This window comes from Astatotilapia calliptera, chromosome 15 (assembly GCF_900246225.1).
Source record: "Astatotilapia calliptera chromosome 15, fAstCal1.2, whole genome shotgun sequence".
In the NCBI taxonomy this organism is placed as follows: domain Eukaryota; kingdom Metazoa; phylum Chordata; class Actinopteri; order Cichliformes; family Cichlidae; genus Astatotilapia; species Astatotilapia calliptera.
In genome coordinates this window covers 26,610,530-26,682,618 of record NC_039316.1, presented here as the reverse complement: position 1 = coordinate 26,682,618, position 72,089 = coordinate 26,610,530, and the positions used below count along the sequence as shown (strand labels likewise).

The following is a 72,089-nucleotide window of genomic DNA, read 5'->3' as shown; positions in this document are numbered from 1 at the left end:
TTTGTCTTGGCATGGTACACATGTGTGCCAGATTTCATACATGTAGCTCAAACGATGTGGTCATAGGGCTGTATTTTACAAGGCATAGGTGGCGCTACAGAGCCATTTTCACATGCCCATATGTAAAACCAATAAATACAAAATTTTTCACCAGACCTGGCATGTGTGCAAAATTTCATGAGTTTTTGAGCATGTTTAGGCCCTCAAAAAGGCCCTTGTTTTGCCTGAATAATAATAATAATTAAAGCTGCAAGCAGCGTTATGAGGGCCCTCGCACCCCATCGCGTCGAGCCGCGCCCAACACCTAAAACCAGCACCTCCGATCTGATGTCACGTTGATGGAATTCTTGCATTTAACCACCAGCTAACATTTCATCTTATTCAACCAGGATTATAGTCGTGCCACTAGGTGGCGGTGTAACCATTATGTACAAATGGCATAACAAACATATCCGAGCTCGAGTCTAATCATGCCTACGACCTTTGGGAGAGATTGGACATTGTGTTTTCGAGTGACAGCAGATTACTGCTTTTTGGCGAGTGATTGAAACTCCACATGCCGCCATGACCACCCCGTTTCCTGAACGTAAAAAGTTTCGCAATTTAACATCACAAAGGTGTTTAGATTCCACACACAGGAAATCGCATCAATCTGATGAAATCTCTTGGAGGAGTTCGTCAAAGAACGGTGCCTGAAAAGAGGGGAAAATGTCGCCAAAATTACACATTCATTTTAAAATGGCTGACTTCCTGTTGGATTTGGGATTTTGCTCCAAGAGACTTTTTTGTACATCTTGATCTCTCCTATAAGCTTCCCAGATTTCAGACTCATACATAAAACACAGAGCAGGGGCTGATGATTTTGAAAGTTTGTAGGAGGCGCTGTGGAGCCATTTTGCGCTATTCAAGGAAGGTGATCACATAACAACAAAGCCTTCGTCCCATTGGAGGTGTGGGCCAAATTTCAAGACTTTTTAAACTTTTCAAGCCCCTCAAACGTCACTTCATTGTTCACGGTGAACCACGTTGTCACCAGGGTGCGCCGTTCAGTTTAAAGTCACAATTTTCGCACCGAAGCATCATGAGCAACTGATGGTGATATTCACCGCTTTTGAGGTGGCCACGATGAACCTGTGAAAATCAGTACGACAAAATGAAAGACATGACATTTCCTGTTGCCACTAGGTGGCGCTCTGCGTATTACTGACAATGGGCACGTCAATCTGTTCAGGGTGGGACTGACATCATGCCTGTAAAGTCTGGTACTGATCAGACTGGATTTTATTGAGTTATACTAATTTGTTTCTTCATGGCGTGACATCAAAGTTCGCCATGCCGCTGGGGTCACACCCTTTTGCGAAAAGTCACAGTTTTCACTGTAACCCAAGACCAACTCCTTAAGGCTTTCCTGGAGAAATTTGAGGCTGCAGATGTCACCCATCACAATACTGTACCCCAAAATGTAAAACATGACATTTCCTGTTCCCACTAGGTGGCACTGTCCCTTATGTCAAATGTGGCAGTTGAAATATGTTCAGGGCTGGAGCCTTATCATATGTTTGCTCTTTGGTCCAGATCGCAAAATGTATGACAGAATGAGAGGCAATAAGATTTTCATGGCGAGTCATCAAAATTCGCCGTGGCGCCACGGCCTCACCGTATCACAAAAACTCAAAAGCTCCACAATTTAACATGGCCCACGTGTGTAGTTTATACTAACCAAAGATGAAGCTTATACGACCAAATCCCAAGGAGGAGTTCGAAAAAGTTCGAGGCATGGAAATGGCAAAATTAGAGCCAAAATGTCACCTTCAGTTCCAAATTGCGGACTTCCTGTTGGGTTTGCGTCAATGGGCCCACAGACTTTTTTGTTCGTCTTGGCATGCTACACATGTGTGCCAGATTTTATACATGTAGCTCAAACGATGTGGTCGTAGGGCTGCATTTAACAAGGCATAGGTGGCGCTCTAGAGCCATTTCCCAGTGCTCATATGTAAAACCATTAAAATACAAAATTTTTCACCAGACCTGGCATGTGTGCAAAATTTCATGAGTTTTTGAGCATGTTTAGGCCCTCAAAAAGGCCCTTGTTTTGCCTGAATAATAATAATAATAAGAAACAGAGCAGATACAATAGGGCCTTCGCACAGTCAGTGCTCGGGCCCTAATAAGAAACGGAGCAGATACAATAGGGCCTTCGCACTGTCAGTGCTCGGGCCCTAATAATAATAATAAACGGAGCAGATACAATAGGGCCTTCGCACTCTCGGTGCTCGGGCCCTAATAAACAGAGCAGATACAATAGGGCCTTCGCACTGTCAGTGCTCGGGCCCTAATAATAATAATAAGAAGAAACAGAGCAGATACAATAGGGCCTTCGCACTCTCAGTGCTCGGGCCCTAATTACTTAAATCCTCATCCAGAGTGTTTTACTATAAAATGCGATTCACTGTGAAAGTAGTATAACATATAAACTACAATATACAGCATAATTTTTAACTTAAGGAGTAAGTTGCAGCCACACTAAAATTTAATTCCTTGAACTGAATGGAACCTCATATATTAATAAATGTATTTGTTTATTCAAACAATGTGAAACATTATTAATACTATTAATTAATAGTATACTTGTAAGGTTAGTATTGTGATAGAGTTGAGTATATTTTAATTATACTCTTGTAGACTTTATGACATTATGCTAGTACAATTATGGTGAACAAAAAGTACATCTAAAAGTTAATTTCAAGAATACTGTTATGTACTAAAACGGGGGCCAATATAGTCCCAAGAAGCATTATTAGTATACGTATAGGTAAGGTATACTTGGGAAATATAATTGAAGCATACTTACTTTTTGTATGGCCAGCAATAAAAACTAGTGGCTACATTTAGAGTAATGTTTAAAAATGACTTCATTTAGCAGGGTGTTCCTTTTTTCTCTTCTTATTCTTTCTTATACTGGACCTTCATTTGGTTTGTATAAGGTGGTACTTTTTAAGACACCTCTGCCTAACTACAGTGAACTAACCTAATAATATGCTTTTAAGCCATGTGTCCATTATGTCCATTTGAAGGTTGCTCTAAATACTTCAGTGTCCGAACATCATTTTCCAGCCATATTTCTCGAAAACATAAGTAGACAGTTCAGCAGTCAAGGCAACAAGAAATTGGGGGATTTTCCATAATACATGGACAGGACACAGTTAATCTATTAGAAGACAGTTGACTTTGTGTCATTTAAAAATGCAGACTAAAATGCTCTTGCCAACCAGCACTATACAGAGCATCATAGAGGAATTTCAGGATCTTTGCAGCTGTGCAATGCACGAAACAAAAGTAGACACTGACACTAACACCATCTCTCTTTTTTTTAGATGGCAGACCAAAGAATTTGAATGACACCATTACTCTGGAGCTTGGGAATGATTTCCACTCCAACTGTCGCATGCAATCACATGAGGAGACAGAGGTCATCCAGAGGACAGGAGAAGTATGGTTAGAATTGTTGTGGAGGCCATGCAAGTTAACTGCAGAAACCCTAAACGTGCATCTTGTGAAGAGGTTGCTAAGATCATTGTAAACAGATACCCTCAAACATTTGCAGATTTTACTGAAAAGGGAGAAAGACGGGGTTGTGGACATTATTCACTACTAAGAAGCATCAAATCTAGAGTTGAACATGTTAATCGAGATAATACAACACATAGACTTCGTCAAACAAAGAGAACCAGGAATGAGGAAGACTGTAGTCCCAACAGTAATGCAACCTCACATAAAAAGTTATATGCCTTGTTGATAGCTATGGTTATATAAATTGGCAGCCAGTTGAACTTCCTGAGGGGGAAACGCCAGCTTCTTTAGAGGAAAAGAAACACATCTTGTTAACAATTTTTAATTCAGAAGGACCTGGAGCTGTGGAGAGACCTGATGTAGATGACTTCATGTGCCTCACATATATTTCTCAGCGGCAGCTTATCAACAGTTGTCCCTCACTTTCAGTAGCTGAAATTCAGGAGCAGTGGCCATTCTTGTTTACTCGGAAAGGTCTTTCGAACCACTTTTACAAACTCACAGGCATCGATATCAGTGAGCACTTAGGTCAGGCCCTCATAACCAAAGACAGAAGGATTATTAACTATTTCTCCAGCCAGAAGCTCAAATGGAACCTTGGTATAAGGACACTTCTTCAGCAGATAGAAAGTGAGGGAGTTTTGACCAACAACAAGGTTGGCACAGCAGCCATACTTCTCATGATGAAGTATTAGAAGGAAGATGAAGACTCCCTCTTTGTCTTAGCAGATGTAAGCTTCTTTCATACAGCTCTATGTTTAATGTTGTTGCTTGCTGTCCTGTTATATTTTTTTATTTGTTACATAAAATGTCTTGGTCCTTTTTCTGGCAGGAAACATCTACCAGGATGTCCCTTAAAGCAGAGAGCAACCTGCCCATCACCCCAAGGCTGATTATGCTTGGTAAGAAGTCATTCATGAAATAGAGCTGATTAGACCATATTGCAATATCTGTTTGGCACAGGAGCTTTTCGTGGACACAGGTATCTCTGTTTTGTTAGCTCAAATTTCTGTAATTTCCTTTCTAAACCAAGGTTGTTGGACATGTCTCTCAGTGAATCCAGCAAAGTAACAATATCAAATTTCACATTACATATCGTACTGTGTATGACTGTGTACGTGACAAATAAAAATTTGAATTTGAATTTGAATTTGATATTACTGATCAACATAGTAGTCTAGCTACACCAACAGCAGGAATACTGAAGTCAATACTGTAAAGTTTAACAGCAGCACAAACTATAAACTCCAAAATAACATACAGTTGATTCATCTCCGGTAATTTAAATGGGCTGACTGTTTGTTAGGTGTGTTTAATGTGCAGAATAATTCCCAATTATGTACAATTATAATATGTTAAAATGGACTTATGTACATAAGGCCATTAATAATTAACTGTATGTAGCTATTTGCTTTATGACTATCTAGACAGTTTGAAGAAGTGAAGTACTGAAATTATTTTATGTTGCATAATGACAACATGTTGCCCCTATACATTTAAGGACAAAGTTCAATGACCACCACCTGCTGGATGGTGAATGTAGAGGGGTGTGTAATTGTTGAGCTGGACAAAGAGAACACCTTTGCTGATGCAATGTCAGTCTTCTTTGGTTCATTCTATGTATTGAACCTGGAATACCAGGAGTCAGCGTGTGCAAGGTTTTTTGTAAGGATAAACCCTGAAGAGGGAACAAAATGTACCTCCAAGGTTGGGACGAGCAGAAAGACTGGGACCACTGTGAAGCGAAAGGATGTTCACATTAACCCTCATGTCACAACTTTCCTCTAGTGGCTTACTGAATTTGAGTGGAGAACTTCAAATTATGTAACTGTTTTTGCCATTTTAGTGAATTTCTTGTATAATTTAAGTGACCAATGTACCTGTGTCTCCACAGATGATCCATGGCCCATGCTTTCTGGACATTTACACAAGACGAACAACAATGAAGACAAGCTCTCTTGCCACTCTTGCAAGACGCTGTCTCTGTCTAATAGGTTTTTTGAGTGCAACAGTTTTGATTTTTTTTCCTTCTTTTACCCGTTTGTTAAAAATTATTTCAGCTACTTACACTTTAATTGTCACATGTATTGGCTCACCTTACAAATCAATGAACTCAGTCCACAAAGCAAGATCAGGGTTCAGTGCAGGTCAGTCAAGTTCCTTCACACCACACATGCTCATCCATGTCCTTGTGGACCCTGCTTTGTGCATTGATTTGGTGGTGTGAGCCAGTATTTTGGACAAAGTGTATATAAAGGCAGAAGTGTGGGGCTTGATATTATATTCATTACAATTCAGTTTATTTGTATGGTACCAACAAAATTAATGCCAAGGCACTTCACATTGTAGGTTTAAGACCCTACAAAATATAACTAAGAAAACCCAATACTTGAGCATATGTAATGAAATTATGAAAATAATGTATTACATGGTTTAGTAAAAACAAGTGCTTCCTCAATGAAAATATGTTTTCAGTTCTTTTCAGTTTTTGATTTTAGAAATGTGTATTTCAGCAGGGAAAAATCAGTGATAATAAATAAAGTGGTGTAAAGCACATGGATTATATTTTGTGTGTGTGTATCTATCTATCCATCCATCCATCCATCCATCCATCCATCCATCCATCCAATTTTTTTGGAACCCTCCAGTCTCTTACAGTATGTTACTGTTAACTGAAATTACGGTCAATTACGACCTGTTAAACAGTAAATGACCGCCTGTTGGGACACAGTGTCCTCTAGCAGAGATGAATAGTTTTGGCACTGATGATGCGTGATAATGGTAAGTTACTGGTAAATATATTGCAGTTTATTACCTTGCAGCGGGCTTACAGTGACATACCGTGAATAAACGGTAGTATACCAATTTCTTAATCACAGTATGATGTTACTTTGTTGACGTAATTTACGACATAACAGTATCTCACTGGCGACAGTGACGCCAGTGAGATACCGTAAAAAAGGCTACGGTGCGTTACCATAATTTGTCCAAGAGTATTATACCACACCAGCAAAAACGGTATCATCCTGCAGAACGGTAAGCTACCGTAACACGGCGTCACGGTATGACGCTGGCAACAGTGACGCCAGTATGGTTTTTTTTTGTTTTTGTTTTTTAAGAAAAACAGAAGGGGAGTGGGACAGTGAGAAAGGGGGGGAGAAAAGAAAAAAGAAAAAAAAAATCTCCTGGATCACCTGTTGAGAGAAGAAGAATAGAAAACTATTTCCTCAATCCTTACGTAGGCGTTACATCCAAAAATACTCAAGGTGGCAACTTTAAATGTATTATTTTCTTAAGCCCCAAAATAAAATATATTGTCTTTATTGTCATTAATAATAAATAAACTCACTGAATAACTGAAAAGCTGGAAGCAGACAGTTTTACCCCGGGATTAATCAATAACCAAAACATGCACCATTTAAGTTTTTCTTGACTTCGGCTACGTTCACACTGCAGGCGAAAGCGCATCAAATCCGACTTTTTTGACCCTATGCGACCCATATCTGATCATGGTATGACAGTGTGAACGGCACAAATCCGATATTTTCAAATCCGACCTGGGTCACTTTCGTATGTGGTGCTGAATCCGATACATATCTGATGTTTTAGAAAGCGACTGCTGTTTGAACGGTTGTGTCACATTAAATCTGTCTTTTACGTCACTGACACAAGACAGACGCCAATTATCAGCGCCGGAGAAGACATCGTGAACGCTTCCTGGCCATCCCTTGTAGATGTCAGTGAAACTGTTGGAAAGACAAAGTTGGAGAAACTTGAACATTTTATTTGTACTGTATAATCTGCAGATTCTGACAGAAGTCTGAAACTATCGTTTGAAGCACCGCTCCTCTCTAAACAGCAATAAGGATTATTATTAGGCCAAATGTAAATAACAAAATAACTTTATAACTTAAAGCAAAAGTTCAAAACGAGTCTTTACAGGGAGTGCAGAATTATTAGGCAAATGAGTATTTTGTCCATATCATCCTCTTCATGCATGTTGTCTTACTCCAAGCTGTATAACCTCGAAAGCCTACTACCAATTAAGCATATTAGGTGTTGTGCATTTCTGTAATGAGAAGGGGTGTGGTCTAATGACATCAACACCCTATATCAGGTGTGCATAATTATTAGGCGACGTCCTTTCCTTTGGCAAAATGGGTCAAAAGAAGGTCTTGACAGGCTCAGAAAAGTCAAAAATAGTGAGATATCTTGCAGAGGGATGCAGCAGTCTCAAAATTGCAAAGCTTCTGAAGCGTGATCATCGAACAATCAAGCGTTTCATTCAAAATAGTCAACAGGGTCGCAAGAAGCGTGTGGAAAAACCAAGGCACAAAATAACTGCCCATGAACTGAGAAAAGTCAAGCGTGCAGCTGCCAAGATGCCACTTGCCACCAGTTTGGCCATATTTCAGAGCTGCAACATCACTGGAGTGCCCAAAAGCACAAGGTGTGCAATACTCAGAGACATGGCCAAGGTAAGAAAGGCTGAAAGACGACCACCACTGAACAAGACACACAAGCTGAAACGTCAAGACTGGGCCAAGAAATATCTCAAGACTGATTTTTCTAAGGTTTTATGGACTGATGAAATGAGAGTGAGTCTTGATGGGCCAGATGGATGGGCCCGTGGCTGGATTGGTAAAGGGCAGAGAGCTCCAGTCCGACTCAGACGCCAGCAAGGTGGAGGTGGAGTACTGGTTTGGGCTGGTATCATCAAAGATGAGCTTGTGGGGCCTTTTCGGGTTGAGGTTGGAGTCAAGCTCAACTCCCAGTCCTACTGCCAGTTTCTGGAAGACGCCTTCAAGCAGTGGTACAGGAAGAAGTCTGCATCCTTCAAGAAAAACATGAATTTCATGCAGGACAATGCTCCATCACACGCGTCCAAGTACTCCACAGCGTGGCTGGCAAGAAAGGGTATAAAAGAAGAAAAACTAATGACATGGCCACCTTGTTCACCTGATCTGAACCCCATTGAGAACCTGTGGTCCATCATCAAATGTGAGATTTACAAGGAGGGAAAACAGTACACCTCTCTGAACAGTGTCTGGGAGGCTGTGGTTGCTGCTGCACGCAATGTTGATGGTGAACAGATCAAAACACTGACAGAATCCATGGATGGCAGGCTTTTGAGTGTCCTTGCAAAGAAAGGTGGCTATATTGGTCGCTGATTTGTTTTTGTTTTGTTTTTGAATGTCAGAAATGTATATTTGTGAATGTGGAGATGTTATATTGGTGTCACTGGTAAAAATAAACAATTGAAATGGGTATATATTTGTTTTTTGTTAAGTTGCCTAATAATTATGCACAGTAATAGTCACCTGCACACACAGATATCCCCCTAAAATAGCTAAAACTAAAAACAAACTAAAAACTACTTCCAAAAACATTCAGCTTTGATATTAATGAGTTTTTTGGATTTTTTTGGAACCCTCCAGTCTCTTACAGTATGTTACTGTTAACTGAAATTACGGTCAATTATGACCTGTTAAACAGTAAATGACCGCCTGTTGGGACACAGTGTCCTCTAGCAGAGATGAATAGTTTTGGTACTGATGATGCGTGATAACGGTAAGTTACTGGTAAATATATTGCAGTTTATTACCTTGCAGCGGGCTTACAGTGACATACCGTGAATAAACGGTAGTATACCGATTTCTTAATCACAGTATGATGTTACTTTGTTGACGTAATTTACAACATAACAGTATCTCACTGGCATCACTGTCGCCAGTGAGATACCGTAAAAAAGGCTACGGTGCGTTACCATAATTTGTCCAAGAGTATTATACCACACCAGCAAAAACGGTATCATCCTGCAGAACGGTAAGCTACCGTAACACGGCGTCACGGTATGACGCTGGCAACAGTGACGCCAGTATGTTACCGTAACGTGGCGATGAAAAGTCTAACAGTGTACAAGACCATCAGCAAGAAGCAAGAATGGGACAATTCTTGATGTGATTCTTCAAAAATAGAAGAAATGTAAAATGATCATTAATCGCTCTTCTCTTTGAGCTTCATGCAATATCTTGCCACATGAGGACGATCACACGAAAGGTGGTGAATCAGCCCAAACTACATGGGACTTGTTTGGGCTACTTGTTAATGACCTAAAGGCACTCTGGGCCACAGTCACAGAGAACACCATTGGTAACATACTACGCTGTAATGGACTCAAATCTTGCTCGCAAGTGCTCACAAGGTTCCTCTGCTCAAAAAGGCACATATAAAGGGAACATCTGAATCAGGGGTCTCAACACGTACCAGTACCTTGCTCATGGCTTCCGTTCAAGTAGCTTGCCAAAGGGCTAATGAATACTACTTTGAGCACTGGAGTAGTCACTCGGCCAAACAACTTTTTCACTTGTTAGTTCAGTTCAGTTTTATTTATATGGCCAAAAGAGAACAACGGTTGTCTCAGTGTGCTTTCTGTTGTAAGGTAAAGACCCTATAAAGCAGGGGTCCCCAAACTTTTTCCAGTGAGGGCCACATAACTTTTTCTTTCTCTGATGGGGGCCAGGGTCAGTTTGTAACAGAAAAAGTGTGACGATTGCAGGTTTGCCAAAATGTAAACATTTATTGTTTTCCAGAAAGCCACACATAACCAAATATTAATAACCCTTTCCGAGATCAAATAACCCTCCTTAACAGAAAAAATGAACTTAGGAAATACTTAATAACACTATTTATGACATCAATAAATAATCAAATAACCCTCTCTGGGTTCTTCACAGAAAAAAAGTCAGGAAATATATAATAACAGTATTTCTGAAATCAATAATAACCAAAGAACCCTCTCTGGGTTCATCACAGAAAGAAAGTTTCTGTTGTGCCGTGCACAATCTTACGCTTCAGTTGTCAGAGCAGAATCTCTTAAATGACTCATATGAGCAGTCTCTCAAAGTTCTTGTGTTCTTTCCTTATAATCCAGTTTTTTAGGTTCCAGTAGGGTAGCCTAGTAGACACCATTGTTTGCTCTCTCTCACCAACTTCCCTCTGAAAACCACAAAGCAAGCAGGCTGAGAAACCAAACTAAGTGATACAGCACCTACACAGCACAAAACATTTTCACAAGCTTTTTTCAATGGTTGTGGAGATGGATTTTATCCCAGTAGCTTTTATTATGATTATATTTGTTTATACTCAGAATAACTCATTCAAGTCACAAAAGTGAGCTTACCTATGTACTGTATGTTCATCAGTGTGAACTGTGGGCCTGCATCTGGCCGGTGAGAAGTTGAATGTCCGGTTCCATTCTAGTCACAGCCAGTCTCAAACACTGATGCAGATGTTCATCTGTCAATCTTGATCTCATCGGAGTTTTCATGAGTTTCATGCGTGAAAAGGTTTGCTCACAGATATACATGCTGCCAAAAAGTGTGGACATCTTCATTGCGTGTTTTTTTATGTTAGTGTACGTGTCATTTGGGAGGGCGGCATAGAAGTCAACGAGACTGTTGGGCTTGAATGCATCTTTCAGAACATCACAGTTCTGTAACTCGGCCAGCTCAAACTGATAAAAAGGCTGGGCTTCATCGATGTCGGCAACAAAGGGGTTTTGGAAAAGATGGATTTCTTTTGCATGAACATGTAGTTGACGGAATCGCACACTGAACTCCGCCTTCAGCATTTCCAGTGCTTCCACACACTTTTCAGCTGGGAACAGGACCGCTGGGTTCTCTGCAGAAAGGTTTTGGGTAGCAGGGAGATGGGTGAAGTTGTGCTTTTTCACTTGTTCCAAAAGCAGCGCTAGTTTCAACTCAAATGCTTTTATGTGGGAATACATGTCGCAAATGAGTTTCCCCTGGCCTTGTAGCTGCAATTTAAGGCCGTTCAGCATTTCCGTCACGTCTGTTAAAAATGCGAGGTGCCACTTCCATTCTGAGTTGATCAGCTCTGGGACCGTTTTGCCTTTTGAATGAAGAAATGCGTTAATTTCGGGTAGCAGCTCGTAAAAACGCCTCAAAACTCTGCCGCGGCTCAACCATCGGACCTCTGTGTAGTACAGTACATCTCTGTACGCAGAGTCCAGTTCAGACAGGAATTGTTGGAACTGCCTGTGTTTAAGTCCGTTTGCTCTAATGAAGTTTATGCATGACACCACAGCCTTCATGACAGAATCCCACTTCAACACTTTGCAGCAAAGCGCTTGCTCGTGAATTATGCAGTGGACTTGTAGAGGGGCGATGAGACCCCGTTCTTCCATCTCGCGGTTCATGCGTCCTATTAGGCCCCGAGATGCGCCCACCATACAAGGAGCCCCGTCAGTTGTGATGCTAGCAAGCTTTGCCCAGTCCAGATCTAACTCTTCCATTGTTTGACATACTTTGTCGAAAATATCCTCCCCCATCGTAGTGCCTTTCAGACAATTGGAGGGCTGCCAGCTCCTCACACATCTCAAAGTTTGCGCTAACTCCACGAATAAAAATAAGAAGCTGCGCTGTGTCCTGCACGTCTGTGCTCTCATCCAGTGCTAATGAAAAATAGTCAAATTCTTTCGTCTTTTGCTGCAGCTGGGCCTATACATTACCCCCTATTTCTTCCACGCGTCTGGTGATTGTGCTCGCCGATAGACTCACAGCATTAAAGACATCTTTCTTATCGGGACACACCTCCTCCACGACAACATTCAAACATTTCTTGACAAACTCTCCCTCAGTGAAAGGTTTACCGTAGCTTGCAAGGAGTTGAGCAACACGACAGCTGGCCCGAACTGATGACTGGTTCAGCTGAGTTTGGCGTACAAATGCAGTCTGCTGAGCTAACAGTCCACTTTTTATCTTTGAGATTTTGTCTGTTCGCATTTGGCCTTGGAAGCTATCATACTTGTCTTTGTGACGGCATTCATAATGTCGGCGCAGATTGTATTCTTTGAATACCGCCACCGTCTCTTGACAGATGAGACAAACAGCCTTTTCTTTGCATTGAACAAAAAAATAATTGTGTGTCCACTGCAGGTTAAATACCCTGCATTCTGAATCAATTTTTCTCTTACCTAACCTTTTTGCCATTATTCCGTTCTTGGGGGGGCACGTTCACGTTCTGGGCAAAGTGACGTCGTAGTAGCAAAAAAAATTTTTTTGTTCACAATTCAAATCAAATGAGCTTTATTAACATGGGGAAACATTTCCAGAGATTCAGTCGGGCAGGCCCACTACACCCCAGTGTTCTATGGGTGCATTAGTGTCGATCGCGTGGCCAGACTGAAAAAATAATAATGCATCTCTAATATTGTTCAGGGGGCCAGGTCAAGTGTGGAGTTTGGAGACCACTGCTATAAAGTCTTTATGGCACCCCCTTTGAAATACTTGCATTGTTAAAGTATGGGGAAATACCCGTACTTTAAAATATCAAAGATGTACAGCTGCTACCTTTGATTATTTGAGAGTGCATCAACTTATAATAATGATAAATCTGAGCAAAAAGATGTTGTTGAAAGACTTTTTCACAGCAATGTGGTGGAAATGTATTTGAGACCATTGATAATATTTGTTGTTTGTCCATCAGGATGTCTGATGGACATTCATCACATTCAATTCAATTCAATTTTATTTATATAGCGCCAAATCACAACAAAAGTTGCCTCAAGGCGATTCATCAACCAGAAACTCCTGAAAACTCAGATGGATAAGGGAGAACACCTTGTCCTGATACAACTGTCTCTCCTCTACAAAGATCTATGTGAAAACTAGCGCCTGACATTGGGAGAACATACAAATTCCACACAGAAAGAACCCACATAGGCACTGAATTTGAAGCCAGGACCTTCTTGCTGTGATGAAGCGATGCTAACCTCCACACTGCAGCCCAAAGAGGTAACCTCTCCAGTGTATCCAGGGTCTTCCATACTTCATGCTCAATGACTCCTTCTTGAATCACCACATGATTGTGGTGGAAGGCTTTTTTGCACCCTTTGGTTTTGTCTTAATGCCATCTTCTCTCAGTTTCTTGAGAGAATCACTCATGCCTTTGTCTGCCTTTATGACATATGACGTATTTAACAAATGCACAAGCATTCACAATTAAATAAATAGCCATGTTGATCACTAATCACATTGTTGTGTGATTCAAAGGACAACTAGTCACAGATGAGACATTAACTAGGAGAAAACAAAGAGTATTCCCAACGTTACCTGATGTTAGCAGCCCTCATCTATCAGGAGAAGCTAACTAATGCTAACTTTGTGCTTAAAGACCAAACATCCCTCTTAAAGAATTTCACTGTTGCAAAAGAGCACTTCATCTGAAGGACAGGTATGCATGTGTTTGTTAGACTGTATAAAGTGATGGTAGGCACTTGAACTGTTATCCCTGACTTTGCCTTGTTTATTATAAGTCAGCTACAACCTTGATTTGAACTGTGGTTTGCACGATGCTGGCAAGAGCTTAATAAGAAAAACATCATTGGACTTCTGGCGTGGTGCTACAACAAGATAGACGTATAATAGCGAGATCCTCAAATCAGTTTGGACAAGCTACCTCCTATCAACATAAATAACACTGATACCATCTTAATCAAAGTATGGTCGGAGGGAGAAAGCTAAGGAGTCAGATGATGAATAAAAAACGACTGACACACAACAGATCCCAGAAGTGACCAAGTCTACCAGACACGAGGAAAAAGACCACAGCGGAGAAACTATGCTAGCTGAAGCCAGCACTGATCAAAATGCTCTGCTACAAGCTCTAACAATGCTCCATACAGAGCTAAAAGATTTTAAATAAGAAATGAGACACGATCTGGACGAATTTAAAAACGATGTCAAGAAAGTTTTGAAAGAAGACCTTACGGAGTTTAAAGGTGAAGTGGGGGGCGATCGTGGCTCAAGAGTTGGGCGTTCGCCTTGTAATCGGAAGGTTGCCGGTTCGAGCCCCGGCTTGGACAGTCTCGGTCGTTGTGTCCTTGGGCAAGACATTTCACCCGTTGCCTACTGGTGGTGGTCAGAGGGCCCGGTGGCGCCAGTGTCCGGCAGCCTCGCCTCTGTCAGTGCGCCCCAGGGTGGCTGTGGCTACAATGTAGCTTACCATCACCAGTGTGTGAATGTGTGCGTGAATGGGTGCATGACTGGATATGTAAAGCGCTTTGGGGTCCTTAAGGACTAGAAAAGCGCTATATAAATACAGGCCATTTACCAAGTTATGCAGGAACTCCAGAGCCAAAAAACCAACATAGCACAGTCACAAACCCGAATAGCGAACATGGAGTTTGCCTGCTTGGAGATGAAAGAAACGCTACTGGCGGTGGTGAAAGAAAACTTGCAGATGCGGGACAAAGTTGTTGATCTTGAGAGCCGCTCAAGAAGAAATAATATGAGGATTTACGGGGTGCCAGAGGAAAAAGAAGGAAGATCTGTCATTGAATTTGTTAACAAGCTGTTTAAATGCCACCTGACCCTGCCAGAGGGACTTGACCTCTGTATCCAGCGGGCACACAGAGCATCGATACCAAAGCCATCAGCTGTCGCTTCCCCGAGATCAATAATTGTTAACTTTTTGGAGTTTCACGTTAAAGAATTGGTCTTTAGGAAAGCATGGCAACAGAAGATGGAGATTAACAAGAAAGACATTACTTTGATAACGACTATGCAATAGATGTTATGGAAAAGCGTAAGACATATGGGCCCATAAAAGCAGCTCTGGAGGAGAAGGGGATCCGGTACCAGACACCCTATACAAAGATGCGGCTGTATTGGGATACCGGTCTAGTGATTTACAGCACAGCAGAAGAGGCAGCACGAGACCTGAATTGACGTGGATTCAGGGTGAAAGTGACGACAAAAGCTAACATCGCAGTGGCTGCAGAGGAGCGACTGAACACAGTGCTACGATGGAAACGCACCGTCGCCACTTTAGATAGTACAGCTCCACGTGGGTGAACTTAAATACTATTATTTTCCTACTTAAAAGGAGATTTACTTTTGTATTGTAGAGTATTAATCTAATACACTAATCTGGGTCAAACGAGTTACAATGACTCACGACTTAAGTTTATAGATCAGTAAAACCAATAAGAGGGAGTATTTTGCTGCAACCACCAAATGTTGGACAATTCTAGTTTTTGTGGGTTTATTCTCACAGCTGGGGAGGGCCCCCACCATAGTGAGGCACAAATCCCTCCTCCCATCAACAGGGACTATACGGGATGGATAAGTACAAGTACAAGTGTTTAATGTTGAACTGTTGTTTTTTGTTTTTGTTTTCTATGTTTAGAGTTGGACTGCTGCTTAAACCCATTAGAAATGATTGATCATAATATTCAAATACTGACGTTCAATATTAATGGTCTAAATAATCCTGTGAAGTGTCAGAAGGTAATGACCAAATTAAAGAAAGACAAGTCACAAATTATTTTTCTACAAGAAGCGCCTCTGTCTTGTCTGGAAAGCGAGAAACTTAAGAGGTTCAGATATGCTTGTCACGGTCTGGCTGGGGCAGACCGTATGTGTTGCAGAGGAGGACTCAAACGCAGACCAAAACGTGGTGTGGATTAACAAAACAAGCCGTTTATTGAGGCTAGCAACGAGGGTACAAAATAATAGGGCATCGGTGAAAACTAAACAATAACCTAAACTGGGTGAACTAAAACTAAACATGAAAAACCTTAACCATAGTGAACTGACAGAGATACCTGGAGATGAGACATGGATGAGCAGACGACCTGACAACGAATGACTGAAAGCACATGGACTAAATAGACACAGGAGGATAATGAGGAAAGTGGCAACACATGGGGAACCAGCTGATACATGAACATAATGACGTCACAGTGGGAGAGTAAAACTGAACACGATGAACACAGAAACACCAGACCTCTTCACAATAAAACGGGAAACATAATGAGACGTAGACATGACAACCCGAACTTGACAACGTAAGACACAGATATGAAACACATGAAGAGCAGGGGAGATTTAACATAGTTGGAAACACGAGGGGGAGATAATAAGAACTAGAAACACTTAGGCATGATAACAAATGAACTTAGGAAACCTGATAAGCTTAAACATACACTATAAACATCAAAAGAACTAAAACTCAAAACACTGGGTCATAAGACCCAGGATCGTGACAATGCTAACTCATTTTATAGTTCATATCGTCATGGATAGTTGGTATATGGAGTTTCATCCCTCTACAAAAAGACTATAGACACTATTCTCCCCCCCCCCACAGCAGCTATGCTAGAATTGATTACTTCTTCATGAATAATAATGATTTAAACAGGGTAAAAGAGTGTGAAATTCAACAAGCAGATGTATCTGATCACTGTGCAATCCACCTTATACTTTATTTGAAAGTACAGGAGAAAAATACATTATGGAGGCTAAATGTGGGAATATTAAATAATAAGTCATACGTGGAGGAACTAAAGAAGGACTTTATAACCTATCAAAATGAAAACGATAATGGAGAAGTTACCCCAGTCATACTATGGGATGCTCTCAAAGCAGTTATAAGGGGAAAATTTGTTGCCAAGACTGCCACAATTAAAAAAACAGAGAGGAGGTATACAAGAAGGAGAAGGAGAACCTTTTTTTAATTGAACAACAACACAAGACCACACAAGACCCTTCATTGCTTCCAAAAATGAATGAAATTAGGGATAAAATAGATAAAATACTAGCCTCAGAAATATAAAAAATAGAATAGATTTTTAAAACAATCCTACTATGAAGTGGGACCAAGGCCAAACAAATTATTGTCAAAACAACTGAAAAAACAACAAAGAGATCGGATAATTCACAAGATAAGGGATATAGAAACAGATCAAATAATTCATGACCCTAAAAGAATGGAACTCAGTTTATGGACTACTATAGAAACTTATACAGTCAGCCTCTCCCCCTTGTAGGGATGGGTATTGATAAGATTTTCACGATTCCGATTCCATTTTCGATTCTGTTTAACGATCCGATTCTTTATCGATTCTCTTACGATTCTTTTTAAAAAGGGAGAACACTAAGTTCGATTAGCTTAGAACTTTGTTTTATATCTTCTCTTTGATCAAGATAGAAATTTACAAGTAACATGGCCTTACAAACCCAGCAGTGAGATCTTAAGAGATCCAGCCTACGGCTCTTCAATGGGGTGTCACAGGGTCCCCAGGAAAGAAAATTGTAAATGTAAAATAATAAAATAAATATTCTTCTGTAGCAACAACAAAGTATACCATAAATTATTCTGTAGCAATTACACAAGAATATCCAGTAATGTCCCTGCCTACAATTAAACACATTCACTTACCGAAAATCGGGGGCATCTGCTGTGGCAGCCTTTTACCACAAACTTAGTCACTGCTCGGTGACATTCGTCTATCCTGGCCTGAAAGGAGACGCTACCGATAGACTGCAGCGAGAACTGCCAGCATCTGAGCCAGACTCTGTCTCTCTCATCATGATCACCTAAATGCACAGTAATGGCAGGTTTTGTAATAAAACAGATCGCGCTAACATAATATGCACTGTTAGTTGATTATTTACCTGCCCCATTAACGGGAGAGAACGTACAAACGTTACCGCTGCTGCTGGGTTGAGATTCACGAGTCTGGAGCGGAATTAAAAACACGACATTCATTTAAGGTTATCACGTGTTTTGTGAGCAAATGCTTTTGCATATTCGTAGTGTTTCCTTCCCTAAATGAAATATCTACTTTTCAAGTACTGAAAAGTTGCCCTGTTGTCATCCATTCTCGTAAAGTATAACCAAACTTTTGAGCGTTTGAGCCGCTTTCGCGCCGTGTTTCCTGCCAGGTAAATGACGCTTCGCAACGTGGTGATGTCATTCGGGGCGACTGGAATCGACAAGGGAATCGTTTGCAAAAATGGCAAACAATTCCAAGGAATTGAAACAGTGGGAACCGGTTCTCAACAAGAACCGGGTTTCGATACCCATCCATACTCCCCTCACATCGACCAGATAAAAGCTTTTCTTGAGAAACTGAATTTACCCTCAGTTGGGAAAAATCATAATGACTATCTGACCTCTCCTATCACGGAAACAGAGATAGATAAAGCAATAAATAAATTAAAGTCAAACAAATCTCCCGGTAGTGACGGTTTACCATCCTAGTGGTATAAAACCTTTAAAGAACAGCTTATACCACTACTCGAAAAATCATTCAGATATACACTCGAACATGGTGAAATGCCCCCTTCATGGAAAGAAGCGGTCATAACAGTGATCCCCAAGAAAAAATCCAGCGAGATTTGTTCAGATTATAGACCCATATCAATACTAAATGTTGATTATAAATTATATACCTCAGTTATTTCTAAAAGATATGAATATTTTATTAGTGATATTATCAATGAAGACCAGATAGGCTTTATAAAGGGACGTCAAACCCAAGATAATATAAAGAGAACTTTATATATTATCAGTAATATTCGAAAAAAGGAAAATGTGCAGCCTTAATAAGCCTCAACGCATAAAAGGCTTTCGATAGCATAAATTGAAATTTTCTATATCACGTACTTGAGAAAGTTGGATTTCATGATAAAGCTATCAGATGTATTAAAACACTTTATCAAAACCCGACCGCAAGAATAAGAATAAATGGTAGTTTAACTGAGACCATAAAATTAGAGCAGTCTACCAGACAGGGCTGCTGCCTTTCTCCTACCTTGTTTGCAATCTTCATAGCGCCCTGTCATGGTCCTGAGTCTGAGGACTCAGTGTTTTGTGTTTCCTTATGCTTTTGTTCATTCAGAGTGTGTATTCTGTTGTGATTTTGCCATTTGTTAGGTTTCTGTTCTTTGCATGCCTGCTCCCACTTCTGTGTTCCCTCTGTCTGTCCATGGTGTTATTGTGTCTGCTCATGAGTCTGCCTGTCAAGTTCAGTGTCCTGTCTGGTTCTCTGTCTGTTAGTTTCCTGTTTTATTCTGAAAGTTCATGTCTCATGTCAGTGTGTTCAGTTTACGTTTCCCCTGTCTCGTCAGCTGTGATTTCTCCCAGGTGTGTTCCCCTCCTGTCTCTCATCCCTTGATTACTGCCATCTGTGTATTTAAGCCCTGTGTTTCTCTGTGTCAGTGTCGCGTCGTACCCTCAACTAGCTGTTCTGCTTCTATGTTCCTAGTGTTTGGTCTCCTGCTCCAGTTTAGTGTTTCTTTCCAGTGTTTCAGTCCTTGGTTCCTCTGTTCTGACTTTTGGTTTTCTTTTGGTGAGTTTAGTTTGTACGAGGTTTTTCCCAGCAATAAAGCTGCGCTTTAAGTTTCACTTCCGTGTCTGAGTTCTGCATTTTGGGTCCACCACTCCTGCTTGCCTGCCACACAGCGATTCATGACAGAATGACGCGACCAGTATGGATCCAGCAGACTCACTGAGGAAGCGCAGCTCAGCCTTTGACGGGACCCGGCTAGCGCTTGGAGGGCCTCCGTGCTGCCATTCCTCACAAGCTGCTTACCCTTCGGTCCACTCACCTGCTTCTTCCCCCCGGATGCCCCGGTCTCACAGAAAACGCTCCCGCCGGTCCCGGGAGGATTACTATGAGACCGCGAGCAACCAGCTTACACCAGCTCAAGCTTTCTACAAGATGTTAGGGTCATTATAGTGCCACCCGACTCACCCAGCGTTTCCACATCACAGCAGGAGCAGCCACAGCCGAGTCATTCCTTGTCGCATTCTGCCAGCGGTGCTCCCTCTTCTACTTGGAAGCGGCGAACGTGCCGCCAGCACTCACGGCTCCAGCAGGAGCCTGGGACTCTTCTCGACCAACCGCCTAGGGTCAGTGACAAAGTCCCCCTACATTCGCCTTCTGTGTCGAGGGATAAACGTACCGTTTCCCCCAAGGCCGCTAACGTCAGCTTCATGAACTCTAGAACTTCTGTTCCTCCTGTTCCAGAAAATGAGAGTATTCATTTTGAGAGCAATTGTTTCCGCTTTGGTTCAAAAGACTGTGCTTCTGATGCTCCTTCAGACCCAGGAGCTAAGACTGTTTCATCTGGAACTGTTTATTCTGGGGCTATGTCAGCTCAGTTAGCCGCCCGGCCCGAAGCTCAGTTAGCCGCCCGGCCCGAAGCTCGGTTAGCCGCCCGGCCCGAAGCCCGGTTAGCCGCCCGGCCCCAAGCTCAGTTAGCCGCCCGGCCCCAAGCTCAGTCGCCACCTCCACCACATTCAGCCTCGCTTCCCATAGCACAGTCACATCCACAGCCTGACTTATTACAAACCTTATTTCAATCCTTAGCCCAGTCAATACCTCAGTTGGTAGAGGAATCATCAGCCTTATCGTCAGCTCGGTTTCCAACTTCACAACCATCATTTTCCCGACCTTTTCTTCAGTCGTCCTCAGCTCAGCCACCTATACAGCCATCATCTTCACCTACACCTCCGGTACAGCAAGCTATGTCTATCCAACCCTTACAGAACTGTTCCACAACCTCGAATCCTAATCAGAGAGACAAACCAAACAATATTGTTATCAGTCCTCAAAAGCTGGCCAGTTCTGAGACTGAGATTCACTCCAGGGCCTCCCCAGAGGCTGGGTTTCAGCCCCCAGCAGACTCTGGACCCCTGATGGTTAAGGAGCCAGCTGAGGACCGCACCCGGCCGTTGCTGCCTGAGCAGACTCAATGCTCTGTGCAGCTGCAGTCTGCCATGTGTTTGCCAGAGGCCCGTGTGCCTGGTTCTGTACTGTCCCTGTCAGAGGCCTGTGTGCCTGCTGGTTCTGTTCTGTCCCTGCCAGGGGCCCATGTGCCTGCTGGTTCTGTTCTGTCCCTGCCAGGGGCTCGTGTGCCTGCTGGTTCTGTTCTGTCCCTGCCAGGGGCCCGTCTGCCTGCTGGTTCTGTTCTGTCCCTGCCAGGGGCCCGTGTGCCTTCTGGTTCTGTCCTGTCCCTGCCAGAGGCCCATGTGCCTGCTGGTTCTGTCCTGTCCCTGCCAGGGGCCAGTGTGCCTGGTGGTTCCGATCTGTGCCTGCCAGAGGCCCGTGTGCCTGCTGGTTCCGATCTGTGCCTGCCAGAGGTCCCCGTGCCTGCTGGTTTTGTCCTGTGTGTTCCAGGGGCCCCTGTGCCCACTGGTCCTGAGACTGTTTTCGCTGGAGGGCCGGAGGAGCCTGTCCAGCCTCCTGCTTTGCCAGCTGGGGGGCCCGAGGAGCCTGTCCAGCGTCCTGCTTTGCCAGCTGGGGGGCCCGAGGGGCCTGTCCAGCGACCTTCCTCGTCAGCTGGGGGGTCCGAGGAGCCCGTCCAGCGACCTTCCTCGTCAGCTGGGGGGTCCGAGGAGCCCGTCCAGCGACCTTCCTCGTTGCTGGACACGTTTTGTTCTGTGTGTTCCAGGGGCCCCTGTGCCCACTGGTCCTGAGACTGTTTTCGCTGGAGGGCCCGAGGAGCCTGTCCAGCCTCCTGCTTCGCCAGCTGGGGGGCCCGAGGAGCCCGTCCAGCGACCTTCCTCGTCAGCTGGGGGGTCCGAGGAGCCCGTCCAGCGACCTTCCTCGTTGCTGGACACGTTTTGTTCTGTGTGTTCCAGGGGCCCCTGTGCCCACTGGTCCTGAGACTGTTTTCGCTGGAGGGCCCGAGGAGCCCGTCCAGCCTCCTGCTTTGCCAGCTGGGGGGCCCAAGGAGCCTGTCCAGCCTCCTGCTTCGCCAGCTGGGGGGCCCGAGGAGCCTGTCCAGCGACCTTCCTCGTCAGCTGGGGGGTCCGAGGAGCCCGTCCAGCCACCAGCTGCTCCACCAGCAGCCTCATCCACACCCGCAGCAGCAGCCGCATCCACAGTTTCGTCCACACTGCCTGCTGCAGCGCCTCCATCTCCGGATTCCACGCCACCGCCAGCTGCAGCCTCTGTGTCTTCATCCTCGCCAGCTGCAGCCTCTGTGTCTCCACCCACGCAGTCGCCTGGTCCAGCTTCAGGTCCACCCACGCAGTCGCCGGGTCCAGCTTCAGGTCCACCCATGCCGTCGCCGGGTCCAGCTTCAGCATCGTCTTCGGCATCCTCATCAGCGTCCCCTGGTCCAGCCTCTGCTTCAGCTTCATCCTCATCTGCCTCGCCTGGTCCAGCCCCCGCATCAGCTCCAGCATCCCCTGCAGTGGCCTCCTCTTCAGCGTCACCAGTTTCGTTTGGCCCAGCCTCCGCCTCTGCTTCTGCCACCTCTGTTCCAGCCTCCGCCTCGGCTTCTGCCACGTCTGTTCCAGCCTCCGCCTCGGCTTCTGCCTCGTCTGGTCCAGCCTCCGCCTCGCCTGGTCCCGCAGGGATCACGCCACCTTCAGGTCCCAAACTACCGCCTCAACATCATCGAGCGTTTGTCAGGCCGCTTGTTGGGCATCGTCACCACCGTGGCTGCCCTCCGGACTTCTGTTGCCACCCCCGCCTTCTGCGAGGACGACCTCCTACACGCCGCCATTGCCGTCCGCACGGTCGGTCCCCGGAACTGTTTCCATGCCACTACCTACTGCGTGGGCGGCCTCCGGACCTGCCCCACTGCCGCTGCCATTCGCATGGTCGGCCTCCGGAACTGAACTGTTTTGGCCTCCTGTGCTGTCGGCCCCCTGAACTTGTCCGTCTGGGCCTTTTTGGACTATGGACTATACAAAAATATAATTTGAATTGGAGAGCAACAAGAATGAAATATCTTGGGGTTGACTTATCACAAAACGCTGAGGATTAATATAAACATAATTACGATAAATTAGATAAGGAAATCAAGAGTGATTTGGATTGGTGGGCTACCCTTCCATAAAACATTGGTTCTCAAATAGAGACCATAAAAGTAAGTGTCCTACCCCGACTTCTCTACCTTTTTCAGTCGCTACCCATTGACATACCTGAAAAACAATTCAGATTATGGGACAAAATCATTTCCACGTTTATATGGAATGGTCACAGACCGAGAATCAAATTTGATACATTACAGATAAGAAAGGATAAGGGGTGTTTGGCACTCCCAAACCTTGAGGCATACTTTCATGCTGCACAAATCAGGCATATAAATTGTTGGTGTGACAATGATTATGAAGCCAAATAGAAGAATCTAGAAAAATCAGTACAAGGAAGAGAAATCCAAAGCCTTATAGGAGACAGAGAAGAAGCAATGAGTGTAATTAAACAGCTGCATTTATTCACTCAGTTTACACTAAAAATATGGTTTAATCTGGTACGAAAATACAAACTGGAAAAAGAGTTCGGACTGCTTTGATGGATAGCTTATGATAAGGGTTTTATCCCTGGTTCTATGGACCAAAGATTTAAACAGTGGATTCCTAATGGATTAACAGTGATATGTACACTAATTAAAGATGGGAATGCAATGAACTTCCAGGAGATCAAACAAAAATATGATCTAAGTAATCAAGATCACTACAGATATTTGCAGATTAGGGACTTTTTTAATAAAGAAGTAAAACATAGTGTAAATCTGGATAAAAATTCAATAATCAAAACTAGAGATGGACCGATCCGATATTACGTATCGGTATCGGTCCGATACTGACCTAAATTACTGGATCGGATATCGGAGAAAAATAAAAAATGTAATCCGATCCATTAAATATCACGAAAGCACCTCACAAAACTTGCAACACGCTGTAACTCACCTCAGAACATTAGCACGTCGGAGCAGTATGCATCACGTGATAGAGCGGCTGTGGCATGCGGGACCTGTCGGTGGTCTGGATAGCATGTGGAGCTTCGCTAGCAACCCCGCATTTCATCTCCGACAAAGTTATCCCCGAGAGAAGTAAAGCAAGTGTGTAAGTCCATCTCTGAATGTTTGTAAAGCATTCCTGCGTTAAGCTTAACGAGCGACTGCCTCTCGCTCTCCGGCTGCTACTTCAATCATGAAACTGCTTAATGATCAGCTGATCGGCTTTTCTGTCGCGAGTCCGTGTCTCTTGTTTGCTTTTGGCCCACTTTGCACCAGACAGAGGAAACCAGCGGCTGAACAACAGCAGCACGTTTAAGCTTGATCAGCTGTTAGAATTTATTTATTATTACTTTCTACACCAGGATCTTTTTCTACGTAGCTGACGGCTGGTAACTGTGCAGGGGCGGATCTAGCAAAGTTTAGCCAGGGGGGCCGATAGGGCATTAACAGGGAAAAGAGGGCACAAAGACATACTATTCTTTCTTATTCTCATTTAAAATGTCGAGCTTTTAATTATTTAATATTTATCTGAATCTTACACCCAAAGTTTTAATCTGATGTAAAATGTATAGAAGTCCATTATTGTATATAGTAACTGTTAAGTCTAATATACCCTAGTAAGCTATAGTACTTTTTCCTTTGGGAAGGTACCATCTGTGCAGTCTGCAATTTTGTTGAAGAAAGATGTTGAATCTATTTAATATTTCTTGAAAAATAATTGATTTCTGTGTATTTTTTTCCACACTGCATCAAATTAAGGTTGATTACGTCGATTAAGCATCATGAGGTGGAGCGTGAGGGGTGGTTCCCTATTTTTTATTTATTTATTTTTGTTGTTGCTGGGAGTTGGAACCCTATTAGTTAGGTTGCTTAATATTTATGCTAAGTACTCTTTAAAATACCAGAATAGGGAGGATGGTGTAGGTTTAAGTTTATTAGATTGATCAGTATTGCTGAACTATGAAATATTTTTTTTTGCATACAGGTATAACAGAATAGCTTTAGTGTAGTTGTTGTTTTAAACTTGAGTATGAACTTATACAAAATGCAGCAAGATATTTAAAAAACAGTTTTGTTGATTAAAAAACACTATATCGGATTCATATCGGTATCGGCAGATATCCAAATTTATGATATCGGTATCGGTATCGGACATAAAAAAGTGGTATCGTGCCATCTCTAATCAAAACCATAACTGAAACCTACAATGCAAAAAATTTTAGAATAATCTCAACAATTTACGAGCATATAACGGAGGCAAGAGGGTGTACAATAACATCTGTAAAACTGATGTGGCAGAGAAAGTTGGGAGGGAACACATCCGATGAGGAATGGTCAGAAATCTGGAAAACACAGCAGTCAACAACATCATCACGTGTCTGGAGATTGCATTACTGGAAAAATGTAATAAGATTTTTTATAACACCCAAAATTAGGAACAAACACACTTCATTACCACAACCGTGTTGGAGAAGCTGTAGAGATGTAAATGTGACTCATTCCCATGTGTTCTGGTTCTGCCCCAAGATCGCAAAATTTTGTGAAGATGTCCATTTAGTTATAAGTAAAATTCTGGGTTATACTGTGTCCAAGTCTTGTATATTATTATATCTTGGTGTCATTACGGGAAATGTGTTGAAAGAAAATAGATACATATTGAAAATTATGCTTGCAGCCTGTAAAAAGGCTATCACAAGAAATTGGTACAAGATAGACCCACCATCGCAGGATGAATGGATCAAAATTATAGACGAAATACAAATTATGGAACAACTGACTTACAGAATAAGGACTCAGGAAGATCAATATCATCGAAAGTGGGAGAAATGGACTGATTACATAAACTGGATAAAGACCATCACATTGATAATGAAAAACGATCAAATTGTAGAAACATGGTGACCCAACATGTTCTTTTTTCACTTTTTAAATTAATTTATTAATTTATTTCTTTATTTTATTTAATTTTGTTTTGTTTTGTTGTTACCTCTTATGTCATCTGTGTAATGTTTAAAGAAAAACAATAAAAAGAAAGTAGTAAAAAAAAAAGAAGAGGAGCTTAATAAGTAACACGGTCATTGTTAATACAGTTAAAACAGCAACTACAAAGCAAAACAAGGCAAGTTAGCATGTCAGCTATTAGTTTATTTATTCATTATCATGAAAAAGTAATTAACCATAACAGCTGGAGTCAAATAATCAGCCACACTGCTGGTGACAAATATAAACAAACAACATATATATATGAAAATAAACACAACATATAGACTTTTACTCATGTTAATATTATTAGTAAAGCATTAACACTTTATTGTTGCCCTCGTGGAACATTTGATATGTTTAAGATTTATTAATGATTACTGAATGATTTACAATTTTTGGCAGTTTGTAAAACAGCTTTTAACATTACTTGAACTAAAACCTTTAAATTTTTCTTAGATTCATAAAACTGTAACCATTAATTCACAAACTTCATAGTCTTTAAAAATAGTTAATCTTGAGATAAAATAGCATGTCAACAGAAAAGGGTTTAAAATGCAAAGATGTCCCCACATATTTATGTGCTGATATTAGGGATATTAGTGTGTGTGAATGTGAGCGTGAATGAATAGTGGTATTGTAAAGCGCTTTGAGGGGTCTCAAAAAGCGCTATATAAATGCAATCCATTATTATTATATTAGAGGTTAACAATCAGTGAGTTTGAAGTAAAGTGGTGAGGAGATAATCATGCAAAGCAAAATCACATCACAACATATCAATCCCAGAATATGTGATTCAAAGCAAACAAAAAAGAAACATCATCCACATTCAGCTTTCATACCACCGACTTGTAGTTTCTGCCTCTTCTAAACAGTCAAGCTCTACAGACTTGTTAGTACACAAAGGACTCAGAAACACAGAGGAGTCACTGGACCACAGTCCAAACCCAGGATACAGAGGTTCAGTGAATGTGGTGCTGAAGGTGTGGAGGTGGAACAGAGTGTCAGAAGAGACTCCGTAGAAGGACAGAGTGCCAGCAGGACAGTCCACATACACCCCTACTCTGTGAGAGACTGAGGAGGAGGAGAAGATGGGTGTTTCTCTATTGTTGTGCCAGAATGAGTAACCAAAAGCGTCAGAACACATCAGACTCCAGGACTGATCATTTCCCGCAAATTTGCATTCGGCACTGTTTCCTCTCCTTCTGATGCTTTTGTAACTCACTGATATAAAACTGCCTCCTTTCCACTCAACTTCCCAGTAAGAGCGACCAATCAGCCCATTTTTGCACAGAAGCTGTTTCCACCAGTCAAATCTGTCTGGATGATCAGGATAGGGCTGCTTGTTCTCCACAACGGTCACCTTCATGTTGTTGTCAGACAGTTTGAGTTTTTTATTTATTGAAGTCATGTCCACTTTTAATTCACAGAAATCTGATGGAGAGAGAAACACACAGCAGAGATACAGTTTATCATCTGACACATCTAGTGTCTGTTCTTTCATTATGTTCTGTCATTTTATTTATATAAAACTTAATATCACTGTCATCCCTCGCACATACAAGGTCTTAAATAATCAGGCCCCATATTATCTTAATGACGTTATAATGGATTGGATTTATATAGCGCTTTTCAAGGCACCCAAACCGCTTTACAATGCCACTATTCATTCACTCTCGCATTCACACACTGGTGGAGGCAAGCTACGGTTGTAGCCACAGCTGCCCTGGGGGAGACTGACAGAAGCAAGGCTGCCATATCGTGCCATTGGCCCCTCTGGCCAACAGTAAAGTGTCTTGCCCAGGGACACAATAACCAGGACAGAGAGCCGGCGACCTTCCGGTTACAGATGCGCTTCCTAACCCGGTGAGCCACGGTCGGTTATAGTACCATATCACCCTATTAGAGTACTTCGCTCTCACACTGCAGATTCACTTGTTGTTCCTAGAGTATTTAAAAGTAGGATGGGAGGGAGGGCCTTCAGTTTTCAGGCCCCTCTTCTGTGGAACCAGCTTCCAGTTTGGATTCAGGAGACATACACCTCACCAGCTCAGCGACTAGAGCCTGAACTTCAACAGGTAGCAGCCTCCATTCTACGTGTTTATGTTTTCTAGTATTCTATCAGTAGGCTCAGCGTGTGTGACTACTTTGTGTTCATACATAAATATTAAAAGAAAGCTTGTGTGCTCTCATCAGGATAGGGGTTTGTGTTGGGGTATGGTATTGTAGCTCATAGGTTTATACTATTAACAGGTAATGTGACGAGCATCCGCTTTCTGGGATTTCCTTACCTGGATTAATCCGATTATTAAGTGATGAATCCTACTTCCGGGCCTAAAGTAGTCTGCATTTAATATGGCTTTTGTGTTGTTAACATGTTTAATGCTTTGTATTTTCTTCTATTTAATCTCAAAAAGCTCCTAAAAAAAAGTCAGTGATCACCGTTGACCTCCCTCGGCTTTTATTACCGCTAATCATTTATTTAAGCTCAGTTTTTAAAACCTTACGATGTAACTACAGCACAGCCCATGCATGTATATGAATGACTAACCTCGTATTGTGGATGGATTATCTCAGTTGTTCTCCTGGCTGAAGTTTGGTCCTTTTACAGCATCCTGCCATGCGATTACATTTGTTCCTGACCACTGAGAACACTCAAGTTAACTTTTATCGAGTGGAAAAAAAGTTAGCTTGTTTATATTTTGCTAACATAGCTGTGTCGCTAGCGGTCACGTAGCACATCATTATACACCAGCTAGCCAAACTTCAGTAACCCTACAAACGTCACTGCTGTTTAGTTTTCTGTCTTCATTTATGTTGGAAGTGATAACAGAGCTGTACATTTTAATTTGTTTCCAAACCGCCACAGTCAGGACATGCTATATTGTATTTAGATGGAAGCTAGCGAGCTAACTTCCTGCTGACTTCTAACTCCGTTAAATGTCATAAATTCCGTTTTCATGGATGCCTGGATGTTAAACTCAGTTGTTACACCTGGTAGAGCAGAACGCTGATCATTTCATTAAAGATGAAAGACTTTAGACAGTTTTTCAACTCTCAGTAATGCCACAGTGATCATTTGATATATGGACCTGCAGCAGAGTGTAGGCCCAGACACGGCTAGTGACGTCAGACTGAACGATCGGATGAGCACACATCAACTTATAGCACAGCGATAAAATTTGGATTTTGCTGATTTGTCATCATTTGTCAAACTTACACTTCCTCAAACCAGGTTTTAACCACTGCTGTCCACCATGGTCGAGCCTGGAGAAAGAAACACAGTAACAATGATTTTCTATTCAACATGAGATCTAACTGTTGCACATGAAGCACCAGAGTTTTCCCTGTTCTTCCAAGTTTGACCCAGTTACATTAGGTAGTTATCTTTTATTTGTTCCTTATATCTAATATTTGTAAGTACATTGTTGTTCTAAATCATCTAAGAAAATTATCAGTGTAAGCCAAGACTACTGACAGTGTTCAGTAATGCCTGTACTACTGGAGCACAAAATGGTTTTTTTTAATATGGACAGCAGCTATCCACCAATAATGCTGCTAAAACTGGGATGCTGCTAAAAGAATCCAAGTCCGCCCAGACTGGAATGTGTGCAAACCAGTTAAACCCTCCAATATGTGAAATATTGTCACTGGAAATTAAAATTTGGGTTTGTTCTAGCTAAAATTCAGAAATACCCAAAATGAGCTCTTCTTTATGATGATGCTCTGAGCAAAAACACATTAAATCAGCAAACAATTAGCCAAAATAGTACTAAATGAGTAGCCATGCCCTGTCCATACCTGAGTTTCCAGTGTGGATCCTTGAGTCCCTGCCTCACTTTCAATTTTCCTGGATGATTGTAGCGAAGGTCAAGCACTTTCAAGTGGGAATGATTTGAGCTCAGAGCTGACGTCAGGAAAGTACAACCTTCCTCTGTGATTAGGCAGCCTGACAGGCTGGAAGAAGAAAAATGCCACAAAATGCCACAAAATTCAAGACGTTAAAGGACAATCATACAATTAGAGAATAGAAGAATCAAACAGAACTCAGAACTGTCTGTAACTGTTGAATGACTGCCATCCTGACCTCAGAGTTTCCAGTTTACAATTTGGACTCATCAGACCAGCAGAAAGAAGTTTAACTCCTGAATCTTGCAGGTTGTTGTTACTCAGGTCTAGTTCTTCCAGAATACATGTTTCTGAGCTTAGAACCGAGGACAGAGCTTTGCAGGTTCTCTCTGACAGGTTACAACAACTCAACCTGAAAAACAACTAAAAATGAGCCGCTTTGTTCTATAAAAAGTTGTTGTTTTATTCATAAATCCACTTACAGGGCTTTCTTGGCGACTTTGACCACAGGCAGCAGCCCCAGAAGAGCCTCCTCTGATGCAGAGTATTTCTTCAGGTCAAACACATCCAGATCTTCTTCTGAACAAAGCAAGACAAATACCAGAGCTGACCACTGAGTAGGAAACAGTTTATCTGTGGAGAGACTTCCTGAACTGAGGAGCAGTTGGATCTCCTGCACTAGAGAACGATCATTCAGTTCATTCAGACAGTGGAACAGATTGATCATTTTTTCTGCAGACAGATTCTTTCTGAGCTTCTTCTTGATGTAGTGGACTGTTTCATGATTAGACTGTGAACTACTTCCTGTCTGTGTCAGAAGGACTCGTAGAGTGGTCTGATTGGTCTGCAGTGAAAGACCCAGGAGGAAGCGGAGGAACAAGTCCAGGTGACCATTTGGACTCTGTAAGGCCTTATCCACAGCACTCTGGTGGAGATCTTTCAGTTTAGGTTTGTCTTTAAATACTTTGGACATCTTAGATATTGTTTGCTGTTTCTCCAGTAGATTTACTCCAGAGTTGATGAAGGTCAGATGGACATGAAGAGCAGCCAAAAACTCCTGAACACTCAGATGGATGAAGCAGAACACATTCTCCTGATACAGTCCTCTCTCCTCTTTAAAGATCTGTGTGAACACTCCTGAGTACACTGAGTTTCCTCTGATATTGATGCCACACTCTGTCAGGTCTGATTCATAGAAGATCAGATTTCCTTTCTGCAGCTGATCAAAAGCCAGTTTTCCCAGAGACTTGATCATCTTCTTGCTCTCTGGACTCCAGTATGGATCTGTCTCAGTGCCTCCATTATATTTGATCTTCTTCACTTTGGCCTGGACCAACAGAAAGTAGATGTACATCTCAGTCAGGGTCTTGGGCAGCGGTCCTCCCTCTCTGGTTTTCAGCACATCCTCCAGAACTATAGCGGTGATCCAGCAGAAGACTGGAATGTGGCACATGATGTGGAGGCTTCGAGATATCTTGATGTGGGAGATGATCTTGTTGGCCTGCTTCTTATCTTTGAATCTCTTCCTGAAGTAGTCCTCCTTCTGTGGGTCAGTGAATCCATTGAGCTCTGTCACCATGCCAACATACTCAGGAGGGATCTGATTGACTGCTGCAGGTCGTGTGGTTATCCAGATGTGGGCAGATGGAAGGAGTTTCCCCCTGATGAGGTTTATCAGCAGCACATCTACTGAGGTGTGCTCTGTAACATCAGTCAGAATTGTAGTTTTGTGGAAGTCCAGAGGAAGTTGACACTCATCCAGACCATCAAAGATGAACACAACCTGGAAGTCTTCAAAGCTGCAGATTCCTGCTTCTTTGGTTTCAGTAAAGAAGTGATGAACAAGTTCCACCAAGCTGAACTTTTTCTCTTTCAGCACATTCAGCTCTCTGAAAGTGAATGGAAACATGAACTGAATGTCCTGGTTGGCTTTGTCTTCAGCCCAGTCCAGAGTGAACTTCTGTGTTAAGACTGTTTTCCCAATGCCAGCCACTCCCTTTGTCAGCACTGTTCTGATTGGTTTATCTTTAACAGATGAGGCTTTAAAGATGTCTTCTTGTCTGATTGTAGTTTCTGGTCTGTCTGGTTTCCTGGATGCTGTTTCAATTTGTCTGACCTCATATTCATCACTGACACCTGCAGTCCCTCCATCTGTGATGAAGAGCTCTGTGTAGATCTGATTCAGAAGGGTTGGGTTTCCTGTTTTAGCAATCTCCTCTAACACACACTGGAACTTCTTTTTCAGGTTAGACTTGAGTTCATGTTGGCACCCTGGAGCACAGGTCCCTGAAGGATCACAAAATCATGTTATTTTTACAATAAGTTAATGCGATCAGATAAATGAAAAATAAAGCAATAAAACAGCCTCTCAGGAGGAGTTAAATGGTGCAGATGTTTTGCATCATATTAAAGATGAGCTGAGGTTTGAAATACAAACTTCCAGAACTTCCACATCATGTCAAAGCTAATAAAAGATTCTTACTGCTCTGAAGATGGTCAGCCAGCTTCCTCTGCTTCATTCTCCTCAGGAATTGGAGTGTGATCTTCAGAAATGCTACTCTGCTACTCTTCCTTTGCTCTTCGTCCTCATTCTCCAACATCTCATCATTCTCCCTCAGACTCTCTAAGCATTTTGGGTAATCTGCACTCAAAACTTTCTGGATCTTCCTCAGCTCGGTCTTTACAAAATTGACCATTTTTATCTCCAGTAACTGAAAAAGGAAATAATAAGAACCTATAAGCTGATTGCTAAAACTGTTTAGTGTCCAATTAGCACACGAAATGCATCCTTCCATGTCATTGATACAGCATTAATTGGTCTCACCATGAATATGGCATCCAGGTCTGTTTGATGCTGAACGACAGACTGACCACTGGGAACCTCTGAGCTCTGCTGGGTAACCCTGTGAGAACATTCAGTTTTAGGAAGTGTACAGTAAAGGTGCACTCTGTATTTAATGTGAATGTTGGGTTTATGTTTTATTATTGTCATTTGTGCATAGAAATTTATAATCATTTATGCTTAGAAGTATATAAATGTTTGTAGATTGATAGAGGTTTGATCCTTAGCAGTCTGTAAAGACTCTGTGTGCCTTCCAGAGTGTTCTGGCATGCACACACACACCCTAAGGTCATGAGAGAGGTCATAGCTTCTCTTTCTGATTTATACTATATGAGGACACCTACTCTGTATCTGCTTAAGTATAAGAGCCCTTTGTTTAGGTGGACCACTGCGCTCCTAGCACCAGCTTTGGGGAGTCGTTCACAGGGTCACATCTTGACTATGGGCTCAAATTGTGGCCATAAATATTTTGTACTTGTAAATCAGTTTTGTACTTGTAAATCAGGATTTGTATGTGTAAAAAGAATTTATGTGTGTGTAAAAAAAATTTGTATGTGTAAAAAGAATTTGTGTGTGTAAAAAAGATTTGTATGTGTAAAATGAACTTGTGTGTATGTAAAAAAGATTTGTGTGTGGACTTCGCCAAAAAATACGTGTGAAACTCTGCACTCAAGTTTCAAGTTACAAGTATAAATTCTGACCCCATTTTTCTTCCTTTCAGCTGATTGGCCAATGTCATGTTAATCACAAACTTAACTATCCAATCAGAGAATAGATGGGTTTGGCTGTCGGAGGGGAGCTTTTTTGAACCACAGGTCCTTGAAGGGTAATACAGTTTGAAGCTGGAGGATCTCTATATAAATATCCGATAGAAGCTAGGTCCCCTAACTTTCAGTAGCTGTTGAAAGGATAAATTTGTGGTATATCAGTGGTTAGAAATACCATTATTACTTTAGGATTAGTTTAACACAAAGTCAGGGCTGACCCGGGAGCATTGCTGTGAGTCACAGTGCGCAGCATAAAGCTCCTTTCACATTGGACGCAGCATGTGCTGCTAATGCTAACTGCTAACTAAAAGCCAAGGATCCAGAATTTGTTGTGCTGGCTGCTGAGCTCTGTGGGTTTTTGCGGCATCTGTACTAGATGCACCTGCTCCTTGTCGTTTCTATCTTTGACTTTATGTCCTCTACAAGCGTTTCTGTTTTTTTTGCTGGTTCTTCAAATGTTCAATAAAAACATGTATGCTCATTCATAACGAAGAAAGCTTTGTAACTATCCCCACTAGTGGAGACTGTGTCATTTCCACAACACTGCCCCCCGAGGTCCACAGCACTGTTGAAAAGTCTCTGGAGGTCCCTGTCACTTGGTGTTCGCTCGCTCTGTGGTAGAGTATCACTTCCTGTTCCTGCTCAAACACAGTGGTGTTTCTGAGTAGCTTATTTGCTTAGCGATTTAATTAACAACTTTTAAATACATTCTTCTTTCATAGTATAATCTTCACGTGCTTCCTCCGAAGCACACTTTCTGTGTACTCACTACCTAATTTATAGCCAAAGTATTCACTCACTGTCTCTGTACTGTCTCGCTAGCCTAGCTTAGCTCGTAGCCGACTCATTAGCACCATGGCTACTTCACCTGTCCCTCCTGCACTTTCTTGCTCATTGTGTCAGATGTTTAGTTACTCCTCGGCCTCCTTTAGCAGTAATGATATCTGTAACAAATGTAGCATATTTGCAGCGCTGGAGGCCAGGATTACTGAATTGGAGACTCGGCTTCGCACCCTTCATTCACCCGCAGCTAGCCAGGCCCCTGTAGCTGGTGCAGCCGAAAATAGCGTAGGCCCCGCTAGCTGTTCCCCGGCAGGTCCCAAGCAGCTGGGGAATCAGGGCGGCTGGGTCACGGTGAGGAGGAAGCATAGTCCTAAACAGAAGCCCCAGGTACACCACCAACCCGTTCATGTGTCTAACCGTTTTTCCCCACTCGGCGACACACCCGCCGGGGGTCAAACTCTGGTAATTGGCGATTCTGTTCTCAGACATGTGAAGCTAGAGACACCGGCAACCATAGTCAATTGTCTTCCAGGGGCCAGAGCAGGCGACATTGAAGGAAATTTAAAACTGCTGGCTAAGGGTAAACGTAAATTCAGTAAAATCATAATTCACGTCGGCAGTAATGACACCCGGTTACGCCAATCGGAGGTCACTAAAATCAATATTGAATCGGTGTGCAACTTTGCCAAAACAATGTCGGACTCTGTAGTTTTCTCTGGTCCCCTCCCCAATCAGACCAGGAGTGACATGTTTAGCCGCATGTTCTCCTTAAATTGCTGGCTGTCTGAGTGGTGTCCCAGAAACGATGTGGGCTTCATAGATAATTGGCAAACCTTCTGGAGGAAACCTGGTCTTGTTAGGAGAGATGGCATCCATCCCACTTTGGATGGAGCAGCTCTCATTTCTAGAAATATGGACAAATTTATTAAACCCCCCAAAATATGACTATCCAGAGTTGGGACCAGGAAGCAGAGTTGCAGTCTTACACGCTTCTCTGCAGCTTCTCTCCTCCTGCTACCCCCCCAAAAACCCATCTCCATAGAGACTGTGTCAGCTTCCAAAAAGACAAAAAACAAACTAAAAACCAGCAACAAACAACTTAAACATAAACAATCACAAAGAAAGAACAATACAGTATCCACATCTGAACCAAAGAGTAAAACAGTGAAATGTGGATTATTAAATATTAGGTCTCTCTCCTCCAAGTCTCTGTTAGTACATGACTTAATAATTGATCAACAAATTGATTTACTCTGCCTTACAGAAACCTGGTTGCAGCAGGATGATTATGTTAGTTTAAATGAATCAACACCCCCGAGCCATTCTAACTACCAGAAATCTCGAAGCACAGGCCGAGGGGGCGGTGTGGCAGCAATTTTTCACACCAGCCTATTAATTAATGAAAGACCAAGACAGACTTTTAATTCATTTGAAAGCCTGATGCTTAACATTGTCCACCCCAGCTGTGAAACTCAGAAACCAGTCTTACTTGTTATCATCTATCGTCCACCTGGGCCTTACACAGAGTTTCTGTCTGATTTCTCAGACTTTATATCTAATTTAGTTCTGAGCTCAGATAAAATAATTATTGTGGGTGATTTTAACATCCATGTAGATGCTAAAAATGACAGCCTCAACATGGCATTTAATCTGTTATTAGACTCAATTGGTTTCTCTCAAAATGTAAAAGAACCCACCCACCACTTTAATCACACTCTAGATCTTGTTCTAACATATGGCATCGAACCTGAACATTTAACAGTGTTTCCTGAAAACCCTCTCCTGTCTGATCATTTCCTGATAACATTTACTTTTACAATAACTGATTACACAGCGGTGAAGAGTAGACTTTATCAAAGTAGATGTCTTTCTGAAAGCACTGTAACTAAGTTTAAGAATATAATCCACCCACTGTTATCATCTCCAATGCCCTGTACCAACACAGAGCAAAGCAGCTATCTGAACGCTACCCCAACAGAGGTCGATTATCTTGTTAATAATTTCACCTCCTCACTACGTACGACTCTGGATACTGTAGCTCCTGTGAAAACTAAGGCCTCAAATCAGAAGTACCTGACTCCGTGGTATAATTCTGAAACACGTACCCTAAAGCAGATGACTCGTAATCTGGAGAGGAAATGGCGTGTCACAAATCTAGAGGATCATCATTTAGCCTGGAGAAATAGTTTGCTGCTTTATAAGAAAGCCCTCCGCAAAGCCAGAACATCTTACTATTCATCACTGATTGAAGAAAATAAGAACAACCCTAGGTTTCTCTTCAGCACTGTAGCCAGGCTGACAAAAAGTCAGAGCTCTTTTGAGCCAACCATCCCTTTAACGTTAACTAGTAATGACTTCATGAACTTCTTCACAAATAAAATTTTTATCATTAGAGAAAAAATTACCAATAATCATCCCACAGATGTAATATTATCTACAGCTACTCTTAGTACCATTGATATTAAGTTAGACTCTTTTTCTCCAATTGATCTTTCTGAGTTAACTTCAATAATTACTTCCTCCAAACCATCAACGTGTCTTTTAGACCCCATTCCTACAAAACTGCTCAAAGAAGTCCTGCCATTAATTAATTCTTCAATCTTAAATATGATCAACCTATCTCTAATAATCAGCTATGTACCACAGGCCTTCAAGCTGGCTGTAGTTAAACCTTTACTCAAAAAGCCATCTCTAGACCCAGCAGTCTTAGCTAATTATAGGCCAATCTCCAACCTTCCTTTCATATCAAAAATCCTTGAAAGAGTAGTTGTCAAACAGCTAACAGATCATCTGCAGAGGAATGGTTTATTTGAAGAGTTTCAGTCAGGTTTCAGAGCTCAGCACAGCACAGAAACAGCTTTAGTGAAGGTTACAAATGATCTTCTTATGGCCTCTGACAGTGGACTCATCTCTGTGCTTGTCCTGCTAGACCTCAGTGCAGCGTTCGATACTGTTGATCATAATATCCTATTAGAGCGATTAGAACATGCTGTAGGTATTACAGGTACTGCACTGCAGTGGTTTGTATCATATCTATCTAATAGACTCCAATTCGTGCATGTAAATGGAGAGTCCTCTTCACACACTGAGGTTAATTATGGAGTTCCACAGGGTTCAGTGCTAGGACCAATTCTGTTTACATTATACATGCTTCCCTTAGGCAGCATCATTAGAAGACATAGCATACATTTTCACTGCTATGCAGATGACACCCAGCTCTATCTGTCCATGAAGCCAGATAACACACACCAATTAGTTAAACTGCAGGAATGTCTTAAAGACATAAAGACCTGGATGGCCGCTAACTTTCTGCTTCTTAATTCAGATAAAACTGAGGTTATTGTACTCGGCCCTGAAAATCTTAGAAATATGGTATCTAATCAGATTCTTACTCTGGATGGCATTACCTTGGCCTCCAGTAACGCGGTGAGGAACCTTGGAGTCATTTTTGACCAGGACATGTCCTTCAACGCACATATTAAACAAATATGTAAGACTGCTTTCTTCCATTTGCGCAACATCTCTAAAATTAGAAATATCCTGTCTCAGAGTGACGCTGAAAAACTAGTTCATGCATTTATTACTTCCAGGCTGGACTACTGTAATTCATTATTATCAGGATGTCCAAAAAACTCACTGAAAAGCCTTCAGCTAATCCAAAATGCTGCAGCAAGAGTCCTGACAGGGACTAGAAAGAGAGAGCATATTTCTCCTGTTTTGGCTTCCCTTCATTGGCTTCCTGTTAAATCCAGAATTGAATTCAAAATCCTGCTCCTCACATACAAGGTCTTAAATAATCAGGCCCCATCTTATCTTAATGACCTTGTAGTACCATATCACCCTATTAGAGCGCTCCGCTCTCGCTCTGCAGGCCTACTTGTTGTTCCTAGAGTATTTAAAAGTAGAATGGGAGGGAGAGCCTTCAGTTTTCAGGCCCCTCTTCTGTGGAACCAGCTTCCAGTCTGGATTCGGGAGACAGACACTATCTCTACTTTTAAGATTAGGCTTAAAACTTTCCTTTTTTCTAAAGCATATAGTTAGGGCTGGACCAGGTGACCCTGAATCCTCCCTTTGTTATGCTGCAATAGATGTAGGCTGCCGGGGGATTCCCATGATGCATTGAGTTTTTCCTTTCCAGTCACCTTTCTCACTCACTATGTATTAATAGACCTCTCTGCATTGAATCATATCTGTTATTAACCTCTGTCTCTCTTCCACAGCATGTCTTTTATGAAGCGCCTTGAGGCGACTTTTGTTGTGATTTGGCGCTATATAAATAAAATTGAATTGAATTGAATTGAATTGAATTATTAAGCACATAAATCTGTGACACAAAAATCACAAAACTCGGACCACCACAGACTGTTTCCCTTCCTGATGATGAAGGAAAACGCTGGGCTGGCATGTAAAAGGGCATTTATTTCCTTCAAGGACCTGAAGCTCCATAAAGCACCCCTCCAATAGCCAAACCCATCTGTTCTCTGATTGGATAGTTAAATTTGTGATTGACATGACATTGGCCAATCAGCTGAAAGGAAGAAAAATAGGGTCAAAATTCATACTTGTAACTTGAAACTTGAGTGCAGAGTTTCACACGTATTTTTTGGCGAAGTCCACACACAAATCTTTTTTACATACATACAAATTCTTTTTACACATACAAATCCTGACTTACAAGTACAAAATATTTATGACCACAATTTGAGCCCATACTTGACCCCCCCTCACACACACACGCGCATGCCTATACATACACACAGACATGGTACTCGTTGTTCACATGTATGCCTGTGTAAAACTTCATATGTTAATGAACTTATGCATAGTCATGTAACTGTAATAAAGAGCAGTGTTACGAGGGGGCAGACGAGAGCAACTGGGTCAAGCGAAGGAACGACGCTCGTCACAGTTCTCTCCCTCGTGCATGAGTAAGACAAAGAACTTTGGTGAGTTGCGTCTTGCTTTTGCTGTTGTAGTAGAATTGTCTCGTTCCAGCAGTAGGTCTGTGCTAGACAGACCCAACAGTGAATATCATGGCTGTATGTGATTATGCTGAAGAACAACGTTTGCATGCTGTTTGCTCCTCCAGGTGGCATCACTGTGGGCAGGTGACCAACTGCCCTTGTTTTCACCTACTTCTGATCCAAACTCTGATCACAGACGCTGAGAGCAGTGATACATCCATGGAGCTGGATGTGAACAGGCTGTGTCAGAAAGTCTCCTTATATTTCAGCTGCATTGTTATAACAGTAGTGGTAATTAATACATCAATAAATTTTCCTAAGGGCATTTTTCCATAAGTGCCTGGGAGTAGCGTTTTCCAGCAGTGAGCTTTCCTGTGCAAACGTGAGTCAGACCGTTTTGGGTCCCTAGGTTGACCAGTGTAAGTTTTTTTTTTTTTTTAAATTTGCCCCTGCAAAAAAAATAACGATCAATCAAAATGAATGTTGGTGCCAATCTTTGGACCATCTAAAGGCCTAATTATAATAACAATCAAATATTACTTAAGTCTTTTGTTTTTTTCGGCTAAAAAAATGGTGCGCTCATGTAAAGAAACTGGGATTTAAAGGGTTAAAACCCCCGAAATATAATTAAAACTTGATATGAATATTTTAGGCAGAAGTAGTTTTAAAAGACTGACTCATTTAAAGTGGAAAAAAATATTAATATATAACATTTTTATCGCACTTTTTGGGGCAGGACCATTTTGGGTCCCTTGGGTGACCAGTGTAAGTTTTTTAAATGATGACACAAGGGAGGGTTTTACATTAGGAGTAGCACATTATAGGTTAGGACAACAGAACAAAAACAAGACAACAGAACAACAAAAATACAGAGGCAGGTACATGATATGGAGTGTGTTTGGAGATTTGATTGATATTGGTAGACGCATGTAACTTACCACCGTAGCCTTTGATACTGGTCGGATTTGTGTATAGCAGTTAGATTATTTGGCCACTAGAGGGCTCTGTTGAACACCTAATTGCTGATCTTTACTAATTTTGAGATATTAGGCCTTTTCTGTTGTTTTGGATATGCAGATATTCCTGCTTTCTACCTGTTTAAAATGGCACTGTGAGATTTTCCTAAGCCAGAGCATTTATTTAATCATTTATGTTGTAATTCATTATTGGTGTGTGATGTTGAAAAGCAATGATTGTTATTCTCCCTGTTTTCTTGTTATTTAAAACCACACACATACGCACTCCCATACTCTCATTGAGTATACCAATTGGTGTACTACTGGCCTGCTGTTAATGTTCATTAAAGTATCTGGAAAGCACTCCCTGAGCCCACTCTCTGACTGGTCCCTCAGTCTTTGTCCTGAGGGAGCTATCACATCAGCATCTCAGAGATAACTCTCTAACAGGCTGTCTGTGACATGTTGTTTGGTAAACTGAGTAGCTTATGTCATTTCTGTGGAGGTGAGGTAGCTATATACATTGTTGTAATTTTTTTTTAACTTGAACTTTAATTGTTCTAGTTATACAGCATAAAGAGGACATAGTGTATTACACACTCACAAGGTAACTCACATTTCTCCAGATGATGCTTGGCCATTAAAAGCCAAAGCTGAGTGCACAGACATTGAGCTGGTTACAGGAGAGACTGCTGTTTGCTGCTGGAGCCTGACAGAAACAAAACCAGAATCAGACTGTAGATATTTGTCACACATCCTGAGTTTTGTGGCATTTTGTATGTTTTAGTTGTTGAGTATTTTTGTTCCAGCAAAAAAAAAGCTGTGTCTTTTCAGTACAACTCTCAACTCTTCAATCTCTGGCTGTGTGTGGGTCTACCTGGCACACAGCCAGAGATGACAACTGACATTTCAAAATAAATCATTACATCAAGTAGAAACTTGAAGAGTAGGTACTTAGGTTTAAAAGATACTTGTAAATCTAGGTTAATTCAGACAGTTGGTAGTTATTAGTTCAGTATTTTGTGTAAGCTCATCTAAAGGGAGGACCCGGATTTGCAGCCGTGCAGCTGCAGTGTAGCCTGTCATTCAGCCTGTGTACTGAAGGACCTGTTCTGTCCAGTCAACATACACTGTTAGATCGGCATACACTTTGATTTTATGAGCTGTATGAAACCCTGACTTGTCGTCTCTACGCTGAGATGACGGAGCGCCCCGGCTGTCAGACTTTAGTCTTTCCAGTATGTAATCCTCTCTTCTCACTTGCTTCCCAGTTACCCAGTTCAGTTCAAAATTGGTCAATTACCTGTGCCTCCTCTGCAATCAGCTCAACACTGTGGAAACAAAGACCTGGCTGCCCACCTTCAGCTCCTCCAACATGATCATCATCCACTCTAGCAAGTAAGGCCTCAGAGAGCTTTAACTGTCTGCCTTCACAAATCATCATAATCAGCTGGACAGTCCTAATAATCTGATTCTTTCCTCCTGAGTTTGCCTAATGGAAAAGACCCTGGTTCTACAGGGTTAGGGTTCAATTGAAATATATTTACACAGCGCCAAATCACAACAACACCTACCTCAAAGGACAAAGGCAGGACAAAGACATGCTGTGGAAGAGAGCCAGAGATTAATAATAGCTAATGATTAATTATTGTCAATGAGCTAATGCTTTGTCAGAATAAACTCTTATCTGTGGTCTGAGTACGATCTTTGGGTCACTGACAAACTTACTCTGTTTCAGACCAAGGCAAAGAGTGTCCACTCATGAGGGACACACCCCTGGGTCCAGGTCCAGGTTTTGTTTCTGGTCCAGGTTCAGGTCCAGCTTCTGTTTCTGTTTCTGGTTCAGGATATTTAGATCTGTTCTGTTGCTGTGTACTTTAATACACACACACACACGCATGTGCGCGCGCACGCACACACACACACACACACACACACACACACACACACACACACACACACACACACACACACACACACACACACACACACACACACACACACACACACACAGCTTTGAGTCCGGATAATGATGGAGCAGTGATGTGAGTACTGAGTTGTGACCTGGAGAAGCTTTTGCCACTGTGGCCCCTAGACTGTGGAACTCTCTCCCCCAAACCTTAAGAACTCTGGACTCAGTAGCTGTTTTTAAAAAACAACTCAAAACTCACCTTTTAAAAAAGCTTTTGGTTAATTTTTGCCTGTTTTATATTGTCTGTTTTACTTTTTTATGACTTTTTATCTTATGTGGAGCACTTTGTGACTCTGTCTAGAAAGGTGCTATATAAATAAAATTTTATATTTTATATTATTATTTTCCAGGTCGTTTCCAGGACATGTGGAACAAAAAGGCCTTCAGTGCATCCAAGTCTGTTATAAGACAACTCAACTCTGAGAATTTATTCTTAGAAAATAAGTTTAAGCTGCTCTAAAGTGTCAAACCAGTTCAGACATTCCCGGCATTTTTCACCACTGACTCAAACTCAGACTACAGTCCACAACAACCACCACCAAAATACACACCCCTGATTCTGAAATCAGTGTTCTCAGATTCAGATTCTTCACTGGATTAATACTGACGAGCCCACACAGCCAGTCAGCATTAGGAAGCACTCGTGCCGTACAGTGAGAGTGATCCACAGACGTGTTCACATTTCTCTGGAAGGATTCTCACCTGCTGAACTCACCTCAGGTCAGCTTCCAGGCACTTCACAGCTTCCTGTGTGGACAAAACATCAGGGGAGAAGCAGCTGCTTGTTCTCCTCGTCAGTCCTGGAGTCTGTGAGTGTTTGATCTTAACACAGTGTCACATGCTCATAACCTCAGAGAGACATCAGATGTCAAAACCAGTCTAACCTGTGAGGAAAGACCCGGTCAGTGTCAGAGAGCACACACATCAGATGATGTAAGTCAGTGGTCTCTCCAGCAGATGGAGCTAACTGATGATCTGATGAGTTTTGATGGAGCAGCAGCAGTTTGGATTCACAAGTAGAAATATTCTGCGGAAATAGCCAGTCAGCATCAGAGTAAAGTGACAGGTAGTCAGAGAGGGTGAGGACCACAGTCAACATTTCCTCTTCTTTACTTTCTCCAGTGTATGCTCCAGTGAGCATCTAGACTGGATTAAATACATTTTAGACATGAAGTTGAAAGATGTCATGGACTAACTCACCACTAGAGGTCTCTCTGTCTCCCTGTATGACTAACATGATGAGGGCCTCTAAAGTGTGAACCTCGCCCTGTGACAGACTGTCCAAGACAGTCATAGCAGAAAAACGTTATATTTTTTACTGTAACAATCACAAACTACACACTCCAAACACGCTAAATGTCACAAATCTCTCACATCTCAGAACTCGCTCTCTCTCTTTTTTCTGCTCTCTTTCTTTCTCTCTTTCTTTCTCTCTCACACACTCCTAAAACTTCCCCCTCTTCCTAAACAACCAAATGTCATGTTGCCATATCATTTTTTGATTGGTCGACGTGGTACATATTTCCACCAACACAAAAGGGGTATTTTTTGTTTTGTTTTTTTTAATTTTTTGGTCATGAGCAGAGAGTGCTTGCTTGCTCTGTCCTTAGACAGTAAACGTGACGAAAGTATTCAGGAAAAAACACACGTATATATTGTTTATCATTGTTTATCTGGTTTTACGTGGCCTATCAACACAATTTAAAAGCTGGTATATAGCACCTTGTTGCTTTGTCATCTTGAAGTGGCAATCGTGGCTCAAGAGTTGGCCTTGTAATCGGAAGGTTGCTGGTTCAAGCCCCGGCTTGGACAGTCTCGGTCGTTGTGTCCTTGGGCGAGACACTTCCCTCGTTGCCTACTGGTGGTGGTCAGAGGGCCCGGTGGCGCCAGTGTCCGGCAGCCTCGCCTCTGTCAGTGCTCCCCAGGGTGGCTGTGGCTACAATGCAGCTTGCCATCACCAGTGTGTGAATGTGTGCGTGAATGGGTGGATGACCGGATGTGTAAAGCGCTTTGGGGACCTTAGGGACTAATAAAGCACTATATAAATACAGGCCATTTACCATGTGATTGGTTTACCACGACTACTTTATTCTTCCTCAGCCAAACAGCAGCACTCATGTGATTGTTTTGCCCCCTAGCTCCAGGTGTTGTGCGCGCAGCTACTTAAAGCTGTAGCGCTCAGATTACTTACGTAGACAGCTAATTCCGTACAACTGATATAACGTGCGGTAAGCTGAACACAGCTTCAACCGTCTGTTTGTTGAAAAATAGTAACGCAACGGCACCACATTTTTTTGTTAGTGGCGGTAACGGCGTTGTAGCGATAGAAATAGTAATTAGTTAGGTTACTGAAAAAAGTAACACCATTAGTAACGCCATTACTTATAACGCCATTACTCCCATCATTGGGAGGGACGTTTCCTGCCGGATACACAATGGAAGAGTGGCAGAAGTGACAATTTGTGTGCCAGGCAGGACTGTCAATTGAGGACATATAAGATTTATACCTACAGGCAGTGGCGGTCCTAGCCTGTTTGGCGCCCTGGGTGAACACTCCCTGTGGAGCTCCTGATGGCTTTGAACTTTTCTTGTCCATCTTCCATTGGTTTTCATTTTGCACTCCAGTATGAACACCCATCCCCTAACGCGAGGTTGACCACAACATAACCTAATAAGCCTACACCTTAGTTCACAGATATGCATTGTCTAGGGTTTATTTCTGGGATTTCGCACAACCCAGGATTCAAATCATGACTACATAATGGATTTGGATTTACAACATTATGAATGAAATGTTCAAGTTCAAGTTCAAATTTTATTCGCCACATGCAGTGGCAGGTTGCCCTGCAGTGGAATGAAATGTGCTCTATTTGGAAGCAGCCACCCCCCCCCCCCCCGCCCCCCTCGTCTTTCAACAGGTTGTGTGTGAGACTTTAAATCATCAAACTGTAAAATCTAAATTTTAAATTGTTATTGATCCCTTGTGTATATTTTTTTCTTACTCTTCTTATATTTATTGTTTGTTTACTTGCATTGCTGTAACTGGAGCCCTGTCGTCTTGTCTCTCTATATACTGTACTGTATGTAGCGGAGATGACAATAAAGTGCAGGTGCACCAAGGGCTCTCGCGCTCACTTTTCGCATACAGAATTTAGAAAAAACATCAGTGCAAATTTTAAGTCTGTATCATTATGTCTGGTGTTTTCGTGTTTGTTGGCTTGTTTTTATTTTCTTTTATTTTGTGAGTTGGTTATTAAATGCTGCTCCAGCCAGCCAGAAAATCACCCGCAACCCCGCCCTCTCCTCCCTGTGCCGCAAGCAGCAGGCACACCTCGCAAACGAGGGCGCCCTTACTCCCTGCAAATGCGCGATAGACATTCCCAAAATGTGCTGGCTGACGTCGGGGCAGGTTGAGTACGAGCAAATTATTATTATTTTTTGCCAATGCCCGTGATGCCGCCCCCCACCAGTCCAAGTCCAAGTCCAAGTTCAACTTTATTGTCACTTCAACCATATACAGTTCAAAAATACACAGTGAGGCGAAACAATGTTCCTCCAGGAACCAAGGTGCTACAAGACAAGTTAGTGCAAAAAAAATAATAATATATAATATATCTAGTAATAATATTGTGCAAAAGAGCATTTACAGGTTGGTGTGTGCGATGGTTTGGTGGTGTAGGTCAGTGTGTTTGCCGCCCCGGGCAACCGCCCGTGTCGCCCATATCAAAAACCGCTACTTCCTACAGGACTGTTTAATTTTGCTAAACCGGGTGAATGAAAACTCTCTCAGTTGAACACAGGAAACATATGCACATGCACACACACACACACACACATATACAGACACTGACATACATTCCCCTCAAACTCCTACCAGGAGCTCAGTCCGAGTAGAGTTGTCTTCTCCTCCACCACCTACTGTGCTGTACATTGTTTTTCTTTACGGTACCTGTTCTGACCTGTCTCCCTGATGTGATGTTTGTGTAACATATGTATGGTCAGAAGAGGTCCAGTTTCGCTGCAGGCAACTGCAAGTGACAAATAAAGCTTCATCGTCATCATAAGCTAGCTGGCATTAGCTCATAGCTTAGTTCTCACTAAAATGGCAGCAGCCAAATGCTAACCCTGAGGCTTTTAAATGCATAATCTACACCTGCGTGCTGGCTTCAGTGTGCAGGTGTGACCATATAGCAGTGACTTCGTTTACCTCCACTACCTGTGACGTGCTGACTGGATTATGTTGGTGTAAATCTTGTGAATAAATAAATTAAGCCGAGCAGAATGAGACATCGGAACTTTAATTGATCTGGAAACGATGACACAGCATCAGCCAGCATGAAGCATCCACCGAATGGCTGCTGTTTCATAAAAAGTGCTTGAAGCTGGAACTTGAAGCCCTACGCTCACAGTAAGAACACTTTACTGACAGACTGGTTCCTCAAAATCTGCATCCTGGATGGAGACGTTCCCTGACACATCAAAGTTCAGGTTGTTCCAGTTGAGGAGGTTTCCCGGAGAGAAGGAGCCCTGATTCATGTAGGACCTGAGGTCGCACGCAGACACCACCCGGTCCCACATGTGCAGGTCGGTAATGTCACCTTCAAACGAGTCATTCCTGTCGAACCCACCTCCGTACGCATCCTGCTCCTGACCGACAATGATGCTCAGATCACCATTGACCAGATAGTTCTGTCCCACCAACTTCTGTGAGGTTCGAAGTCCGTTCAGCCACAGCTGGGTCAGCCCGGTCCGAGAGTCCCAGGTCCAACAGACCGAGTTCCAGTCCATCCTGTTGGTGGGTAGCTTTGTGAAGATGTAGGTGTCGTCGCCCGCGTGGACCTTGTAGGACCCCTCAGCGTCTTTATTTAGCATCAGAGCATTTGAGTGGTCTCGGGTGGCCAAAGAGAAGAGTCCCTGCATCCGGTTCAGCTGGGAGAAGAAGCGAAGGCATACAGTCATGACAGTGATCAAGCGGGTGTTAGCACGAAGAGCAACGCGGGGCTGGTTTATGCCTTTGGGGTCGCTGGGAAATGTGAACTGTTTCCCCGACAGATCTGCAGGAAAAAAGACAAGGAGACAGGATGACCTCACAGAGCTCCTGGTTATCTAGAGCAGCTCTGTGATGAAAAAACTTGTGAGCCTTACCACTAAAATAAACGTAAAACAGCAGCAACAACAACAGCATAAATACATGAAAACAGTTCAGTGGGGAAAAAAAACAGCTCCACAAGCTGACACAAACAAAAGAATTCAAAAGAAACGAGAGAGTGGAATAAACTCAACAAGCAGAAGCTGTGAACTAATCAGATGTCTCTTAGAGCTGAAATCAGTCTGAACTCAGATCAGTGAAACTGAGACATGTTTTAAAGATCACGATCGAGGAGCATGATTTAATGATGTCACTCACGGTCATTTGGCCGTTTCTTACCTTGAACCTCACTCCTTCCGACAGTCCAGAGAAGGATGAAGAGCAGCATCGATGATGACTCCATGATGATGATGATGAGAAACAAGAGGTGTCTCAGTGTCTTTTACACCTGCTTAGAAAATAAAAGGCTCGTTTAAATGATGCAGTTACTGTTTTTACAGAGATATCACTGCTTCTCTGACAGCTGAAGAGTCGGTGCTTTATCCAATAACAAGGCGTAATTAACAATAACACACTGAATACTGCAGCAATGGTGTTTCTCTTTGTCCTTGTCTCCTTTGAACAAAAACAGTCTGACAGGAGAAATGATGATTCTCATTCTTATTCCTGTGTGGTTGTTTTGTTTCCAACCAACTAACCTTGTTTCATCTTCCAATCACAGCCAACCATACAAGTCTCCCATACTCAGCAACTTTTTCACTTTTTCTGGAGAAAGCAGAAGGGTGAGACTTCCTGTTTTTGTGATTTCTAAATGTTGGACTACTTTCCTGAAATGTTTGAGGAGTCAGCAGTTTTTGTGTTGTTTCTTCATATCTGTGCAGCACAATACAGGATGTTACAGGCCGATACTTTAAAGACAACCTCACAAACACATGAGCTGTTGCTCAGGAGGAAGAGCAGGCTGTCTATTGTGAGATTATTCTGTTATTATATGTTATCTTATATCTGTAATTGAAGTAGTTGAATTAGGATACTGCTGTAGGTCATATTATACTTCTTAGTATAGAGTGTGTGATCAGTATGTAGTTTTAGTTTGCATTATACTTCTGACTTAAAAGAGTGTGAAAAATCATTAGATCTATTGGATTGACCTGTATTATTCGACACTGTTGAATGTGTTACACTGTTTTCTTGACATTTCATACTGCTGAATCATGAAGAGAATTTTGTGTGCAGAGGACCTTGTACCGATAATAGAAGAGACAGACCACATTCCATACCCCCACCTTTACAGAGAGCAGAAAAATCAGGAGCCGAGGTCATAACTTAGGCGCCGTGTGAGAGAAAGAATGTGAATGTTTAGGCTTTTACGACTAGGTGGGGGCCACTAGAGGCTATAAGGAGCTGAGTAACCCGTCACCATTTTGAGATTTGCTGTGACCCTCTTCATGCATCTCTCCCCATCATGATGGCTTGTGCTCATAAGTGTTGAATTGTATGGGAATAAAGAATTGTTGATTGAGCATTTATACACCGAGTAGTGTCCTTCCTTCAGCCCAAAGATTAAAAGGATTGGGAGTTTTTAACACTATCAGTCAGTGCGTCGGTGGATCGACATTTACAGTAAACAGCTTTAGTGAAGGTTACAAATGATCTTCTTATTAGTGATGTGTCGGTCGCGAACGAAATGGCTCTTAGAGCCGGATCTTTGACGTGAACGACGCGAGCCGGCTCCTTATCGTGAGCTGTGGGGTTTTTTTTTTCTTTCTTTCTCTCACCCTCTCTCTCGCACTTTTTTTCCACTTCACTCCGCATGCGAGCCTTGTGCTTTGCGCTGGGAAGAGGGGGGAGGGGCGGTAGTTACACTCAGTAGCACAGGAACAGAGCAGGAGGGAGAGTGTCATGATCCAAGCAGCCAGGAACACACAGGCACAAATGTAATCTTCAAAAAAATGGGTTTTATTATACCCCCAAAAAGGACAAGATGATTACAAAAATTCAAAATAACAAAAAATAAAGTTTTTAAGAACCAAGTGGGCCCATAAAAGAGGTTAACTTAACAGAACGCTACTCCAAAGTCACTTAACAAAAACATAACTCAACAAACTGACCTGCCCAAATGAGAAACAGCTCCAGTTATACAGCAAATGAATAAACCATTATATACACCAAAGGTGAAAACTAAAGAGATAACAGCTAACCATCATTCAAGAAGAACCCCATTCCCCCTGCATGATCATAATAGATGGTCCAGTCCACTTTATTGGCTTCTGCATTTAAACCAGCTCTACCCTCAGCCTCCTCTTTCAGCCAAACCAGGAAGGACTGGAGCGGAGGTCAGGTAACTAAGTATCTCAGTTGTGTGGTTGCATGCATCCATCACAGAGAGACAGAGAAAGAGAGCCAGGGACAACAACGTCACATTAGAAAGGTATAGTAATCATCCACATCTATTTTCAGTTGCAGATGATAAAGGATTCAGAAAGTTTATTCATGCAGGCCCATATGACAGAGAATATGCATGTTCTTTTTGTTTTCATATTTTAATTTATATTTAATTGTGTTGTGGTTTGCAGTGTTTTGTGTTGTTTCATTTTAAATTAGTTTAAAAGGAAAAAGCTGAAAATTTAAACAGTTAAAAGTTGAAGTGTGAATAGTTGGTTTTTGTATTATATGATTTATTTATTACATTTTATGTGGAGTGAATAAATAAAAGTATATTTACGGTGGCCCCTGGAGACAAAGTACGTACAAACACATACAAACTCCAAAACACGTACAAACTCCAAAGCACGTACAAACTCCAAAGCATGTAAAAACTCAAAAGCACATAAAAACTCAAAACACGTACAAAACACAACAGAAGTGCTCCAGGATGCTGGGCGCAGTGTTGAGCTTTTGTTACCTAGTGGCTACACAAGCCAGTACCAACGACCGGATTTGGTGTGTGGTAGTAACAGGTAAATGAACTTTTTTTTAATTATTATTTGAATATATATCAGAATCAGAATCAGAATGGGGTTTATTGCCAAATGTTGAGCAGGTTTACAACATTAGGAAATTGCTGCGGTGCTTCAGTGCGAACATGGTGTCATAAATAACACTTAAATAGACATGGAAAAAAAGTAGGGATAAGAATTAAAAGTGCTACGTGGAAAGATATGTGCATGAGATATACATGAGATATATACATGAGAGTAAGAATTAAGAGTGCTACGTTGAAAGATATATACATGAGTGCAGGTGGTGATCAGTGCCAAACATGGAATGATACAGTGAACACAGCGTAGGGTCATGTGTTAGTGGCGGGGATAGTCATATGGTTATTGTTCATGTGTCCAACAGCAGAGGGGAAGAAACTGTTCTTATGGCGAGAGGTTCTGGTGCGAATGGACCGGAGCCTCCTGCCTGAGGGGAGCAGGTCAAACAGAATGTGACCAGGGTGAGAAGGGTCAGCTGAGATCCGAGCTGCACGCCGCAATGTCCTGGAGGTGTACAGGTCCTGCAAAGATGGGAGTCTGCAGCCAATCACCTTCTCAGCAGAGCGCACAACACGCTGCATATATGAGTGCTTGTGTATAAATATACAAACAATACACATATGCTTTCATGCTTTCAATTGTGTAATTTAAGTGATCTAGGTAGCTGTTTTGGAAATTCCGTTAAAGCTAGAAATGTGTTTTGGAATTTGTACGTGCTTTGTGTCTAGGGGCCACCGCATATATTTATATATAAACATTAGGGGTGCAACAATACTCGTATCGATATTGAACCGTTCGATACAGTGCTTTCGGTTCGGTATGCATATGTATCGAACAATACAAAATTTATCATTTATTTTATCAACTTTCCTTCTGACGATGCTGTCTGTGTTGAGTGCTCAGTGGATCTGCGCTCGACAGTGCAGCCTAGGCGGAGTAGTCGAATGCAGATTCACTGCGCGCAGGGCAAGCTAGCGAGACAGAAGTTAAGCTCTCCTTGCAACATGGCAAACTGAACCTCCCCCACCCTAATTCAGATGTGGCATTTGGAACTATTTTGGTTTTCATGTGACGTATGACCCTGAAGGTAAGCGCGTCATGGACTAAAGTAAAACAGTATGTCGGATGTGCCACGCAATGCTCAATTACATTGGTGGGAACTAGTGTGTTAGCGCAGTTAGCTCGTTAACGTGTTGGCCGTCCAGCCCCACACACGGGGCGATCCGCGGTAGCTCGTTAACGGAGATTTGCCGTGTTGTGGCATTAACGTCATTTCAACAAGATTAACGCTGACAGCACTAGTGGGAACACAACGAATATGACTGCACATTTACTCCGACATCATCCTCGTGCAAAGACAAGTGGAAGCAGACAAAAACAACAAGCACGCATGGTACAAACTTTACCCGAGTTATTTAGACAGCCGTTAGCACATGATTCTCCTTATGGGGACCTGATATGTTTAATATGCTGCTGAGAATATAGCCCAGAAGAAGTGTATAGTATAGCTTTTATTTTGGAAAGAGCCATTTCTCTATAATAAACTTCCTTTTCCAAAGATGAGTGATTCCTCAATCAGATACAGGGCTCGCAAAATCGCTAGCCCCACGTCCCGGGGCTAGCGATTTTTCCAGTCGGGCTACCAAAATCCATCTCTGCCCTGCCCGTCGGGCTATCGTAGGAAGGAAAAATATATGTCAATGCTTTTGCATTCTTTCGGAAATGTAGCTGGGTAATTATGTCATTGGCATGGGTGAGCCACTGTCAATATGTGACATATTTAAATCGTGTTTGAATTTGCGCTTGTATTTTGCTTTCACTTTGCAATCGCACGAACTGTGTATAGAGAGCGTCAGCACTGATTGGTGAGTGACGATAATTTGCGCACCAATTCCTCTGACATCGTCTTATCAATCGTTAGCTTACTATGCAAACATGACAAGTGAAATCTCCCGCAGCAAGCTTAAACATGTGAGAGGTTGATCGTGCAGAGAGTCGCTGAGCGTTATGTGAGTGCATGTGTAAAAGCAGCAGGATATATATTTTAGTTCTGCTGAGCCAAATAAGACAGGTCAGGGTGAAGAAGTGACAGCCAAAGAAAAGCTTACCACAAAATGGAAAAGTTATGACAAATCAGACTATAAGGCAAAAAGAAAGTGCAGCTTTATGGTTTCATGGACAAAAGAATTTCTGTGGCTGCAATATGACGAGGTATATAACCAGGGGTGCACATAAGTGGTCCGCAGGTGCGCATTTGCTGTCAAAATAAAAAACGCGCACAAGATAAGAAGTTAATATTATATAATTATACAATATTATACTTTAATGTATAATATTGTAAAGGAAACAAAACAGGAAACAAAACATCAATCAAAAAATTGCTCTTTTTTATTCGGGCTACTTAAATTTATTTTGGGGTACCAAAAACTGAAGAGTCCCTGCCCAAAGGGCTACCAGGGAATTTGAAATTTTGCGAGCCCTGAGATATATTTCTTTTTTTTATTACTTTTTTGTTTCAGCATGATAATTAGAACTGCGGTGGTTCACTCCCCGTCTACTCCAGTCTACATGCCTCAGGCAAAATACTAATCCCGAGTTGCTGATTGTGTGTGACTGCACATAGAAGAAAGTGCCTGAGTGAATGAGGCTTTGAGTGTATAACAACCGGTCACTGTACTCAGCTCAGTCTGAACCTGTAATGAGTTCAGCTTTACCACCGCTCTGATCAGCTGAGACAAGGTCTAACAGAGAAGAGAACAAGAGTAATAGAATAAACAACATCACAATGATATGTGGGAATATGACAGTAAATACTAAATATTAAACATTATTGTGCAGCACATAAGATCAACAGAACACAGTGTGCTTTGAGGTAGGAGCCAAAAAGGGTGTAGTTTGTGGGTGTGATCACCTGTGTGTACCCCTGTGAGCATGGACGCGCTTGTTTTTTTTTAAAAGGTTCCTTAATGTAATGATCTGCTAGAGGCTGTGGGGAGCCACTGCCCCGTACTCCAGGGCATGAAGCAGGTATGGAGGAGATCAAAACTCCAGACATCCAGAGGCCCCCAGAACACAAGAGACCAAGGAAGACCAACAGAGGGGCAGCCGCGCCACTGTCCCAGAAAGAGCTGAGGAGAGTCCCTGATGAGGGCTCACTCAGCAGCCGCGGAGCAGAAGCCAGGGGGGGTTGCAGTGACGTGCCCGTGAGCTCCGCCGGCAGCCAGCCGTGCCTGAGTGACCGAGCCCCAGGCCGAGAGGCCGGGGGCACCCCACCTCCGAAGTGGCCCGAGCGAGCCCAAGGCTCCAGGCCCCGATAAGCGGCCGCCAAGGAGTGAGCCGGTGTGTACCTGGACGCCCATCCCCAGACACAAAGAACCACCAACGCACGATGTCTGAGGGAGTCCGCCACTGGCAGGGGAAGTGGTGGTGGGGGGAGATAGGCCTCCAAACCTTGGAGGGCCTGAGATGTCCCCAGAGAGGTGGCGTCTGATACCCAACCTGACATATAGACACAGACATCCATTCCCACCCTCATGCTCTCATATGCAATTACTCAACACTCAACCAACGTGGAGACAAACATAAAGAGACGTTGTACACACGATCACACTCCCCAAGCGTACTCTACGAACCGGGTCTAGGTACCCTTGCCCCTGGAGGGGGGAACTGCACCCAGACCCAGGTGGTGTTACCCTTTTCCCTGCGGTGGGGAGAGGCAGACCGCCCCGACTCCGCAGCAGCAGGGAGGCCCCACACTCCAGACCGCAGTCGGACAGCCAACTCCTCCTTCTAGCCCCCCCGCTCCAGCAGGCCGCAGAGAACGGGGGTGAGAGAAGACTCCAAACCTCCCTCCACCCGCTCATTGTAGTGTTGATGCATGTGTGTTCTAAGGTGCATTTAAAACCCAGGAGGGCATGGAGCTACCTGCCAGAGAACAGCAGGTAAGCACATAGTCCCTCCTGCTAGCCCTCAATGTCTACGTGTATTTAAAATTGAGAGGTGGGCAACGACGCCAGGGGTGAGGTGTACACCCTGATGGTCGTAGTAGTAGTAGTATGTAGTATTTATTTATTGTCATTGTCAAGAACAATGAAATTGCGTTTGGGGCTTCCATACAACACAAAAAGAGAAGAAAATAATAAATACCCCTTAAAACCCAAGTGTACATATTTAACCCAGTGTGACTCCAATGCAATAAGACAATCCTTAGCAATAATGTTCGTAGAAATTCAGACAAAGACCTGAGAAACATGACAAAATACAACAATGCAACCCATTCAATATTATTGTACTGTGAGATATGATATCAGATATGATAGTTATCTATTTAAGAAAGAGGGGGGGGGGGCAGGAGGGGGAAGAGAATAAAGATATGATGCACCAATGCAGACCAGTTCATTGCTATTAAGAAGTTGGATATGGTTATTGTCCGTGAGAGGGGGGCAGAGAGTTCAGGAGCCTCACAGCCTGTGGATACAGGCTGTTGGCCAGTCTGGATGTTCTGGCCTATATAGACCTGTACCTTCTCCCTGAGGGCAGCAGATGGAAAAGGTGGCGCGCAGGGTGATGTTGGTCCCGCAGGATACTGTGCACCCTCCTCAGACAGCGAGTGGGAAAGATATTACTGATCTCTGGCAGACTTGTTCCAATAATTCTGCCAGCTTCTTTCACCACCCGCTGGAGTGCTTGCTGATCGGTCTTTTGGAATCAATGTAGCGTGCCCACCCCCAAGATCCTATATGTATGTGTAATGAGAGTGTGAGTAATGTGAATGTCTAAGTTGTGGGATAAAATTGAGGCAGAGGCAGCCAGAAGGGGACGGGGGGGGGGGGGGGGGGTAGCCTCCTCTGCACCCTGGTGACACACCCCTACTCCAAGGCCCTGCATGTGTGGGTGGTTGTGGTGGAGCGGGAAGAGGGAGGCAGCTGGAGATGGGGAGGGAAGGAAGGGCGGGGCAGGTGACCCCTCCCTGGGGCCAGCTCCCCCGCTGACCCCAGTAGGCACCCCCATACTCCGCATACTCCGCAACCCGCCAGGGAAAGGGGGCCCAGGCCCATCCAGACCGGGGCCCAGGTGGCTCGACGCACCGGCGGCACCCTGCGCCAGGGCTGGGCCCCCATGCACCCACCCGCCCACAACCCCGGCAACACACCAACCAGGACCCAAGCCCCCGAGGCCCGGCCAGGGCCCCAGCCCAGAGATGGAGCGCCCATCCCGGACCCACCCAGGGGCAGCCAGGCTACCAGGTCAGTAACCCACGTCCGTCAGCACAGACCCTCCCCTAGCCCCGCTGCACGCAGCCACGAGGAAACCGTCACCTGAGAGCAAACAGAGCCCCTAATTGGACATGACCGCTACCCCGGGTTGAGCCCCCCAAGGAAGATGCCTCCGGGGAACCCCCTGACGCCCTAAGCCTGTCCCTACCCCCACACCAATCACAACAGTGAAGGCGGGACCAAACTATGACCCCCCCACCCCCACTAGGTGATGGAACTGATCAAAGGAGCCCAGAGCAATTGATCTGATGTGGTGGCAGAGGCTGTATCAAGACTAATGTAATCTAATAGATCATTTCTATATTGGTTAGAATTAAGATTATTTTTATTTTTCCAATTCATGAGGACTGTTTTCTTGGCTATGCATAGGGCAGTGAAAACCATATGGGCTATATTCTTTTCTGAAGTGACATTATCCAAGCTGCCCAACAAACACACTAAGGGGGAAGTTGGAATGTTACATTTCAGACACTTTGATAAGTCTTCACATATCTCGCGCCAAAACTTCTGAACTGGTGGACAGAACCAAAGAGCATGGATATAATTGTCCGGTGAATTGGTTTGGCAGTGTGAGCAGTTGTTGGTAGACGTAAAGCCCATCTTGAACATCCGATGACCTGTATAGTGCACTCTATGTAATATTTTGTATTGAATTAATTGAAGACTGGGATTTCTGATTAGATGAAAGGTTTTTAAGCAAGTCTGAGACCAGAAGTTTAGGTCTAAGTTAACTGATAAATCCGCTTCCAATTTTGCATTAGGAAGTGATATTGATTCATCTGTTTTAGAAAACATTCTGTATATTTTGGATAGTAATTTGGGGGTTTTAAAAGTAAGAAATTCAACCACACTTGGTGGTGTTTGTAGTTCAACTTGACCCGGTTTAAATGTCTTTTTTTACTATGGATTTAATTTGTTGATATTCTAAAAATCTTTTCTTGTTGATCCCATATTGTGTAACTAGTCCGTCAAATGAAATAAATTCTGTTTCTTCTAGTATATGTTCTAAATATTTGATTCCTTTACCACTCCAATCTGAAAAGTTTATCATATTATGATATACTTTACTAACAGAGCCTGTTTGAGTCCAAACACTTTGGCTTGTAAACTGTTATGTTGTAAACATAACATGATGTGTTTGGGAACAGAAATATTATTTTATTGGATAAAATAGCACTGATCACATCATGCACCGCTCGTTGCTCTCGGCCAGAGGAGGAAAAATCACTTCCTTCCTGGTAACCACCTGTCACCTGACTCAAACAGGCTCTCCTCCAAACAGTCCTAGAGTGCTTTACTAACGAGAACATTACGGCTAATTTGGAGTTCAGGAGACAGTGTAGTTGACACTATTGTACTATCAGGCAGGTAAAGATTTGGCTCACACAGCTGTGGACTGTGTCAGGGAGTGTGCACACACACAGAGAAGTGAAGTACGATTCATAATTCAAAGTATATATTAGACCAGGGGTCTACATACAAACTTGCTGAGGGACTGGCTGTATTAGTTCAGTGAGAGAGTCAAAAATTAATGTCTGCATTTTTATTTTGTTAAATACGAACAAAATGATAGAAGTGCTGCCATGTAGAGAAAGAGAGGACCAGTGTGTTTATTTGGTAGTTCAATGAAAGGCTTCAGTTAGCTAAGAGTGAAAAAAAAATTGTCTTGTTGTACAATATTTGAAATTAAAAAAACAAAACAATCAAACACTACATTGTAGGAGATATTTGTGGGTGTTTTCTTGTTTGTTTATTTTGTACTACTTGAACACTAAAGTAGCCCTCCAATGACACGGCGGTGCCAGCAGTGGCCCACAGCTCCTCTAAGTTTGGCACTCCTGTATCAGACCCATGACAACATGAAATATTTGTGATTGGCTGTTGATGGGGAGATGCTGTGGTTTAGACTGGGCATTCTCCTCTGGGTCCTCCCACCGGTCTGAGACAGCTGTCCTGTCTCAGACTGTGCTGTGTAAGCTAAGATTCCTGCTACAGACACAGACAGTAAAGTTGACAGTATATCCTGCTTTAACATAAACTCACTGCCGCAGCACTATAGTGATCCCCTTACTCTGTTTATTTAACTCTGAGCTAGCTTAGCTAATATAAACTAATCTGAGTCTGTTAGCCAACCACATGATGTCACGCTTCGTACTGACAGAAGATGGTGCTAAACATGGTTTTAAACTTTAACTTTAAGCTCTTAAGTTTCTTAAAGCCAGCGTCACAGACTGAGTTACGTCTGTGTGAGTGTCTGTGATGCTGGGGTAAATGAGCTTTTATGTGTTCAGTGTTTCATGTCCCCTTTAAATGCAGATTCGAGCTGTTTGTGGTGCAGAGTGTGAATGTTTGTTCAATTCTCTTTGACAGGTCTGTCAGGAAGTTGATTCTCTGATAAAAGCTGTAACGTGTGAGTGATCTGACTTTGCTGTGCGTCTGTGAGCTCGTATTAGCCTGCGACCTTGGGCAACCTATCACAGCTCAAGGCTTAGTGACTCTGTGACATCACGACTGAGCACCGCCTCGAGCCTCTGTTTCCTTTGTGCTCATTGGTTCAGGTGTCACTTGCTCTGCATGCAGCTCTGCAGTTACCCAAGGCTTCTGCCGTGCTCTGAGTCAAAAGTCTTTCCCCTGATAAAACCTCCAAATTATAATTTAAAACATTCTGACACAAAAGTAAATCCCCAAACTGAAATTAAAAAGAAGCTGCTATGTCACATGATCCTCAGAATTCATCTGGGAATCAAAAGCAAAGCAGAAAAATATTTGTTGAACCTCAGATCAAACTACAGACTGAGAGGCTGGTTTTATTAACGACGTAGGCAGGAACTGAGGCCATCTATGGGCAGAACTTTGTGCCATCGGAAATGGAATTTGAATAAGTTAAATTCAAATTTGAATTGCTTGCATTGAATCTGAGTTTCTAACTTGAATAAATGCTCTTTAAAACTGAATTTGAATTAGCCTAATTTGAAGTTGAAGTTAGTTTTGAAGTTAAAGTAAAATGGAGAGAATGGGCCAATAGCTAGATTCGTACAAGGAATAAAGTGAGTTGCATGGAGAAAAATGACTGGAGCCACAGGTAAACTTGCTTTGAATTTTATTGAACTATGTAGCAACAATTAAACAGCCCTTCATAAACAGGAATGAAAACATAAAAATAAAATACAATAACAGCAATAATAACACCCCAGAATCCTATCTGAGCTCAGATATGTCAATCTTGCTGGCTTAATAGTCAGTGTTCAGTCAAGTCGAATCCAAAAGGTCAAAAGTCTGTGATTAGTGCGATTTCATCCTACTGCATTGTTGCAATTGCTCGTGAGAGAAGAGCAACCTGCCCTTCTGCGCCAACTCGGAATGGCTATGGTTCGGTTCAAAGGGAAAGGCTCGCCATCTTCCTTATCAGGAAGAAATCCAGGTCTCACGATCCCACAAAAAAAACTAGCCTGTAAACAACAGGGCTATTACTAATTCAGTTCACACTCTATAGTGGTATATATGGCCATATGTAAATAATTCAAGTGCTATAACAAAGACAAGCACAAAACATTAAGTCTCATTTCTAATCATGGTCTTTACAGTGCATCTTAATCATGAATGTAATCTTTAAAACCACAATCAGCTTATTTTATCATTAAGTTGCACATTTCTATCAGAAACCATAAATAAACCATTAACTATGGTAGATTATTTTTTGACAGTACTGCCCCTTTAACTGAATTACAGGAGCATTGCTTTGCACTGCATAGCAATGAAGCAATATGTTAATTCAATGTAAAAAATAAAATCACCAAAAAAATATACAAAAGCCCACAGGCTGTAGTTTTACAGTGTGTGGTAAGGCATTGGCACAATAAGAACATGCAGAGACATCAATACAGTGCCGCTCAAGCATCAAATGTCATCATATATCAAATAAAATAGATTCATTAACTTTAAGATCAAAATTAACTTATCCCATCATTTTATTTTAGTGCATTTAATATTCAACATGTAATACTAAAACCTCATCAGCACACAAGCTGAGTGCTCAGAGTAGCTGAACTCTGTGAGAAACCCTGTGTGTTCTCCCACAGTGAAAACGTCGACTCCAGCTACAGCTATGAGCATTAGGATAGTTAGTTTTTCAATTAGCCTGATTCGCCCATTCCCAGTTTAACTCACCAGCACGCTTGTAATGTTCAACTCTCAGAGAGGATCTTGTCCGCTTCATCCGCATCCGTGCAGATCTACAACATTGATATTGGGCTATTATATTCCCCGTTAACTTCTTGTTAGCTTTTTAGCTTCAAGGTTAGCTTAACAGCTTCTGACCCACGGTGGTGGATTGTTCCAAAGTCCAAAATGTTCACAACAAATCAGGTCAGTTTCTCCAAGGTCCTTGTAGATCTCCAGTATGGATATTTGTTCAATTTATCAAGTTTATAGTTGTTTTCCAGCAATTAGCTCAGCGGTGAAAATCAGCAATGGTGTCGAGCACATCCGTCTCTCTCTGTGTCTGAGCACATGTGACAGTACAGAGCAGGGGAAGGCGGGGCCTGTTCCTTCTTAACCAGTAGGGGTCTTAAATTTACTCTTTGGGGTTTTATTCTTATATTTATATTATTTATCTTTTATTATGGATTTACTTTAGCTCAACACAGTGATGAACAGATTAATGGTGAATCACAATTAACAATAACAATGTTGTAGTGCATTACTGAGTGTTGTAAAACTCACTTGGTTACATCCTCCCCTCTTAAATCTCATGCACGGCTCTAGTGAAATAGGCAACATCATGAGCAAGGGAATCGATTAAAGCTTTGTTCAATCCTTGAAAGAGTGATTTAACCACTGTTACTAGTGGGTTACCTAGCTGAGGATAAGTGATTCTTAGGTATGGTTGGCGAATTCTTTCAGATCTTCTGACCTGTGTTTCTGTTTGCAAGGTTTCAGGTTCATCATCATTTTCAACTTGTTTTTTAGGTGAAAGTTGATTAGTTGAGTTCTCTGACAACGGTGAATCTGACAAACTGGTCGACAAAACATTTTTGTCTTTTTGAGTATCTGTTTCAGACTCACTTGGTGTGTTGTTTTGTAGGCTTGTGTCATGTTCACTTCGTGGTAAGTTTGTTTCCCTTTCACGTTCCATCTGAGGTAAGTTGGTTTTAGAGCAGGGCGATATGACCAAAAATATTCATCACTATATACATTTGAAAATTTGCGATAACGATATAACTGACGATATAATTGACACGAGACAAAATACTTTACCACAACTTTATTAGTGCAAAAAACCCCATCAATGTATTTTCACTTAAACAAGCAGCTGTTTTTTATGTGCATTAAAGTTATATAAAAATCTAACAGTGCAAATTCCTTGCTGACAGTTTAACCAAAAGGCATTTCCAATGGAAACTGGCCGACATATCCTCAGCATAACCATGTATAATATCCACAAAACTTAAAGAGGTCAGGGTCAGTCCTATCTTGATTTCGCCAGGGAAAAAGGTGTTCTTTTCGATCGGTGGTGTGCGGCCTGCAAAGCCACTGACCTGGCTTCAATCCGGGAACTAATGCTCATAGAGGAATTTAAGAACTGCATTGCTGAGCGCATCGCGGTATATATTAATGAACAAAAGGTTTCCTCGCTACAGCAGGCTGCGACGCTGGCTGATGAGTTCGCGCTCGTCCATAAAACCAGTGTCAGTAGGTATGACCGGCGCGATGCCCCAGTGAAGGTTAGTGATGTGCCAGCTACACAGTACCGAAAGGGTGAGGTACTTGTGTCCCATTCCAGTGTGAAACGAAAGTGTTTTTTTTGTTTAAAGTCTGGCCATTTAATAGCAAATTGTGGAGCCTACAAACAGAAACAGTCAGTCTTGAGAGTTAGGAGTGTGCCAGCTAACAAAGCCGATACAGGCGTGGTTTCAAGAGCCAAAACAAAGCTCTGTTTCTTCTGCCACAAACCTGGCCACCTGGTTGCTCACTGTTTGAAAGCAAACTCAAAGCAAAATCGATCTGCTTTCAAAAGAGTGAACTGTGGTTCACAAACCGACAAAGTTGCCAGTCCTAGGCAACAGTTGGAGCATAATTGCTCAGTGGTGTCATTTGGTCACTGTCAGAGATCAACTAATTGTAATCTGCCACCTGATGACGGTCTCTCGGGTCCAGAGGACCTACAGTGTGATAGATTGTGTGTGACACAACCATTTCAACCTGCACCTCTGGCTAACCAGCATGCCTTTTGCCATGACCTAGCGAAGAAGCGTCAGAGAAGTGTTGCTGTAAGGCCTTCTAGCTGCCTGATGGGTTCTCCATATGTGATGGCTCAAAAAACATTTGGCTGTCATTTGGGACACTATGTTGAGGGACTTGAGCCAACCCCGTGCAGTGTTTTCAACCCATCAAAAAGGTCTTGGCAGATTCGGCAGGGTATGCCTAACCGTTATTATGGTGGATGGTAGGTGATATGTTTAAAAGCTGGGTAGGACGTTCTATGACAAACCACTGGTTTGTATTTATGGGAGGGGGTGTTACGGCCCTAGCTGGGCCTCCTGATACTGCCCTTGTGTGGGCGTGGTGTTTTCCCACTCTCCCCGCCTCCACCCCTCTTGCCACTCCTACCCCTCTCTGTCTCTCTCACTCTCCTCTCTCCCCAGGACACAGCTGCTGCTGATTAGCCTCGTTTGCCACCTGACTCCAGTCAGCAATCATCCTCTGAGGCTATTTAAACTGGGGATGAGCTGTGAGCAGGGTGGCTTTTTCCTCGGTGGCTCTACGCGGTTCTGTGCTAGATTTTGGACAGACAGCCTCTTTCTGACCAGTGAGCAGATGGGCTTGTGGGCCCTGAGAGTGTCTCCCCGTGGTGGGGAGTAGGGTAGGAAGTGTGGGAAGTGCCTCCTTTTTTTTATTGTGTTTGTTTGGTAGTCCTCCTGCCTTTCGTGGCTGCGAGCGTTTTCTTTGTTTCTTTGGCGTTATTGGTAAGACGGCGTTGCCGGCCCTTTAAGTTAATGTTAACCTGTACCATTTTGTAATAAAGTTTTATTGATGCAGAACAACTCTGTTTGTTTTCCTTTTTTCATTCTGATTCCGGACTCATTTGTTACTGGTCCCCTCTCTCACATGCCTAGACCCCTTCGGGGGGAACGTAACACTGACGATATAATTGACACGAGACAAAATACTTTACCACAACTTTATTAGTGCAAAAAACCCCATCAATGTATTTTCACTTAAACAAGCAGCTGTTTTTTATGTGCATTAAAGTTATATAAAAATCTAACAGTGCAAATTCCTTGCTGACAGTTTAACCAAAAGGCATTTCCAATGGAAACTGGCCGACATATCCTCAGCATAACCATGTATAATATCCACAAAACTTAAAAAGAAGTTATACACACACAATACGGTAATATTATGTTGAAGCACAGTACGTATCACTCCTGCCTGCGATAGCCGTAATGCTCCGACAATCCATCAAGCGGTGCGGCTTCGTAGCTTAGCAAAGTCGTACTAAAACATTTGACAGATTTTCGAGCGCTGTGTACATAAAATTGTTTCGAGGTCAGTAAACACAACCAGAATTCATACATAAGGCACACGGGATTATAAGGGACACTGTCGATTTTCAGAAAAATCAAAGGATTGATTTTAAGTGTGCCGTATTTTCCAAACAATATGGTAATAACGACGGCCCGCTAGCATGCTCTACCAAAAATAGTGCTTTGTTGTGTTTCTGATGGACGAAAGCTAAACCAGTTCCACACCACAGCATTTTTACAAACCAATTCTGCTTCATCTGTTTCATTCAACGATCTGCTTTCGCACTTCTCATTCTGCGTCACTGCCATGTGCGTACGTAAACATAGGCACTGCGCATGTGCGTTTTTCCCATATTCTATCGCGATATTTCATTTTCCTATCATTGCCCAAAATTACAACGATAGGATCGTTGCCCAAAATTACTGGGCTATACCGTGAACGATATGATATAGTCCAGCCCTAGTTGGTTTCACTGTCCATTTGAGGTAAGTTGGTGTCAGTTGAACTTCCAGTTTCGCCTTCAGGTAAATATGTTGCAGTTTCCTGTCCAGGTAAGTATGTTTCAGTTCAATTCTCAGTTTTGATTCCTTGTGTTGGTGGAATGACACATACTTGGTAGAAATGTCTGTCTTTCACTTGTGGGGGTTCATGGTAATACAACTAATCTTCCTGTTCCTTAAGTGTTTGGTCGACGTCAACTTCTGGAGCTGAACTTTGTCTTGTGCGTGGTCTGTTAGGTTTTGTGACTCACTTGGGTTTATGCTCTGTCGGTGAGAGAAATCCACAGGGAAGTAATAGATCTCTGTGGAGTGTTCTGTAGGGTCCCTCTCCTTTTGTTTGTCAGATTCACCATTGTCAGAGACTAATCAACTAATCAACTTTCACCTGAAAGACAAGTTGAATTCTCTCTTGCTCTTGATGAAGGCGGTCACACTTTTCTCCTCTCCTCCTCCTCCTCTCCCTTAGCTTCCCTGCTTAGCCTCTTGTGTCCTTGTCTAGTCTCGTGTTTTTTGTATTACTTTCCCTGGATCACTCTCTCACAGTCTGTTCTCTAAAACCTAAAAGAGGAATTATGGATTTGATCAACTGGTCCCTGAATGCAATTGACACCCTTTTCTCAACGAGAAGTCTGGGCTCGGGTGAGCCTGAGTGTCCTGCAGGTACTTTCCCTGCCGGATACATGATCGACAGGTGGCATAACTGGAGGGTCGTGTGCCTGGCAGGACTGTCGATCGAAGACGCTGAAGATATCTATCTTTTTGGAACCATGATAACAGGGTTCTTGCTAATCGGAGATGGCTTGGCCCTGGCTTATCGAAGAATTAAGAAAGCTGAGCCGGCTGTTCAAACCCCCACAAGGCTGCCCGCTGGGATTGAAATGATGGGATGAGGCGTGAGCTCTCAAAATGGGCTCATTGAGTGCAGCATGGATAAGATCTTGGAGAAGCTTGCAGCTGCCGTGAACATTCAGAATAAGACCTCTGACCGCAAATTGGATTATATCTTGGAGAAGCTCACTGCGGTCGTGAGTTCTCAGAAAGTGCTCTTTGAGCACAAGAATGACGACATCATGTAAGTTTGATAACATCATGGAGAAGCTCACGGTTCTCCAACGGGAGATTGAGAGACCAGTGTTGGACTGTTAGAACAGCTTTGAAATTCTTACGAGTTGTTCGCACTAAAGTAAAAACCATCATCACTTCATGCGGCTACCACTCAGTGCCAGCTGTGGTCTCAAGGCTGGAGCTGAACAAAAACACCCTGATAACAGACTGTGCTTTGACTGTTCTTCCTATCCTACGCAAGGTGTTACGCCCCAGTCTAGGGGTACAGGAACGCAACACAAGTTTGAAAGAATTGCCCCGCCCTGGTCCCCAAAACCATACACAAAGGGAAACCAATTCCTTAGTGAATCGTGATTTATTATCTACACTGCAAAAATGAAGCTCCAGGGTGAACAAAGGCCAAAATAACAAACAAAACAAGCTAAGTCAGGAGGAGGTGTTATCTACAACCCTATGTGAAATCAAATATCAAACAAAAGACAAGCGCTACACCTAACTCCCTAACTGAAATAAACAGGAGAAAACAGTGCAAGGAAAAACAATAAGGCAGCTCACCCCTTCTGTTGCAGTGCTATTTACAAGGCTATTTACAATGAAAACTAATGTACACACTATATACAAAACTCCAAAAAAGTCGCACAAAGTCACAGGCACAAAAGTCTCAGGTTTTGGAGGCCAGGGTCAGGTCTGCTGCTGCTGTCAGTGGCTGCCCCGGGACAACTGCTGGTGAGGGATTTGAATGAAGATCACATGGCCAGGGGACCAATCAGCAGCCGTCAGCTCATCCACTCCGGGACCTGCAAAGACTTAAAGGCACAGACAACAACAGCCACCAAAACAGATTATGGACAGGGCCATAACACCCCCCTTCCCAAGACCAAACATCTCCCCTAAAGATGTTTGGCGCTTAGGGGTTCCGAAAACCACGTGACAGCGCATCTGCCAATACATTCTCTGTCCCTTTCTTGTGATGGATCTCCAGATTGAAATCCTGTACTAAGAGGGACCATCTCATGAGCCTGTGGTTAGAATTTCGCATTCGGGTCAAAAACACGAGGGGGTTGTGGTCTGTGTAAACAGTGACAGGTGCTGAACTGGAACCGACATAGACCTCGAAATGCTGTAGAGCAAGCAATAGAGAGAGGGATTCTTTTTCAATGGTGGTGTATTTCTGTTGGTGGGAGTTGAATTTTTTCGAAAAGTAACCAATTGGGTGATCAACACCCTGCCTATCCTCCTGCAACAGTACCGCACCTGCACCGTTCGCGCTGGCATCCACCTCAAGTTTAAACGGATGTGTGAAAACAGGAGCGGCAAGTACTGGTGTGCTGCAGAGGAGAGCTTTGGCAGACTCAAAAGCATTCTGGCATGTGGGGGACCATACAAATGGTTTTGACACACTTGTGAGACTGGTGAGAGGTGCAACTACATCTGCAAAATTCTTACAGAAGCCACGATAATAGCCGGCCATACCAAGGAACCGGCGAAGCTCACGTCTAGTGCGAGGCACAGGGAGATCTAGGATAGCCTGGATTTTAGCCAGCAGGGGGCGCACCTGTCCCTGACCCACCTGCTTCCCTAGATAAGTCACAGTGGCCTTACCAAAGTCACATTTGGCAAGATTTAGGGTAAGGGATGCCTCTTGTAATCTTTCAAAAATCTCCGTGAGTGTTCCAAGGTGATCTGACCAAGTCTCTGAATAGGCTACAATGTCGTCTAAGTACACTTCACAGTTTGTGACACCACCTAAGACAATGTGCATAAGGCGTTGGAATGTGGCAGGGGCATTTCGAAGGCCAAAAGGCATGACGGTGTATTGGAGGAAGTGGTCCGGAGTGACAAAAGCAGAAATTTCAGATGCACGCGGAGTGAGGGGAACTTGCCAATAACCCTTTAATAAGTCCAGTTTGGTGACAAACTTTGCGGAGCCAACCCTGTCAACACAATCTTCCATGCGGGGAAGAGGGTAGGAGTCGGGTTTGGTCACACTGTTCACTTTTCGAAAATCACTACAAAAACGTGGAGTTTTGTCTTCCTTCGGCACAAGAAGGCATGGGGAACTCCAGGCACTCGAACTAGGGACAGCAAGACCATTTTCCAGCAAGTAGGAAACTTCTTGCTGAAAAAGTGCACGTTTGGTAGGGTTCACACGATAAGCGTGTTGTTTGATCGGAGGGTGGTCACCTACATCTATGTCATGTTCGAGGACAGTAGTGCGAGACGGAGTGTCAGCAAACAGAGATGGGTAAGTATTGATCAGCGAACACACATTGGTCTGGGCAGCCTCATCTAAATGTTTTAGGTGAGATTTCAAATTATCCAATATTTCAGAGTTTCTGAGTCGGGAGCAACCCTCAGCACAAACGAAAGCTAAGCCATCACTTTCTGGGCTATACTGAGACGGGGATGCTGGCACAACTACCGACACGGCAGACAGCGCAGCGGGGGATGAGGAGGAGTTTACACCTGCATCACGAACAAAATAAGGCTTCATCAGATTAACATGACACACACGACGCTTTCTCCTACGGTCTGGGGTACCTATAACATAATCTGTGTCACTCAGTTTCTCTTGGACAGTATAGGGCCCACAGAACTTTGCCTGGAGAGAGGATCCAGGAACGGGTAGGAGAGTCAACACTTTGTCACCCACTTCAAATTTTCTCTGCACGGACTTTTTGTCGAATTTCCTTTTCATTTTTTCCTGAGACGCGGAAAGAGCCTCGCGTGCAATTTCGCATGCTTTATGCAGACGCTCCCTAAAACAACTTACGTAATCTAATACGTTCTGCTCGGGGGTAGCTGTGTCGGACAGATATCTCTCTTTAAGCAGCCGTAGGGGACCACGCACTGTGTGTCCAAACACCAGCTCTGCGGGACTGAAACCCGTGGACTCCTGCACACTCTCCCTCACCGCTAGAAGGAGAAGTGGCAGACCTTCGTCCCACTCTCTTCCTGACTCGAGGCAGAACTTCCTCATCATGGCTTTTAAAGTCTGGTGGAAACGCTCAAGCGCACCCTGTGATTCGGGGTGATATGCACTGGATTTTTGATGCTTGATGGATAGCGATTTTAAGACCTGAGCGAATATCTTGGACATGAAGTTAGACCCTTGGTCTGTTTGAACTGATTTAGGCAAACCGAAAAGGGAGAAAAAGTTTACTAATGCTCTGACAATGGCTTTGACTTTGATAGTGCGTAACGGAATAGCCTCGGGGAAGCGTGTGGCGGCGCACATTAAAGTCAAGAGGTACTGATGTCCTGACTTGGTTTTTGGAAGCGGACCTACACAATCGATGATTATGTGCTCAAATGGTTCGCCTAAGGCTGGGATTGGATGCAATGGAGCAGGAGGAATAACCTGGTTGGGTTTTCCGCTGACCTGGCAAACGTGGCAAGAGCGGCAATATTTGGTCACATCAGTCTTCAAACCTGGCCAGAAAAAGTGACGCAGAATACGAAGGTAGGTCTTCCTAATTCCTAAATGTCCAGAGAAACTGTCATGTGCTAGGCTGAGTACTTGGTGTCGGAAATTTTGCGGTACAACTGCTTGTTGAAATACGTTCCAGCCAAGATCACTAGAGGAGGGAGGATGCCATTTGCGCATTAACACATCATTTTCAATGCTGTAGACACGGGGATTCTGATCGCTTGAATTTGCGGCAAGTAAACATTTGGCCAAAGTCGGGTCATTCTGTTGCGCATGAATAAAATCTGTTTTGTTTACCTCAAAAGACAGGTCAGGTGTAGTGGGTAGCAGTTTATCAGACACACATTTTTCAGCTTTTTCCACAGGCAGTTCAGCTTTCTCAGGAACAGCTTCAGAACATAGAAAAGAGTCAGACAAGTCAACATCACCATATTTACGCTTGTGGGCGCGTGTGACAACACAGGCAGGAAAAACAGAGGGCAGACTGTCAGCAGCAGGCTCGGAAACAAAATCAAAATCATCGACGGGGTTTTCAATTTGCGGCAAGTAAACATTTGGCCAAAGTCGGGTCATTCTGTTGCGCATGAATAAAATCTGTTTTGTTTACCTCAAAAGACAGGTCAGGTGTAGTGGGTAGCAGTTTATCAGACACACATTTTTCAGCTTTTTCCACAGGCAGTTCAGCTTTCTCAGGAACAGCTTCAGAACATAGAATAGAGTCAGACAAGTCAACATCACCATATTTACGCTTGTGGGCGCGTGTGACAACACAGGCAGGAAAAACAGAGGGCAGACTGTCAGCAGCAGGCTCGGAAACAAAATCAAAATCATCGACGGGGTTTTCAATTACTTCAGGGATCGGGAAAACTTTCCCATTGGCTAGATCATTCCCCAGAATCATAGTAACCCCCTGCACGGGCAAGCGAGCGCGCACCCCAACTGTTACCGGGCCCGAAACGAGAGGCGACTGTAGGAAGACTCTGTGCAGCGGAGCTCGTAACACACTCATTTTCACTCCCCACACGAGAGCATCAGCACCACAAAACGAGTTACATGAAAAAGGCAACGCGCTTTCCAAAATGAGAGACTGGGCAGCCCCAGTGTCGCGCAAAATTACAATCGGCACGCGATCCTCCTCTATTCCAGTCAGTGAGGCGAACCCTTGTGAAATGAATGGTCGGTAACTGCTGTCAAGACTGTCATTTCCTGGTTCATCACTGACGGGATTAGGAGTAGCAACCGATTGAACAAAACCAATGCTTTTTGGCTTTTTCCATGTGTGAGTTTGCTCTTTGCGACGGAGCAACGGACAACTGGCAATGAGATGGCCAGTATCATGGCAATAAAAGCATTCTCGGACAGTCATGGGGACCTGATCAGGGCGCGTTTGACGCTTAGGAGAAACCCTCAAACTCCTCGCAGGTTTCGACAACGGGGCACATTCACGGCGCACAGCTGAAAACGCAACGCGATGGGTCAACACAAACTCATCTGCGAGAACAGCAGCTTTAGACAACGAATCCACCTTTTGCTCATTGATATATACAACAACATTCTCTGGAAGACACGTTTTGAATTCCTCCAGCAGGACCAATTCTCTTAGCTGAGCAAAGTCCTTCACTTTACTTGCAGCTAACCACTTATCAAACAAGAGAGTCTTCTCCCTGGCAAACTCTACATGTGTTTGGTTGGCAGATTTTTCACACGACCGAAACCTCTGGCGATATGCCTCTGGAACTAGCTCATAAGCCCTTAAAATAGTGGATTTCACAATTTCATAATCCAGGCTGTCATCAATAGACAAGCTCGCACACACTTCCTGTGCTTTCCCCACCAATTTACACTGCAGCAACAAACTCCACACATCCTTGGGCCATTTCAAAGTGGTTGCGATGCGTTCAAAGGCATTAAAGTAAGAGTCAACCTCACTTTCTCTGAAAGGTGGCACTAAAGCAATTTGCCTGCTTGCATCAAATTGGTCAGAGGAGAGTGAATCAGAAGATTTACTCACAACTTTACTCACTGGGGTAGAGGTAACATTGCGCTGCCGGGAAGGATCCAGCTCCATAGCCCTTATGCGGAGATGCATAAGCTCAACTTCTTTGGACTTAGTCGCAAGCTCCACCTCTTTCAGGCGAAGGGCGAGCCCAAGATCCTCCGTAACCAATCCTGTTGATTGTCCGGCTGGGCTAACGTTTGGGATCTGAATGGCAGCAGGAGCCTCCGCCCCTGGCGACACCCGTCCACTGGGAGCTTTTGGGATGGTTGCAGCAGCTTCTGCTCCCGCATCCACCACCAAACCTCCAGTCACCTCAACCGGCCGAGGTTTCGACTCCGCAAAAACCCCCTTATCCACCAGCTGAGCTGTCAGGCACTGCTTAATTTCTGCCTTTTTAGCATGTAAAGGCACACCCACATTAAACAAATCTGCCACCAACAACAAATCCGCCTTTGTGCATCGATCCAACTTATCCACGGTGGGTTGTAGTGCAAAATCATCCACATCAAAAGTCATTGTGACTAGATCACCCCCAACACTACAAGAAAACTGCCAACCAAAAACTGCAGACAACCCACAAAATACAATGAGCAAAAAGGATGGCAAAAGAAAAAAAAAGGACGAGCCCCCACTTTATGTTATGCCCCAGTCTAGGGGTACAGGAACGCAACACAAGTTTGAAAGAATTGCCCCGCCCTGGTCCCCAAAACCATACACAAAGGGAAACCAATTTCTTAGTGAATCGTGATTTATTATCTACACTGCAAAAATGAAGCTCCAGGGTGAACAAAGGCCAAAATAACAAACAAAACAAGCTAAGTCAGGAGGAGGTGTTATCTACAACCCTATGTGAAATCAAATATCAAACAAAAGACAAGCGCTACACCTAACTCCCTAACTGAAATAAACAGGAGAAAACAGTGCAAGGAAAAACAATAAGGCAGCTCACCCCTTCTGTTGCAGTGCTATTTACAAGGCTATTTACAATGAAAACTAATGTACACACTATATACAAAACTCCAAAAAAGTCGCACAAAGTCACAGGCACAAAAGTCTCAGGTTTTGGAGGCCAGGGTCAGGTCTGCTGCTGCTGTCAGTGGCTGCCCCGGGACAACTGCTGGTGAGGGATTTGAATGAAGATCACATGGCCAGGGGACCAATCAGCAGCCGTCAGCTCATCCACTCCGGGACCTGCAAAGACTTAAAGGCACAGACAACAACAGCCACCAAAACAGATTATGGACAGGGCCATAACAGTCTTCTAGCCTGGGTTGGCTAGAAGACTGTTTACTTAGCCTGGCAGGGCGAAGGACACTGTCTCAGTTGAACTCTGGACACACACACACACAGACATATATATAAACTTGCAGATATACCTCATCCCCCCTCCCCCTCCAAACGCCTTCGACGTTTATTCTGTTCCGATGCTGACGGTGGATCAAGGAGACCAGCGCATATGCTGCAGGCCCGGATGCACTGTCTACACTGGCTGTCTCTCACCCTTTACCCATCCCTGTTGCTTGTCATGTGTTTCTTTGTTGTATTAAGAGTTTTTTCATGTGCTATGTGCAGAGGTGTTTTTTTCTGTTCTCAAACTGATCTCCCTGTTGGAGCTCAGTCTGGGGGGAGTTATTTTTTTTTCTCCTTATCTTTCCACATGTTGTGGATTTTCCATTGTTATACCTCTCTGACCTGTCTTCCCCATGTGATGTTTTTGTGCAATGTATGTATGGTCAGAGGGTAAGATGGCGCCGCCATCGCGTGCAATTGGTCGGCAGCCTTAACATGAAATTTCCCACTCGTGGGACTAATAAAGGTAACTTAACTTAACTTAACTTGTTTTACAGTATATACTGGTAAGTTTTCCATTTGTTTGGTAACAATATACATTGTTTGCTCCCATTTGTCTGCTAATTTGTGCTTCTCTCTCAGGCAGAGATTTTGAACCAAGACTCGGTCTCCCGCATCC

The 72,089-nt window shown here is 43.1% G+C and overlaps 2 protein-coding genes and 1 pseudogene across 5 annotated transcripts; 1 reads left to right on the top strand and 2 right to left on the bottom strand.

Annotated features, from left to right (window-relative positions):
* The first annotated feature begins 3,380 nt into the window (after positions 1 to 3,380).
* LOC113037483 (uncharacterized) lies at positions 3,381 to 5,946 on the top strand (annotated as a pseudogene).
* A 20,830-nt stretch (positions 5,947 to 26,776) lies between these two features.
* LOC113037471 (NLR family CARD domain-containing protein 3-like) lies at positions 26,777 to 43,048 on the bottom strand. The gene is made up of 11 exons (XM_026194587.1): positions 42,969 to 43,048; positions 42,010 to 42,156; positions 41,856 to 41,885; positions 40,898 to 40,990; positions 32,794 to 32,872; positions 32,452 to 32,680; positions 30,452 to 32,255; positions 30,208 to 30,381; positions 29,922 to 30,077; positions 29,341 to 29,387; positions 26,777 to 27,554 (listed from the first exon to the last, which is right to left on the bottom strand). Exons 2-11 carry the CDS (start codon positions 42,042 to 42,044, stop codon positions 26,950 to 26,952), a joined length of 3,252 nt encoding a protein of 1,083 aa, XP_026050372.1. The 5' UTR covers positions 42,045 to 42,156; positions 42,969 to 43,048; the 3' UTR covers positions 26,777 to 26,949.
* Positions 43,049 to 46,530: 3,482 nt separating this feature from the next.
* Positions 46,531 to 48,075, bottom strand: LOC113037489 (C-reactive protein-like). Of its 4 annotated transcripts, none has more exons than XM_026194630.1 (3): positions 48,041 to 48,075; positions 47,682 to 47,793; positions 46,531 to 47,307 (listed from the first exon to the last, which is right to left on the bottom strand). In XM_026194630.1, the coding sequence occupies exons 2-3, from the start codon at positions 47,743 to 47,745 to the stop codon at positions 46,673 to 46,675; spliced, it is 699 nt and encodes a 232-aa protein (XP_026050415.1). In that variant the 5' UTR covers positions 47,746 to 47,793; positions 48,041 to 48,075; the 3' UTR covers positions 46,531 to 46,672. The 4 variants fall into 4 exon arrangements, with proteins under 4 accessions (XP_026050415.1, XP_026050416.1, XP_026050417.1 ...); XM_026194631.1 differs by having other exon boundaries at positions 47,682 to 47,790; positions 48,041 to 48,068; XM_026194632.1 differs by lacking the exon at positions 48,041 to 48,075 and adding an exon at positions 47,918 to 48,012.
* Between the last annotated feature and the right edge of the window lie 24,014 nt (positions 48,076 to 72,089).

What these genes read in the sequence shown, in the direction of transcription:
- LOC113037489 (XM_026194630.1), bottom strand. Translation starts at nt 47,745, where the DNA reads ATGGAGTCATCATCGATGCTGCTCTTCATCCTTCTCTGGACTGTCGGA. An exon ending in CGGAAGGAGTGAGGTTCAAG is followed by an intron (nt 47,308 to 47,681) that starts GTAAGAAACGGC and finishes TTTTTCCTGCAG; the next exon opens with ATCTGTCGGGGAAACAGTTC.
- LOC113037471 (XM_026194587.1), bottom strand. Translation starts at nt 42,044, where the DNA reads ATGAGTGGACACTCTTTGCCTTGGTCTGAAACAGA. An exon ending in TTGCCTTGGTCTGAAACAGA is followed by an intron (nt 41,886 to 42,009) that starts GTAAGTTTGTCA and finishes TCTCTTCCACAG; the next exon opens with CATGTCTTTGTCCTGCCTTT. An exon ending in TGTAAACTGGAAACTCTGAG is followed by an intron (nt 30,078 to 30,207) that starts GTCAGGATGGCA and finishes TTCTTCTTCCAG; the next exon opens with CCTGTCAGGCTGCCTAATCA.